The sequence below is a fragment of the Lepisosteus oculatus genome, chromosome 3, assembly GCF_040954835.1.
Source record: "Lepisosteus oculatus isolate fLepOcu1 chromosome 3, fLepOcu1.hap2, whole genome shotgun sequence".
Classification (NCBI taxonomy): Eukaryota; Metazoa; Chordata; class Actinopteri; order Semionotiformes; family Lepisosteidae; genus Lepisosteus; species Lepisosteus oculatus.
This window is the reverse complement of record NC_090698.1, coordinates 5,419,490-5,482,567: the sequence shown is the minus strand read 5'-3', so window position 1 is coordinate 5,482,567 and position 63,078 is coordinate 5,419,490. Positions and strand designations below refer to the sequence as shown.

The following is a 63,078-nucleotide window of genomic DNA, read 5'->3' as shown; positions in this document are numbered from 1 at the left end:
GGAGCCCAACTTGGGACTCAAACTCTCTGAGAATTTAGCTTCTTTCGGGGGTGTTGTGTGTTGTGACTCTTGCTTCTCACAGAGCCCGAGCAGTCCCATGTCAGTGTGGCGCGGGAAGTCTTAACCCTAGACCTCGGCTGCCCTAGACATCGCTGTCTGACGCACATCACAGCACCAGTGCAGCAGGTTCTTTGGCGTACAACCACGGGCCTTTGTGTCGCATCCATCCCCATTCAAAGTGCGTTCAAAATACGATACGATATAAAAATGCCACTTGATGAGCTCCGATATCTTGCGTAGAGCCCCGGCCAACCACCCACGAAAAACAGAGGCCGGTTGTTGTGTAATTTAACAGAAACATACCCGCGGTGACACGATTTGGCAAGGCCCAAACGACAAACGTGTCCCAATCTCACGATGGCTCGTTGGACCACAGGATTGCTTCATAATCATTATCAAGGACGTCCGCTTCCAGCCAAAGACAGAGCTCCCGTTCGGGCCTGTTTAAACATCTGCTCATACGACGAGCGCGGTATAAAACGATTCATGCTTCTGAGATCAACATTAAAAGTAAAAAAAAATGAATAGGTAGACGATAGGTAGCTACACTCGGACAGATCTGTACACAAACAGGAAAATGCAGTGCACAAAACGGAGCAGACCCCAACACGGCAGTCTCTGCTGGATTGTAGTCTACAGTGTCCTGCAGGGCTGGCCGCGATGTCATGCAGAGAGGATGAAATGCGTTTGAGGGGTGTGCTAATATCTGAAGAGCGAAGCTGGACACGTCCACTGTTTTCAGGGGTGTTCACGTTAACCCTGCGATTGTTGTGTTTATTTTTACTGCGGGGGGGTGTTTTTTTTAAATGTTCTTAAAAGTTAGAGTTGTGTTAGAGTGTGTAAATATACAGTTTGGAAACACACGTCTTAGTCATTTTGTTCCATTCAAACTACGCAGTAGACTTACTATAATATATTCAGTTTTTCTTTTGCATCTATGTAATCTAACAACATCAGACGCCTGTTCACAGGGCAAGAGTTGAGGCTCAGTGAAACCACTGTCCGTATTTTGCCCTCCAGGGGGCGCTCTAGGCCACCCTAAAAGTCTATTAATGAGCATTAGTCAGATCCGATACCTGCACATTTAAGGAAGAACAAACACCTTTGCTCTGTTTTGAATGCAAAAGACAGCTGTGGTGGCTTATACTTAAAAATAAGGCGCCGATTATAAATTCGCAATCCCAAAATAATAGTATTCACAGTAGTATCACTAATTCAAAATGTCACTACAGTACTACTAATAAAAATGTAGAATCCTTGTGATATGTAAGTGTGCTTTTATTTTTAAGGTCTCAACAGTCTTATGTGAATATTTGAGTTTTGCAGTGAGTATGACTTGCAAAGTATTTTAAACACATTGATTCTCTTGGTTTGTTGAGCCAGTTAAGTGCCAATTATAGGACTGAAGCTTTGAAGCTGGTGGATTGTCTGAAAGTGTCTTAAAGATGAATACCCCTGTCGGGATATCCTTTCCCTTTAAGTTAAATTTTCCACATTTAAATCCCCAAATCCATTTTGGAGTATATTAGCTTAAAGTGTGCACAGACCCTGAATTGTGCTCTCAGCATCAGTATCGGATCCGATCCCTCTTGTAAGGGACTTCATTAGCCATCCATTATCCTGAGCACCTGTGAGGCTCCAGGCAGCTGGCAAGGAGACAGGCCTCCACTGGAACAGATCGGGAGGCCAGTTTGAAAACACTGATACCATGAGCGACTGAGGGACTGAGAGCAGGACCTCAGGGTGCTGCAGTTACAGATGCCACTGGACGAGGTGAGCTAACCCCACCTAGGGGCACTCTGCAACTCTCCGACAGTACAGTGTGCACGCACAGGTAGTGAAATTACACTCAATTGTCTATTGGCCTATCTGACTCGACACGGGGCTAGGCTTGTCCCCAGCAGACAGGGGCCAGCCGGTCACTGTGCCTGTGGCACTGTGTCCAGTCTGCCCCTGTGTGATCCATATCCTCCTAACCAAGGGGAGGAAGAGGGGAATCAGCGATAGAATTTCACCAGACAGGAAGAAGATTGCAAAGACAACATTCGAAAGAAGCAGAGCAGCGGGGACTGCAGGGCCCTGCAGTGCTCAGATAACACAGGCCTCCTCCTGCATCTAGAGCTCTTTCCTTTAGGTTCTTTGGGGTGAAAAGAGTTATTTGAATGCAATTAATTATGATGAAAATTTTAATATAGTTTCCTAGGCCATTAATGTACGGTGGCACCCGCTCTCTCCCTGTCGACACCAGCTGCTGCCCTTCTGAAAGGAGAGCTCAGTGGTGCAAAAAAAGATCCCCGTGTTTCATGACAGTAAATGCACTGAAGCATTATTGCGCACAAGCATGACGACCTCTTTTTTTATATAAAATGCAAAATTCTTTTACATACTAATCACCCTCAATTTAACAAGAGCTTAAAAAGTGAAAGTGAGAGAGTTCTTGCTTACTTAAAATACTTGTACTTAAAATGATCATATCTTTAAAAAGAGACGAAAAGAAATGTTTCAGCTGTGGAGCCTTCTTGACACCCCAAAGAAGACTCCACAGCTGAAACATTGCATTTCCTTTCTTCTCTTTTCAGCACAGAAGTAAACCTTTTCTTGTTCCTTTGCAGCCTGCGCATGCTGGGGCAGCTACCTGCTTCAACTTTATCTTTAAAACGAACATAATGATGGTTAAAAATGAAAGGAGGACATTCAGCATATCTTAGCCTATTTGAAAGGTAGAAGTTAATGGATCCAAGTGTCTCTACCAGCCATTTCTCTAAACAAAAATCAAGGTATCTTCAACTACATGACTGGGTAGCTTGTTCCACACTCCCACCGCCCTTTGGGTAAAGTACTGGTTGGAGTCTGAAATTCTCTTCCACATCGTTGCCCCTTGTGCCCCCTCGTTTATGTTTCAGAAATCTCTTAATCTGGTGAATAAATTTAACCTGTTGCTGAGCAAAAGAACAACAAGGCATAACTACCAGATGGTAAAGAAATAACTATTAAAAAAGCAATACATATATATATATAGACCTGAGTTCCAAAACAGGACGTTCTGGGGGAAAAAAATTACAATAAAGACATCACGAATGAACTTTGATCTAGTTTCATGGCTGCTTGTGGTTTGAGTGATCGCAGATGGGCAGCTGAATATCTCAAGCTTGCACAGTATTATTAACCTGCATACCAACAGGGGAAAAACACATGAAAAAGAACTAACATTTGTGGTCTCGCAGCAAAAAAAAAAAAAGAGAACTCAGTAAAGAAAATATTTATCCTTTATTATTTCCATACATGCAGTACACCATAGAAATTATATTCTCTAAAATTTTACATAAAATATATTAGATTTTTCCCCATCTGTTCTTATAGAATAACATTCTTTTTTTTTTGTGCATGAACGTGGTCTGGATCTCCCTTGGCCAGCTGAGAGTTGAGAGCAGCGAGCAGAAGCAGGCCACCGGTCAGAGGCCGCCGGGCTCTCGGAGCTGCACGGCGAGTCCGCTCCACAGCACGGACAGAGCGGTCCTCCAGCCTTTTCAGCACTACCGGACAAGCAGACGCGTCGTCATGTCGTAATGCAAAAGAAACAGCCTTTCCTATTTTAATATCGGGCCACGGGTCACATTCCTCGGTGGAATGGGGTGGATATTCCTCAGCGCTGGACGCCGGAGCAGTTCAGTTGAATGGTATTGACGGCCTGGACTCGGAGACACTCAAGAGAGCAACAGCAGCGAGAGGCGGGTTGTAGCTGAGTCAGGGGGCAGACCGAACTGGACTCTCCTGGGTTTGTGCTCTGTCTAGGTCCTTCACAAGCGAACAGGCCATCGGTATTTTGACCCCGGGGCTGACCGCACCCGGTGTTGCTCATGAGGTAGTGTCCAGTGGAGGACGAGCACAGCCCTTGACATAAAACGGACAAGCAGGAATAAAATAAAACTGCAAACCCCCCCCCCAAAAAAAAACTAAAACAAAGTGCAAACTGGGAATTAGGTGCAAAAATCATTTCTTGACGAAATCAAATTAAAACGTGGGAGCTGCAGCCAAGCTCCTTCAAGTCGTCTTGTAATTTACAAACACACACGCCCTGTCACGGACAGGAGACAGTACCAGCCCAGTTCCCGCTGGGCTGGTACCGCTGAGAGCGGAAACAGAACACAGGGGTAATACACCAATCGATGTGAGGCGATCACACACCGCTGCAGAGCTCAGGCTCCTGGGCTTTGCCAGATGCAGAACACAAATTACATTCACTTTTTGGCGCCTGAGCGCTGGTGAGCCTGCACCTACATTCAGAGCACCGGCCCAGGCTAGTTATGTCGCTACACATGTGGAGGTATGCCTTTTCGGTTCTCAGACCATGCTGTAATTATCAGTCCCCCGCGGGCAGCAGGTGTCAGCCGAGTTGTCTTTGTGAGAAGCAACTGCAATTCTCAACTCCCTTCCGACACCTCCTCTGCTCTCTGATTGGACCTCTTCGTAAGGGGGCGGGGCAAGGGTTGTGGTCTGATTGGCCAATGGGCAGAGGCAGGTCGTCTCTGGTTGACTGCCCGGGACAGCGTGTGAAGGGTGGAGTCCGGGGGGCTCCCGAGCCAATAGGAGCTGAGTAGGACCCTGAGAGGGCGGGATCCGCTCTCCCCGGCTCCCATACACAGCCTCCTCATAGGAGGGAAGGGGAACGGGCCCGCCGTCAATCATCAGGTCCAGCTGGTCAGAAGACCGCCTAGTGTAAAAGCAAAAACAGTGGGAGTTAAAGATCTGAATGTTTATATTTTATGGAGACAATTTAACAAATAAAAATATCAAGAGGGTGTAAACTCCATACAGCAGGCCCTACTGGTCATCAAGCTTGATTGGCATGAGAATCTAATTTTGTGCATAAACAAACCAATTGGTTGAAACTGTTAACTGACAAAATCCTGTGATTGGATAAGATGAAGTTGGCCAGGAAGGTAATATTGTGGGTTTTTTTATTACACAACTGGGGAAAAAAGCAGTGGTTTTAGGAAAGTAATTTTTTTATAACATGAAGCTGCAGAAAAAAAGGATAAATAACACAGAAAATGTAGAGACTGCTTGAGCAGCCATGTTCTTGAGAGAGTTGTGCTGATTGGCTGAGCTAGGCCAGGGCGCCAGCAAGGGCAAGGGGTGGGGCTACCTGTCCGAGTGACACGGCTGGAGGCGTGACTTGATCACCACGCAGGCTGTGGTGGTCACCAGGAAGATGGACACGCTCACGGCCGTCATGGCAACGCCGGGAAGAGTGTTGGTATTCTGGTCTTCCGGTTCAGGGCTCCAGCCTGCGGACACAAGCAGGAAGGTCAAGCGGACAGAACAAGGACGGAGGAAGAGAAAGAGAGAGACAAACTGGTGCAGAAAGGAGAGCCACTCCCGATCCCGGCTGGATCTACTCTTCCAGGTTTTAGAAGACATCCAAAATCATAACTTGCTCAGTAGTGACCAACAGCGAGTTACTACAAGGATAAGAGGAGCAGGGTTTTGATCAAGACACCTCCAGAAAACATACCCTCACTCCTACACACAAAGTTATTACGCAGTCTAAAACCAAGAGCCTCTAAGACGAAAGACTGACTGGCAAAACAGAAGTGCCTGTCCACACACAGAGACAGTGTGCTGCCTACTAATCAGTAATGATTATTTAACCTTGGAAAGTCTGGTCTTGGACAGGTCAGATCTTCGATTCCAGCACCCATGCCCAGCTGAGTTGGAATTTCTCATAACTGGACATTGCTGCAGAACATATCCACTCGTTAGATGGCACCAGACTCTGAAGCTCAGGTAGATTTTTTGCATGCATCTCACTTCCTCACTTCCTCCTGGGTGGGGAGGCGGTGAGGAGTAGGCTGTGGTTCCCCCCACACCTGACACAGGAAGTGGTTTGAAGTGGGACAGAGTCACCACACTTTTCTGTGACACAGTGTCTGTTTTTACGGGGGAGGAGAAGAGACTGGGGTGACTTCCTGTTCCTAATGTAGGCTTCCTGTCCTATCTCTGAAAGAGGAAGTGGCAGATAACACAGCAGTGACTCAACTGGCAACCAGCGGGCTTTTGTTTATTTATTGGTGCCAATTCTGTTGCTTGACACCTTTGTTTTTATGCTGGCGGATTATACGTCGTTTATTTCTCTCTTACACTGTGCTTTCCCATTTATTTAATAACACAATGGTAGCTCGCATTTGCAAAAGGTTTTCATCGCAAAGGATCCCAGAGTACAGCAGGGGACCCCCTCCGCCCACCACCGGAGGGCAGCACCCCCCGGGCGACCCAGGGCAGCCGTTCCGCACCCGCAGTCCCACGGCACGGCGGATCCCAGGGGGGAGAAGTGAGAGCAGTGAGCCGCCTGCCCTTACGGCAGATCAGGGGAAATCTCCTCTGTCATGTGTGGTAAAAAGTGAAAACTAGAACAGCATGCAAATGGCCCGGCAGGGGAAAACTCCTGCAAGGTTTTCCGTCTCCCGGCACGGTCAAGCCTGCGATCGATCGCAAAGCTACGGCTGAGTTCACGCAAACTTCTACTTGTCTGCCGCCTGCAAAAAGGGGGAGGTGGACCCCTGTTTTTTTTTTTTTTTTTTTAACGGTTCGCCAGACAGAGCAGCTCAAGAACGCAGACCCCTTTCAGACGCGACTGCGACGTCTTCTCTGCTCAGGGGCCGGCCGGCCGGCCCGAGCTGGAAAATGCAGCCGTAGTGGGAGGTGTGTGCGTCTGTGGTGGTGGTGGGGGTCTTTCCCTCACCCCGAGATTTCAAACGGCGCAGCTGGGGGGGCCTCCCACGCGCTCTCCTCACCCGGGACGGAGACGCAGCCGGGCACCGCGGAGGTCCACCGGCCGTGGCGACACCTGGCGCTGCCCGGGCTGTCCTGCGGGAGGGAGTAGCCGGGCTCGCAGAAGTAGAGGATGATCCGGTTGTGGGGGAACCCGCGGCAGGGGGAGGGCTGGCAGCGGAAGCCCCCGTGTTCCGGCACCAGCGGGTGGCTGCAGTTCCGCCCTGGAGAGGGAGAGGGAGAGGGAGAGGGTTAAACTCTCGGGAACGGGACCGCGTCTGGACTGCGGCCACGGCTCAGAAGGCCCGCGGGGGGCTCCTGTTGGACCGAGGCAGAGGATCCACGCTTCGGAGCGGCGGTCGGGATTCTGAGGCTGGGGGTTCGAGTCCCAGCTGAGACACTGCTCTTGTACCCTTGAGAAAGATACTTCACCTGGAGTCAAGTACCCTGCCAAGTAAAACTCGTCAATTCTACAAACGTGGGCAGAATTTAAAGCAAACAAATGACTTCTGTCTACCCCGATTTCTCACTTAAGAAATTCTGGGATGATTTTCCCCAGAGGATATCCTCCCAGCTGCCTGAAGATATAACAGCATCTTCACAGTGTGCACACATTTCCCAGCAGGCCCTGGAGAAGGAACAGCGCACGTCTAGTGATACAAACCAAATAGGCAAGCACGGTGTGGCTGAGGTTTTCAGAACACCTTTACAGCTTCACGGTTGCTTCCCTCTTATGAGAAACAGGAATACATTTCACAGGGTGCTACATGAAAACTCACTGCCTGGCCCAACGGATGAAAACCCTCTGTTAACACTGAGTGTCATAGCACCATGAAAGGACAGACATCCAGAGCAACACTTCCTCAGTCAAACAGATCCCCACTCAGCAGTTTCCTCTGTGAGCCGAGTGCTGCAGAGCGCAAAATGTACAGTAACTTGCGCTTGATAATATCTTAGCTGAAAAGTCTGACACGTGGTTGCTGTTTTTAGAAGCACATAATAATAAGTTGCGATCTGACTGTGCAAGTACGACCCAGATGGTGAAAGTGAGACTGTGGAGCACTGTAGCGATTTTACACAGTGGTCTCCAGACCCCGTCCCCCTGGGCTCCTCCGTTCCTCTCATTCCTCCAGTGTGGATGTTGTCAGCTTTTCAGCAGAGCTAAGCTGGTGCAATGCATGTCCTACTCTCTGTAGTGCCTAAATCCACATTGAACAAACTTCAGTGTGTCCAGAATCCTGACCAAGTCTTGTGCAAGTATTCACTTGGGGTACCCCACGTCCGTCTACATACTGTGGGTGAGGGGCCTTCTCCTCCTGCGCCCCAAAGCTCTGGAATTCTATCCCTAAGGATATCAAAGAGTCACCCTCCTGAGCTCTTTCAAATCAAGACTAAAAACCTTCTTCTTTAGAAGGGCCTTTATTTGACTGCTTCTGGGTCTGGCCCTTTGCTTTCCTACTGTACTCCATATCCTTACAGTAGTAGTGTCTCCTCTCATTGTCTACTTTTTTTTCTTACTGTAAAGAGCTTTGAGAAACCACTTCTTAAGGCGCCACAAAAGATAAAATGTACTATTAATGTAGCAATAAGAAAAGACCATGTACTGCCTGCAGGATCCTGTTCTTTACAGATTGAAGATGCACACTGCATAAGCCAGTTCAATTGAACTCTGCATGACCCCGATCCCTTTGTTACTGGCTTAAGTGGACCAATTTGCCAGCATTTCCCCAACTCTTTATGCTTTAAAGAGAAGTAGAAACCTGCAGATACAGCAGCTCTCCTGGACACGAAATGACAAATCTTGGAGTAAGCAGTCATGTAGTCATGTTGCTCCAGCAGGAGGCTTCTCTATGTCCATATAATGCACATTCAACAATAAGAGCATCACACTGCATTGCACAGCTCACAGACTCTGCTCTGGTTGTCAGACAGGTCTTCACTCTCACATATGCTCAAACCACTGTGGAAGACCGAGTGAGAAGGGTCAACACAGTGACTATGCGTGGGAAAGGTTTTCTGTTTGCACCTAAGACCACTGCCTTTCTGCAACTAAAGCCTGTGATTCTTCACACCTGTGTATTCAACCAGAGTGAAATAAAACAGACTGCAGGATGCCAAATGGCATCTTCCTGTCCTGTTTTGTTTAGGTTTGAAAGACTTCTGACACTGTCCCCAACCCTGCATGTTCCTTTGATATGTTAAAGTCTCGCCTGATTTTAGTGTCTAAAAAGGAAAGTGTAACTTAAAGCGAGCGTGTCTTACTGAGTGCTAGAGCAAACCCTTTCTCTGGGATCTGCTCCCCTTCAGCTGGTTGAATTAAAGACCTCCATTTGACAATCTCCTAACCTGAGTGAAGACTGAGTTTTCTTCGACGCCACAATTTGCAGCCCTGCATTGACCTGCCTTATTAAAATGAGCAGCTGATGACAGCAGTTCTCCATTGTCAGCGTGACTACCCATCTTCTGCAAGAACACCTGAGATCGGACCCTGCACAACGCACGAGGCAAGATGTGCCACACGGTACGGGGGTGTTTGTGCCGGCTCCGTTTTGTGGCAGTAGTATTGCCTCTCTCCGCTTGTCAGCATATAGCAGGGCTCTTTTGTACTTCTTCTACTAAAGGAAGCAGGGATGTCAGAATGCGGATTGGTGGCGGTACCTTCTGTGGAATCCGGTAGCCAGGCAAGCACCAGGGCCGCGCTGCACAGGGCGAAGCGCACACGCTGCCATGAGGACACCGCCGGGTAGGACATCAACACTCCCCTGCAGAGACAGACACAGGGGACCCGTCAGGACCTGCTGGGGGAGGGGGCACCTGGCGCGTCATGTTCTACTCGGAGCAGAGCGGAGTCCAGCCCAGCCCAGGCCCCGCCTGGTCCGCGTGCGCGGACACGCGCAAACACAGCTGGAGGAGTCCAGACCGACTGGTACTGCCAGCCTTCACAGTAACGCTCCTGCGGCACTGAGCTTCCATGCACTCCTAGTTTCACAAGCTGCAGGCTGTTCTGCAAAATTGTACAAAAGCAAAAATTCCCCCCCCCCCCCACTGAGCTTGTCTGTGTGCCTACGATTAAGTTGGTTTCTGTCTTTTGTACCTGTAGACTTTACATCCCTTTAAAACTCAACCAGGAGTGTTTTGTCTTGTAGCAGAAGCCTTGAAAACAAGTTACAGTATATCCACATCTGTGCCTCTTTCAAAGGCAGCTCTGTCTAGCTGGTGGCTGCACCACTCAGAGCTGGAGCGGCTGGGCCGGTCCCCACCTTCTCAGCTGTGAACCACATGACAGGAGGCTGGAAGCCAGTGGGTGTGAGAACAGAGTGACACCTTGGGGAGCTGACTGCAGAGGCCCCAGTATGACTAGATGCACCGTCAGCTTTTCCTCTGGTTTCCCCTGAGCTGTTTGGATCTGCACTGTTTTCTCACAGGTCTGTGTCGCATGAATTAACCACAGCAAACACTTCCCAGGTCAATCAGACAAATCAACTGCATTGCACTGCTGCTTTCTCGAGTCCCGTTTTAAACTCCTCCCACTGACGCACTGGAGGGAACCATTTTCTGGTGTTGGCGTTTTTCAAGGGTCTTTGCCCAAACACCACACCTAAGGGCAGGGGCTTTCCTGGTTTGCGAAGAGCAACAAGCAAGCTGCCCGACTGCCACAAGCCAGGGCGCCTAGAAATGGGGGCACACCCTGGAAACTGCAGCTGAGCGCCGTGCAGCCAAGCATGGGGAAACCGCAGGGGGGAGTGGAGTAACACAGCACAGCTGTGCAGCACAGCACAGAGCACACCAGGCAGGGTCTTGTGTGCAAAGCCAGAGCACTTCAGGGAAAAGCGTGGGAACTGTGAGCCGGAGCTCCGGCTGGGAGCCACCCTGCTCGGAAGCAGCGCTGGTTCGCCACTGGCGAAAGCCACTGGGAGTTTTCTTTGGAAAAGAAAGTGCCTCCCAGTCCTGCCTCACGGCGAGAGGAGTCAGAAGCTTTCTCCGAACCCTGGACTGAGCTGGGTCTCCTTCAGCACCCCCGAAAACTATAGGGGACCACGTCCCGTCCCATTTCACCCCGACCCTGCAGCAATTGCGATGGGGAACCCCCTGGACTGTATGTACTGTATACAGCCATGGCCATTATAATATTTCCAGCACATGCACTTTCACTGACTGATTCTCTAGATATTGCTATCAACTGCGCCAATGCACAGTTACATTGCTTTTAATAGACATGACTCAGACACATCCCCTATTGCCAGCCTTATGAAGGTTTGTTATGTGATGCCTGCAACAGCTGCTAAGCTCAGGCAGTCAAACTGAAACTGCCTGGCCATCAAGAAATTATTTATTTGCCATTGCAGATTGTGTAGCTGAAACTTTTTATTTCCACCCCCTCCAAAGGAGAGGAGCTTTAAAAACAAGCTGTCAATAATGCACACAGCGCTAGAGTCCATCTAGGCGAGACGGCGTAGCTGGGCTGATAGCTGAGCAAAACCCGGCAGCAGCAGAACTATGCGTGTCAGCTCAAGGTGCGATCTGCTCTCCTTCCCTGCTGACTTACTGACCCCATCTCTCTCAAACAGCCGAGCCGAGCAAGGCCAACGCGACTCGCAAGTATCTCCGTTTCGAGGAAACGGGCACAGTCCCTTGACATCTTAACACAGTGACAGAAGGGGCTTGCTCAACACTGGACCTGCGAATTTCGGCAAGTGACCACTGTTCCTCCTTTTCCAGGAAAGCTGGGTGACACCCGGAACCTGACCTCATGCGATAGAGATTGATGGAAAAACGTTTCAACACGTCTTCCACGGACCCGCGGGAGTAACTAATCCGTTGACGTTACTCCGTTTTACACCAAATGCATTTTTAAGGTTTACCTTCCCATTCACCGAAGTGTACCGGTTTTAGGCTGTAATAGAGTTATTACATGTGGACAGACATGCCTGTCGCTTTGATAGCTACATCTGTCTTGAGTGAGGCTTACTGTCGTCATTAAACAAAAACCCACAAACTTTCTAACCCTTTAACAGGGAAACGCACCTCGGTCAGTTACTTTACATCAAAGCGACCAACATCGGGAGATATTTAACAACCAGAATACAAAGCCTGGATATATTTTTTAATTAATCTAAAACAAAACGGTACAATACTCACCTATAGCTTCTACAAGAAGGTTCGTTATTAAAAAAAAAGCTGCTATACAGAAACGAGGAACAATTCCCGGCGTCAACCAACCACCACACACACACACTCCTTTCGGTATAGGATAAGTGCCAGAATATTTGTTATTTTTCCAACAAAATCTTGAGGTGCGCGCCGTCCGGAGATGAAGCCGTCTGCCGGTCCCAGGCGCGAGCTGCTGCGGGCCGGGACTTTTAACTGTGCCTCGAGCTCCGGGCTCCCGCACACCTCTGACGTCACAGTCCCCGCCCCGCGGTGGGGCCGTGGCGTTCGGGAAGTCTGGCCGCTTTGCAGAACAGCTTTGATAGATAAATACGTCGGCGCCCCCGCTTCTGCCCTGATGGCAGCGGCGGTCTCCTTTGCCCGCTTCCTCCCTACGTGGCAGCCGAGACTCGAGTACGTTTTTGCTCCAGCTGATGCGCTCGTGCCTGGCTCGTATCGTGGGCCGTTCCCGCTGTTTAAAAGCGTCCGAGTGCGCTTCTTGCGAATTGGGGTTGGGGTTTTTACCATGCACGCAAAAAAATAAAATAAAACACCGGGTCTGTGTTCATTTTCTGCGGTGGAAAAAGGTGCGTTTCTGTAATAGCTCCGTTTTGAGCCGAGACTTCAACAGCGAATGACTCAGACGAGAAACGTTTAGCAAAACTTTCTAAGGTTAGAAAATTTTCTAACCCGAGAGCGCAATATGTATACGAAAGGTGTCAGTCCCACGCTGCGTCAGTTGTGTGAAATCGAGAGGTTCCTCGGAAGACTAATAACCTACACCCCCCACACTTTGACCTATATTCTTGAGTTCTCTTACACAAAAAAAACTACACAAGCATTATTTCGTGATTTATTTTTGTCTGATGGGCACGGGTGTAAAACTCAGTCCGGAGCGGCGCACTGTCCCGTCTCCGCAAGTGTCTTTACCCCCTGAGCTGTGTTGAACCCCCGGCGGAAAGGTAGCAGGTTATAAGGAATTCATGTAAGATCGTCCGTGAATCTGGAATTGCGACTCGGGCAGTTTAAAACAAGCGCACAGAGGCCGTGCGTTTGTTTTACTCGCGATAATCCGAGTGCGGATGAGACGCGCCGGATGAACACTCCGGGAGGGATCTTTCTCAACTCAATCGCCCAGTAGCCAACTTTCGGTTCCCGACTGCTGTCGAGCCACGACTTCTGCTTTCGGAGTCATTTCCTTATTTCACCAGAGCTGCGGGCGTGTGGGTCTCGATTCATCTCGGCGCACAGCTGGAATATTCCAGTTTGCTTCTCTCATAAACTGGTAGGATCACGGATGATCACTATAGCGACCACAATAAGACAAGGAGAGACGAGAGGACAAGGCAGTCTTATTCACTTTTCAACGCCCCATACCTTTTAACAGCTGACATATCACATTTCATCAACGTCGATGATTATCAAGAATGGGAAATACGGAAGGTGTTATAACCAATTCCAGATTAACGAAGTGTAGAACTTGTTAAAAAACAGCTGAACTTAAATCGAACTGTTTTTTTAGACTGTTCAACTTCAGCTGTATTTAAAGAGTTACTTCAAAAAGTTTTTAAGAGTTTTGGCGGTTTTGAAGTCTGTTGTGTCAAGGAAGTTAAAGACAGGAGAGGATGTTGTGGCTTCAGTGCTGTGTCATTTTTCAACACCTCAAGCTGAAGCCCTGCGAGGTGGCGACTGGGGATACTGGTACAAGTCCAGTTGTGACTTCACCGACTTGGGATAAGCCCATCACATTTTGTCCAAGGAGTTGGTCCTCAGCACACATATACAGTACAGAAAGGCGCTTAAGTCTTCTACGTATTTAACACTCTAAACTACATTCGGCAGCTGGTTAAGCTCAGATTCCTCTCCATCTATTTTCAATCCGAACCTCTGGTCGTGACACCAGAGCTGGAAAGAAAATGAAAGTAATAGAAAGCTGAAAAGACTTCTGATGAAGGCAGATCCCCTGGTCACTGCTCGTCATCTGTAACCAGCTTTCTCAAACCAGGCTCTTTCACCTGAAACCCGCTGTATGTCTGTGCACCAGTGTCTAGGCCCTAAGAGATGAGCCACAGCTCCTGCACTGAGCTGCAGAGCTGCCAGAGGGTCTGGGGATCCCTTCCCCACTTCCCCACTGTCCCCCACTGTCCCTGTGCTCCCAGAGTGGGTCCAGGCCTCGTCACGTTGGTGGTCCCAAACTAGACGGGCAGGGCGTCCCATCCCTGAAAGCTTCGTTTGTGCCCTAGCCAGTCCGGAGGACTAGCGGTGAAACTCAGGACACCAGGACGGGTGTGTAAACTAAGGTCTGGGCACTCAGGGCAGCAATCAGGAAGCCATGAGCTCCAACACTTGTGCCTGTGGGCTGTAGGCAATTTCTTGGGATGCTTGAAGAAATGACTGGACAAAAAGCCTTCCCTCAAGAGCTCGGGAAAAAAAAATCTACAATGGCCTTCTAGGCCCAGAGCTCTGCCTCCCTTCGTCAACAAAGAACTAAGGGAGAGAGGGCAAACAGGGACATCGGAGGACACCTATTCCTGCTCAGACCTGCCCTCTTCCAGTGCAGAGTTCAATAGCATCCCCAGTTAACTGCTAGGAGGGCAGCAGGGCTGAAAAAACCACATCCGTCCTTAACAAATTCAGAAAAAAGGAGAAGACATGAAATCCTCCATGTCTGCTGTTGACTTACACACAAGAGCCTACAGTTGGTAAAACCTCAATCGCACCGCTACGCAATGGAAGCCTTAGGGCTGTGTTCTTATGCACATGTGTGCACACATGAAGACAATACAGAAAAAAGTCCAAACATTAATTTCACACAGAAACTACATATTTTTTAAAAAATGTATTTGCAAAACTATTTAAAATCTGCATTATGCAAAGGGTTTTTCTTCATTTTTTTCCTTTTATCTATAACAGAGGAAATTCATTCAGGAAAGAACCATTAAAGTCAAATAAAACATGTCCCCCCACCCCCCACCCCTCTTCACACGCACACACCCCACACTCTCGAGCACGCACACAGTCTGAAAATCCACAATACTGCTGCACTAGAGCCCGGGAAAGAAGACAATGCAAAAGAGTTCCAAATGCACCACGTTCCATTTGACATAAACATGTCCCAGTAGTTGTCACTGTCTGCGTGTGAGAGCTGTGATGGTCGACCCCTGCAGCCCTGAGGTGTGATGGAAAATGAAGACGGCTCAACGTGAGGTTTTGTTCCAGAACTAAAACGCGGATGAAACGAGCATCTTTAAGACGGGTACACATATAATCCCCAATACCAAGGCTCTTGGCTTATGCAAATCATTCTGTTATCGTTCCTCAGGCATGTCACTCAACTACGGCAGGCAATGAATTAAATGTCATCATGTATCATATTGTTGGGCACGTCTCCAACAATGACAAAGGGGAAGGCTGGAGTTATCTGTGTGGGCATGAAAAGGTGTTGTTATTGTCACTCACACTGTTCCTGGATATTGCCCCACAGACCTCTGCAGTTTCTTGTATCCAATCTGCAGTTTTGTAAATCAGACAAGAGTGACAGCAAAATGCAAACTGGGGGGTTGGGGGGGGGAGGGAACAACAGTAAAGCTACACAAGACAGATTTTTAACCACGTGCATTTGTGACACTGCATGCTTCGCTTGAAAAAAGAGTTTTAAAAAGCATTCCTACCAACGGCTATGCTCCCAGTGCTGCTGAAAAGTTCTTTTCAAGATACGTCAAAAGGCATTGCTCAGCATTTCTGTCCTTTAAATTAAATATTCTACTAACTAGTTATACTTCGCTGTGCAGTCACCAATTTGTTGGATCTGTGTGCACAAGTAAAGTAGCCCTGCTAATCTTAGCGAATCTATAGGGCCACTGCCAATCCAGAGCAAGTGTTTCTAATGAGTGGACTTTGTCAAGTTGCCACTATGACTATGAAATACAGCCACCTGCTCCATTAAAACAGGCACAGCTGCAAACGCAGTGGCATCACCCCATGCTTCCGCCTGGGCTACAGCCACTAGCAGCAGTGTTAGTGTCAGCTCCATAAAGTTCTACTGGTGACACAGCAGAAAGCACATGTGCGTCAATGGTAAGACTGCCTATGAAGTACTGGCCTATGGAGAATGTCAGCTCTTTGAGTGTCTCTCTTTCCCCAAGAACAGTCAGGAGTCGGACATAAACGGACCCCGACTCCAAAACCCATTTCCGTTAATTCAGAATACACCCTTCAATGTCTGCCACTAAGACAATTTAAAGGTCACTTCCCAATAAAGAGGTTTACCACCCCACCTCCAACAAAAATCTTTTTAAAAAAGGAGCACTTCTTAGCAATCCAATCACAGTTTTTACCTCAAGGCGTTGAGCTGAGAACTATAAGATGAGATGTGCCAACACTCACCAACTAGACAAACCAGGACAGTGATGCACGGCTAATTGGTCCCTTGAGTGAGCAACCAGAGGGAATGTAGTTTTATAGGTCCATGTTCATCCAGCTGAGAAAGCGTTACAATAGAATGTGCTGAATGTTTTCATTGTGCTGCAGCAGAGACTCATTCACCCGTAGGTTTGATTGAAATACTGCTCAATTTTCATGAAGGTCTGAATTTTGGATCATGAACAACGTAGTTTCCAGGGGTTTTCTTCCCAGGGGTTACTGGAATAAACGGCTCGACTGAAAAAGCGTAACAACTGTATAACAAAAACAAGGTCTTGGGAGTCCACGGGTCCACATTTAGAAATTCTTTTACCCATTGCCCCCAAAAAACAAAGTCTGAAATTACTAATACTGTAATTAAATTCCTAAGCCCCACAGACGCATTTGAAGATAAAATTCTAATTGAACCTTGAGGCAACAAATCAGAGTAAAGTTGGCACAGTAAAAAAAAGGCATTTTTCCCCAAGCATACATTTAGAAAAAAAATACTTTCTTCTAAAAAGTCTTTTCTTTTAAAAGGCAGTTTCGATAGTGTTTGAGTGTCATAGCCTCTCAGGGCGACTGACAGTTACTGGAAAGGAAAAACTGGAGAACAATGATCCTTCCTCTCTTCAGTGAAGCAGTGGCACGTCAGGAATACAGCGAGTGTCTGTAGTGTTGCCAGAAAGGGCCACCCTGACCCTTAACGCACAAAGCAGCTGGCGTGTTCTAGTGCGTGTCGAAAGTAGTGTTCGTGAAGAGCGCCGAGCTGGTGATCAGTCTCCCAGTGCACAGCAGTCTGATCCATTTCAGGCTGGACTGGTTTGCGTCATTTCCCTGTTCTCCTCTTCTTAGTGGAGCCTTTGCTTATTGCCTGGGACTCCACGCAAAGAGAGACCAGAGAGCTATGGGAGCGTGCACAGTGTGCATCTCCACCAGGGCACGTCCGTGTGGGTCTGCACCCATGCCTGCCGGTGCAGGAACACGCGCCCCCTCTCTCGTTGGCGAGCGTGTCTGTGCACAAGCCATCGACGGAGCACGGGTGCACAGGTGGTAGTGCCAGTTGTTTGTTGGGCGCCCTGGTGTGAAGTTTTGGCCTTTATTTGAGATCAGCGCGTGAGAGCCTGGCCTGAGATTGTCTGTGGCTGCGTCGGCGTAGGAGTGGAATACGTCTCCACACAACATGAATTCACACCTCTGCACCAAAGCAAACTAATTTACCAAAGCATGAGCGCTTTTCGGGAAGCGCCGAGGCTCGTCGTGGTCACGCCTGTGGTCAGAAGCAGCACTGGCAGACAGGAGTGCATGACTCTGTATTGAAGCTGTCTGCACGGAGTCAAGGTTATCTTGCTCTAAAGCACCCACCGTGAATTTTACGAGTAAAGAAAGAGGAAAAAAAAAGTGTGAACTCCTGCCAGTTTTGAATGCTACGACAGAAATCAAATTTCATTGCTGGGCTGCCAGACTGAGACCCACAACTCAGCTAAGCAATTCAGGCCCCTGGAGTGGTTATACGTGAGAAGTTAACAACACACATTCACATCTGCATTCAGTAATGGTAACTCTTAGGAAACAGTGATAGTCGGCTCAGATTTACATTCAAACAGTCCCCCTCCCCCTTTCCCTGGCTTCTGCTTTCTCCAGCATTGTGTGTTTCAATGTACCCCAGCAGTCCAGTCGTTCAGAACCCAATGAAATAAAGAAATAGTTGAAAATCCAAAGCAACACATTACAATGATAAAAAAAAACAATGAGAAAGAGCTAAATCCCAGCCTCTCAATGCCCCCCCGTCTTAGAAAGAAAACCACAAAACAAATCTACATGCATCAATTCGAAAGGAAACGTTTTCTGTCATGTCATTAAAAATATTCTAGACTGTCTACTCTGAGTGCGACACTCTTAAAAAAACTGTAGCCTCTCTACAGTGCTTAAAACAGCCCATCGTTGTAGTCAAAAACGATATAGAATTTAATATATTTATAATATTCATATAAAAAAACAAAACAATTCCAGTGTTGATCTTTGCTTTAGTGTCCTTAACACAAACACTATTTCTAAAAGTTTATATATATATATCAAATCGCGGTCCTTCTTCAGTAGTATCTTGTTGTGTATCGATGGTGGTTTTTCCCTCTGAGTGAACAGTAGTGTTGCAAAGAATTTCTTTTAAAAATGAGGAAGTATCCAGTTTTCCGGAAGAAGAGTGGGGTGGGAAAAGGACCTGGATTTGCTGTGCCCTCCCAGTCGGGAATGACTCGAAATCCTGCTTCACCACCAATAAGTTCTCACCAGGCAAATGGGGGGAAAAAAATCTAATAAGTTTCCAGTTGCCCTTTCTTGTGGTGGAAGGCCAGCACAAAACGCAATGCGATGTGATTTTTGTTTTTAGCAGAAGAAGAAGAAGAAAAAAACATTTTCGTGTTGCAATTGTCCAAGCTCAGAGAAGCGGCAGCACGGACTCAGGTCTCCGTGTGCCGCAAAGGTCCGTCATAAATAGCTCCGTAGTAGTGTGAGGCAGACCGCTGCTGCCAGCGGAGAATTTAAAAAACACATCTAACCCGGCCCTACAAAATCAGTGAGAAAGTCAGAGATACTTCAGGGGGTCAAGGCTGCTCCCATCCTTGTCTCCTCTGCACTTGGCGGCCTGCGTGGTTCCTCGGTAGTGAAGGGGGGAGCCGGGAGGAGGGACGCCCAGTCCTGAGGGCGTGCAGCAGGGCGGCGGCCTGTCTGTAGTGTCAGTGTCGAGACTTGGGGCGTCTCCCCCAGGCAGGGGGGGACACTCTGACGGGACAAGCAGGCAGGCGTGTCCGTGCGCGGTGCCCTCATCTCATCCGGTTCTGCCGCATGAGGGGCACGATGCAGGAGGGCGGACCGGCCTTGCTCAGGAACGGGTGCTTCAGCAGCTCGCTGGCGGCGGCCCTCTGGGCGGGGTCCCGCACCAACATGCGGTCCAGGAAGCCCTTGAGGGCCGGGGAGACCTGCAAGCCAAGTGCGAAGAGCCACAGTAAGGCCACCGCGTTCGGTCTTTCTAACGAAGGAAGACCCACAAAAATCACAGACCGACAGGAAGACAAGACGCCAATATCACAACCACAAGCTGACTTCAGCTGAGCTGAGGTGGGGTCTTCTACCACAACCACCGTTAACTATGTGCAGGATACATAGAGCTGTAAGCAGGAAAGGTGTGGCATGATCTGAAAAGACAGTTGAGCAGCTAACGAGGACAACATAACAAAATACAAATATGGGTGTAACAAAATGAAGGGGTGAAACGCTGGATCCCAGCCCTGTGGTCAAGAGGACCCAACCTCACCAGTTTCCTTTTAAACACACAGACGGAGTACAAATGCCCTGTAGACTAATATCATCTCAAACCTTTTAAGAGGAGATGGCTTTACCAATTTGTAATGTCTCTGAATTAGAATAGGAGCCTAAACATTTTTTTTCTACACAAACTCTGTGGAGTCTGGAACAAAGTACTGTCTGGGTAGATGAAACCAATTTTGGGGCTTTGTCTTTAGAAAACCAGTTTGCTGCTTTAAACAGTGTTGGTGGACTAGAGACCAGGATGTCCAAAGCAGCACACCGATGGGGAGACTGTGTTGTGGATGAAATCCTTTGGGTGAGACGTTGCACTGAGTTCCTGACTACTTGGTCATTACAGATTCAAAAGACTAGTGAGCCTTGTGGTTTTCACTCAATTCCACTGTGGGCTTGAGTGAAGACTCTGAAGTCCATTGCTCTTTTGCACTTAATTAGCTGTTCAGTGGGGCTGCCGTTACAGAGACCACGTGTGGTAGAGTGGATACCTATGTGTACAGTGCAATGGGGTCCTTTGGGCTAATAATGTTATGGAAATTAGGGGAATTATTAAAAGTGTAACATGGTTTAAAACACTCCAAGCATGAATGTCGGAGGTCTCCACACAAATTACCATTAGGATACAAAGAGAAAATCAGGGATGGGAAATCTACTTCCATCTCAGAGTAGCCACTTCTTACCCACAATGCTGTGTGCATGCCAACACCAGATGAGTGATGTCCGAGTTTGGAAAATTTACTCAGCAAAAAATAAGATGGGCATTTGGAAATAAAATAACACTTCAGGACAGATTTCTGTCTATCAGATTCATTGGGGGCTCTATGCCTCTCTGAACAAGAAGTGGATCAAACAGCAGTGCAAACACGGTCTCTTCTTGCTAGGTTTCCAATGTCGAGGGTGACTTGCCTTGTGGATGTTTTTGAGTTTGGGGGGCATGTTGTCCCGGATCATCTTCATGGCTTTGAGGGGGGGCTCGTTGAAGTAAGGGGGCTCCCCGTCCACCATCTCAATGACCATCACCCCCAAGGACCAGATATCCACCTGCAGGGGAGAAGAGTGAAAAGAGAATGAACACTGAATGACTGCTGGCTTGGCACTCAACCTATATGACACCTGCAGTCTACGCATACTGATGCAGCTACTGATGTGAATTTCTATGTGACAAGTGACCACTATGAAGTATTTAAACATAAAAAGCCAGCACATGGAAGCATGACCTTCTAAAACAAAGTCCATCCAATGGGCAAAACTGTCCAGTTCTGCCAAAATACTGCATGTGCCTGCTTGAGCGCCTTGCATGGCACACAAGGTAACATGTCTGTGCCCGCTGTGTTTGTGTCCATTCTCTTAGAATATGACTAAGCTTTGTAAGGAACGACATGGGTACAGTAAACTGTTCATGAGGTTTAGAAATCAGCAGTATGGGTTTATTTGAAGGTTTTTACTACACATCTCGATATTAACATGTGGTTAAAAAGTGATTTCTGAGGGAAGGAACACTGCCAGTCATGCATGCTCTATAGAATGTGGATGAACACCATCCCCTGCTGAAAGCCAGCAGAGGAGTGTGATCTAGGGTTTCCTGCCGCAGTGAGAAAGGCGGAAGCTGGATGGCAGGGCAGTTTACCTCCTGGCCATAGGGCAGTCTGGAGATCAGCTCGGGAGCCATCCAGTAGGGTGTGCCCACCAGGGACTTGCGCCGCTGGACTTCTTTAGAAACCTGGGCACAGAACCCGAAATCGGACAGCTTCACCTGCGAAAAAGCAGACATACACAGCACTCAGCAACCGGGCTCCTGCAAAGCCTGTGATGACAATTTTAAGGACTCTTTGTCCTGCCTTATGAGAGCAGATTAGACTTCTACTGCACAACAACTTACATTTGAGCTGCATATTATAAATGGCAACACCGGATGTTGAACATTTCAAGGTTTTTACTTTATTTTAAATCGACTCTCATGAGACAGACAAAGCTTCGAATATTCAATGTACAACTTTGCTGCATTAGCACTGAAAATGTAAACTGGCGCTGGAAATCCTGGAAAGGAATGAAATGCAGTGGAATGGGAATTTTCCCGGTTTATGCGTCTTCAAAAACTCCACCTCCAGATGGAACTACCATCACAAAGAGAAGCTGAAAACTTTTTGAGAGGGAAGACGAGGGAACATCTTCATTTTCTCTTCAATACCGAAACTGCACTGTATTCAAGCTGAAATAAACTGAACGTGCAAAACAGAGAAACCACTTGAAATAAACAGGATGAGGAAAGTGAAACCCTTGAACCAAGATCAAAGGCAGTTCGGAGGAGATATAATAGAGACGAATATTAGATACGCCTATGTAAAAAGTTTAATAGATAATATAAGTGTGTGACAGTGCACTTACAATATCACAGTGACGGGAAATTGTCCCCTTTTACAGTAAGTGCATCAGAGTCTGCTTTGTCAGTTCTTATGTGCTACACAAGAAACCCAGTTGCATTGGTCACCATAATCCAGGCAATCCTGGTTCTGGAGGTCCAGAGTCTCTGCAAGTATTCATTCTGGCTCTCCATAACCTAATTGGCTCATTAATGGCTTAATGGGACCATCCCAACAACCCTTTCCAGCTCGACACACTGGCCTCCACGATCAGAGCCGTTTACCCCCGCAGTAAACCATCACTATGTACAGCCTTGTGAGCTTTTTGTAAACTACAGATGATTTGTGATGTCCAGGATGGTGAGCTCTTTGGGCAACTTCAAACAAGGTCTGGGATGGGGTCCTTGGCCAATTAGCGTCTTAAGCCCCAGAGCAGCAGGACGGGTGTCAGTGACCGCTCGAGGACTGCCCTGCTCATGCCTCCCAGGCCAACGAGCTGCACGAGTGTCCAGTGAGCTGGACTGAAAGGAGGCTCCTACCCTGCCGTCGTGGGTCAGGAGGATGGAGTCGCTCTTGATGTCCCTGTGGATGACACCCTGGGCGTGCAGGACAGACAGCGCCTTCAGGACAGACAGGCACACGGTGGCGATCTGCTCCTCGTTCATCCTGAAATGGGAGACACCCGAAATGAAATCTCACTAGGGTTTCTCCCTCGGGGGGTTAAAATCCATTGGGAACCATGGAATGAAAACTGTACATTAGAAACCTACCCCACATTCATACAGGCATTCGTGTTTCGGCTCCATGAATGATCTTTCAGCAGCATCAATTTACAGCGCATCCGGAACTAACCTTGGCCCCAAATCTAAAACTAACATTACATTTATATATAAACATACTTTGATCTCTGTGCTGTTAAAACTACTATATGCTGCACTTGGTGTTAATGAAACAAGACTGCCCTGAAGAAAAATAAGCAGAGCGGACTCAAAATACCACCACCTGGTGGCACGAAGTGGAATTACTTTGAGGAAAAGTCTGCCCTTTCATAGGGAAATTACAATATAAAAAGATTTTTTTATATGAGAAAAACTGAAATGTTTTAATTTTTAAGATCTGCTTTAAAGGAACCCAGAACATGGTCTGTTTTTCATTTGACTATGATATCGAAGTGGTCATGAAAGATGCTTAGTATCGAAGGAGAAGAAGTGTAGGGGTGAATGACTGAACAATCTGAGCGAGACAGATTCTCTCCCCACCTCCTCCTTAAATGGACCCACCTGACTCACCATCACGAGGGGAAAGAAATGTGTTATCTTGTTCGGTAACCGAAGGGAATGAGAAGGTGGGATCCACATCCCAACCCGATGTGAATCTACCCCCCCCTTCAAAAAGCAAACATGTTTGATTCACACCTAAACCGCAAAAGACATTTCCGTTTTGAGTGACTCCCATGGGTAATCTTAGGTGCCCATCCTGGTACAGAACTCTACACCCGTTTTGGAAGCCAGTTCTTGATAATTATGGACCTTGCCAGCGTTTTCACCGGTGACAGTTTGAGGTCGCAGCCACGCAGCGAGCGGAGAGGAACTAGTTGCGAATGCCTTCAGGATTAGCCTGGCTACAGGAAAAGCAGGTTACAGATGACAGGCTTGTTGCTGCAGTTATTTTTGGAGGAGCAGTGAGAACCGGCAACGAAGTTAGATTTGCCTGCTGTCTATTTTTAGCTCTCCAGGAAGACCACAGTATCAATCAGCAGCGCATTTCTAGTCTGTGAATCAACCTGGTCGCTGGAGGCCACTCCTCCAAACTTCCTCAGCTCTCTAGGTCATGGGATGCAGAACCCCTGCTCAACAGCAAGGTCTTTCACTGGCAGGACAGACAGCGCACAGGCTATGTGCATGTCTCTCAGTCCAGGAGAGGCACAGTGACACTGTAAGCGTCTCACACCCATTTGCACTTCCTGAATGACCAGCTGAATGACTGTGAGATTCTCCACAACAGCTTCTGCTGCGCAGCTTATCCTCGGCTTTTAAAAAATAGCCTTAGGAGAAACAATGTTCAGGTTTTGACTTGCTCATGCAGGGCACAGTCTGCACTGCTACTTGTGTTGGTTCTCTGCTGAATTTAGATGCGTTCAGGGCTCATTCTATTTTGTGTGCATGAGAGGGGCGCATGACACGATAGCACCGCCTTCACCGGCTATTTCAAATCCGGCCGTTGAACCAAGTCCGTGTGCGCGGGTGTCTAGATCGATGTTAGGAAGGGTCCTAGTGCGTGCGACTCGTGCCCGTTCTGCGCCTGCCGTGCGAACGCGGACCTGGTGTGGGTGACGATGTCCGTCAGGGCCCCGCCCTCCAGGAACTCCATGACCACCCACAGCTCGTCCCCCACCAGGTAGCTGTTGTACATCTCCACCACGTTGTCGTGGTGATAGTCCCTCATGATCACCACCTGGAAGAAGAAAGAAAGAAAAGGAGTGAACCAGCGGTCCGCCGCCTGCGTGGCTTCGCCGTGACCTGCGGAGAGCGTGTGACCGGGGGTGGTCCTCCTACCTCGTTGAAGAGCAGCTCCCGGCGCTGCTGCTTCCGCAGGTCCATCTTCTTCACGGCCACCAGCTTGCCCGTGCTCTTGACGGTGGCGATGCAGACGATGCCGGTGGAGCCCTCCCCGATCTTGATGTAGTGGTCCAGGTAGGTGCGGGGGTCCCCGGGGTCCACGACCATCTGCAGCGCGGCGCGGAACTGCTCGTGGGAGACGCGCTGGGGCTCCCTCTGCGGCGAGCGCGCCTGGGGCGGCCCGGGGGCGGGCGGCTGGGCCGGCGGGTAGCGGGCCGGGGGAGGGGGGGGGTGGGGGTCGGGACCCAGGCCCGGGTGGGAGGAGTGATGGTGGGGGGGGTGGTGGGAGTCTCCTCGCGGCTGCCCCTGCGCCACCTTGCTGCCGACGCCCCCGCCGGACCCCGGTTTGCCGCCCCCGCCGGTGGGGCCGTTGTGTGGGGGAGCCTCGTGCGGGCGGCCGGGCTTCAGCTCCTGCGGGGGCGGGCGTCAAACACGTTAATTTCACACGAGGCGGCTCATACAGATTCAGCAGCTCTCACACCTGATCTGATCAATCGACTATTCTCGGTGGATCCACGTGCTCCATCTTTGCACTAATCCCTTTGGCCCTGCCCCTGGAGCACACCCGTGGAGTGCCTCTGCCTCAATCACTTCTTATTCACTACGTACACCTTCCTCTCTCTCTCCCCATCTGCCCCCTCCACCTCCCCGTACCTGGCTGCTGGTGCCCCGGCCGGAGTCGCTCTCCGTGCGGGGGTAGGTGTTGAAGGGCCGGCTGGTCTGCTGCACAGTCTTTGCCACCCCATCGGTCACGGGGAGGTTGGGGGTGCGGATGTTGGGGCCCGAGAGGGGCCGCTTGTCCCTGGGGGACTGGGGGCTAGTGTCCCGGCCCGTGTAGCTGGATTTGGGCCTCTTGTCCCCAGCGCCCTCCCTCCGCACCACCTGGTCCTGGTGGTTTCGGGGCTCCCTGTCCCGGTGAGGGGGGGGAGGGGGAGGACCCGTGCGGTCGTAGCTCGGAGGTCGGCTGGGCTCCTGCCCTCGGGGCTGCTGCTGGGGCCGGCCGTCCTCGCGGTGGGAGCGGGGGGGCCGCTGGGACTGTCCCCCGTGCTGCCTGTCCCGCACAGAATCGCCCGTCCCTGGCTGCTCCTGCCTGGGCCGCTCTCTTCGGGACAAAGAAGAAACTTTCTTACAAACAGGACAATGTTTTCACCTCCTCCGGGACAGAATCGTCTCAAAACTATGTAGCGCGTTCAACGAAGCACTAACTCCATTCCCTTTTGGCAAACATGACTTTCCTGGGCTGGTGGTAGTCATTTACCCAGGAGTGGGATATCCACAAACAAAACACCGGACCTGATCATCTCGATTCGCATCTTTAAATCCCAGAAGTACTCTTTAAAGTAAACGACATTTCTGCTTAAAAATCCATAATACAAATTCTAGAGCAAAAAAAATTGTGAATGCCACCCTGCAAACAAAAGAAATAAGTATCTACAGGACTAGCGTTTTACTTGTCCAGTGGTTGCATATAAACATCCGGGGATGTGCGTGCGTTAGGAAAACAGAGCAGGAAGACACGCATCCCTGTCTGGTAGCGCGACTCGGAGCCCGACAGGAAGTGCTGTGTGGCAGTCAGAGGGAGACTGCACGATGTCTGGACATTTTCATGTAACGGGGGCTGTAACGGAGACACTGGGGCAGGTTTCACTGCAGGGCTCGTTTGCTCGCTTACTTGGGAGACAGGTGGATCTCAGCTGGCGCGCAGTACTTCTCCCGGTCCTCTCCGTGCCTGTCCGCTGGGGGTCTGGGCCGGGGCTCCCCGTTCTCCTGCCCGCCCCCCGAGGAGGCGGAGTCGCGGCGCGGCTGCGTGGGGGGGCTGCCCCGGCGCAGGGAGTTGGAGCGCGTCACTGACATCATCTCGAACTCGTCCAGGAGCCAGGTGAGTGAGCCGTCCGCTCCGATCTTACTGCCTCGCACAATGGTCTGCAAGGCACCAAGCGGGGGGAGACTGAGCCCACTGCTCACGGATCTCGCCGATTCTGTGTGCGATACCCATGAGCTCGCCGATTCTGTGTGCGATACCCATGAGCTCGCCGATTCTGTGTGCGATACCCATGATCTCCCCGATTCTGTGTGCGATACCCATGATCTCCCCGATTCTGTGTGCGATACCCATGATCTCACCGATTCTGTGTGCGATACCCATGATCTCCCCGATTCTGTGTGCGATACCCATGATCTCACCAATTCTGTGTGCGATACCCATGATATCAAAGAGATCATAAAATACGGACATGAAAAAGTACTTAAACAGCTTGCCACAGCAGCAGAAGGACAATAAAAATACATGTTTTTTACAGCAGACTGACAAATCCATCATTCAGGAAGACCAGGAAATAAACAGAAGACCTTCTAAGACTTATACTCACTCAAACCTTGATTTAAAAGGAACAAATTTGCCTCTAAAGCAAAACCAAAAATACTTTGGATTGAAAAAATGTAAGGATAATACGAAGGCAGTAGGGTGTGTAACCTGCAATTTTGTTTCCCACTTGACATGTGAAAATGCACAAGGAGGCTTGAAGCACTCCATGCTGGTATCCCCCTACAATTTAGGCCATCTGTATAAAGAAATATCACTCTCCCTGTAATTTGTCTTCCTGGCTTCCACAGTCCGTTCCAGGCATCACTGAAATATATCTGCCTTTCTGAAAGCCAGACCTCTAGATAAATTCTGTTAAAGGATTTATAAATAAACTGGATTGCTTTTAGAATGAGGTTTCCCAGCACAGCCACTGGGGAGCTTCTCAATGTCTGGGAGGTTCTGGTTGTAACTGGGACGTGGATATTGACTGGCGAGCAGCATTGATTTTTACTGGATTAGACCCTGGACTACATCACAAAGTAAAGACAGACCATCAGAATGGTTAAAAAAAAGTAAAGGGACACACAACCCTTCTTCAAAGAGCTTGGTTAAATATATCACCCGCCCTTCACACCAAGCTCTCTCACGACTGCAGCCTGAAGAAAAGCACTTTTTTTTATCGACTGACTGATTAGTTAAATGGCAACAGCCCAGTTGTTTCCACAGAAAAGCTTAACCAGACTCACACCCCTGAGTCAACTCAGCTTCTCATCCTACACAACTCCCTTTCCCTGACATGAATCTGAAATATTTCAGTCTCTGTCAGAGGATTATTTAGTTCAGGGTTTTATTAAAAGGCATCATAAGCAAGGCACTGGCTAATCACTTTATGAATTACACTGTCAGGCATCACAGAGTGTTATTACAGTTGTAAGGAGGATTTACAAATTGACTTTGCATCCTTTTGTATCGACATGATAATATTCAACATATACTGCAGCATATACTTGAAATATTATTATTAATAATAATGATAATAATAATAATAATAATAATAATGTTATTCTCTTGAATTCAGAGCTTGTTAACCTATGGTCTAAGGATTTTATCAGTAACCAGTTCTATTTGCTGCTGTTAATATATCAAATATATGTCACAGTTTCTGCTCGAATTTGAATATATTCAATTAGACCTATCATATTTGATCTAAATTGAAAAGCTGTATATTTTAATAACCAATTTTCTACCACACTCACAAAAAACAGACAGCAATCTGCAGTCCTGTTAGAACTACATGGAAAAACCCAAAGATTTTAACATCGAAAACAAGGGCAGTCCCATTGGGTGGGCCAGCTTCCTGACAGACTTTCCAATAACACGTATTTGTAAAAAAAAACTAGATTGGAATATCTTCCCAACGCTGTATCTGGATCACGAATGTCGTGAAAAAAAAAATCAAACGTAACAATATTGACCCCAGGTTGGACAGAAGTATCCAACAGCTCAAGTCTCTGCTCCCTTGAGCGCTGCTTTTCAGCCACTTCGGAGCCTCAGCTGACCAGCAGCACTGGCCCGGCCAGGGGCGAGGGTCCCTCACCTTGCGCGGCTCGACGGTGGTGATGACCGAGGCATCGATGAAGGGCTTGGGCCTGCGGGCAGACTCCTCGATCAGGCTCTGCCATTGCCGCGGCAGGCCCACAAACCTCTGCTCCTGCTCGTCGAAGTCCGTGTGCACGCGGTGCTCGAAGTTGGAGGGCGCCGAGATCTGGATGCGCTGCTTCTTCTTCTTACTGAACATGGCTGCGGGCGGGCATGAGACCTGCAAGCACACAAGCAGACGCACTGAGGCACCGCTCCTCCAGCTCTCACGGCCCAGGGCCATGGACGCAACGGGCCACATGCAGCACAGCAGGGCACCATTTCAGCGTCACTGCTGCACTGGAAAACCTGCACCCTCCTGCCTAAAAGTGAATGGCCTAAGTCATTTCGTGCCAGTAAAGCACACACCCAAGGATGTAACTGCAAAGCAAAGGGAAGAACAGAAGGCACGTCTTTACACGTCTTACAAAGGTCTGTGGGGGTCGGAAACAATCAGTTGGCTTTCTTGAAGAAACCAGACAGAAGCTAACTGGAAACCAAACAAGCTTGATGGGGCAAATACCCCCCTCCTATTTGGAAACCTTGTTGCATTCTTAAGAATGAGACGGCGAAGAGCCCAGCCGAAGTCAAACAATGTTTTGGGATTTTAGCCGGGTTTTATGTGGAAAGAGGAAATAAAAGATACAATTTTGCGCACCACTGATCATTTGAAATACTGCAGCTTTACGTGTACTCGTGGTATAGCTGTCTAGGCTGAGGACTCCAAACCAGAGGATTTTGAGCCCATTTCCAATATCAGCATACTGCTTGCTGCACTCTTGACCAAGGTTCTTTACCCAGAATTCCTCCAGTGTCCCAAACGATATCATACGCTCAGATTTGGAAACGACCACTGACACCGGCTCCGAAGAGTCACAGATGGCACTCTGAGAAATGCCAAGCAAATTGAAAGGTCTTTGTCAGAGAACAGGTAGGCCCAGAACCTTAAGGCAGCAAGAAAAAGGTTAATTCTAATGTACAGCTGCTTCTAGTGTACATTAGTAGCTGATGTTTCTGGGTGCCGGAAATGGTGGTCGTGACAAAACGAAAGGTTGGTTCAAAAGACCTTGACCGCAATAGTCATAGGACTGCACTTTTACTTTGTTGAATCCATATTTAAGAATATCAATCCCCCTGCCCCCAACTTCCTCAGAGAAAAAAATTGATCGATCACACCAGTCGCCCTCCCTGCATCAGAAGAGCTTGGATTGTTCAGTCAATGTACTGGAAAATTACAATCATTGATTTAGATCTGAGTAACTGCAGCACCTGAAGAAAAACAAATAAAAAAAAACATTTAGAAAAGTTCTTTTGAAAATAAATGCAGGGGTTGGATCACATACAGGCACTTATATATATGCTTGATTAGTTTGATTTGACTGTCACAATATGTACACGTGGAAACATGTACTTTTCTCCTGTTTCTCCACTTCTATCCACGAACACTGTGATGTTACATAACAGACTTTAGTGCAAATGCAGCAGAAGGCAAAACTGGAAAAAGCAAGTGGAGCCGAACAGTAGTCATTTAGGCGTTTTAATTTTCTCTTCATAGCCCGATTACTCCAAACCACATCCACGTCATGACATATCTTTTTTAGGAAGCAAAGGCACACCAGAAGACTATAGCCCAAACATAGGAGACTAAATAAAAACAGATTCAAACAAACAAAAAAAAGCTTCCAGTGATGGTCTTGAATTTGCAAAGCTTTTTTTTTGCAATACTTTCTGCAGACATGCAAATCGGATTATTGTGGCTGAGAAATCAGTATTACGGTGAGAAAAAAAATCTACAAAAGGACCTAATCTATGTTTGCGCTGAAATCTGTTCCCTAAGGCCAGCTCAAGGAGGAGGGGGAGGGAATAATTATTTGATAAATGACTCATTAACCCTGTTTGTTGGGATAGCCTGACAAATCCCTTCCTCTTGTGTAACAGTTTGGTCCATTTCAGCATTTATCACCTGTGAGCTTTCAGCACCACGCATAGAGACTGCACCACTCAAGCAGAAAAGGACAGAGAAGAGGAGGCCGCTTGGCTGGGCTTGCTTGTTTCACTGCTAGCAGCTAAATGGTGCAGAAAATCCCATCTGTCGGTTTCACGGAGGATCCCACGAGAAGGGAGTCAGTTCTGGAATTTCACAACCCCGACGTAAAAAAGAGTCTCCTGCTTTCTGCTTTCTGTTCAGCACAAAGTTGGTCGCCCTATCAGAATTCAATTTCAACTCCCAGCTGGAAGGTTGCAGGTTCATATCCTAGATGGGACACAGCAGGTTTATCCTTGAGCAAGGTACTTGTTTCTTAACTGTTCCAGTACACGGCCTGCTGTATAAGTGAGCCTGCAGGTCGTCACAGTAAATAAATAAGAGTTGGTTCTAAGATGACATTTCTGAGTTAAAAAGTTTGCACCTAGTGTCAAAATGGATCTGTGTATTAATACACAGTGTAACAGAGCAGCCCTTTTGAATCATTAAGAAAAAGCTGTTTTTGAAATAATCTTTTTGCCAGTAAGTCTGTCCAATTGGCTGGCAAGAGGCAATAAGCAGCAATTTCCAGCCCTAATGACTTCCTGTTTCTCAACCGGGCCTGAAGCGCTCTCAGAAGTGCCTGACACTGACAGCTCAACAGCTTCCGCCCGTCAGTCACTGACATCCTGGTGTGGGGAGGGCATGGGCACGGTGCAGACAGCTCCCTGTGTGCCGAGTACACCAGTGAAAACTGCCCCGGATAAACCCCCCCAAAAAAGAAAGGTTCATCAAACGATTTTGCTCCATGTCTGTGCAGGCTGACATACATTAATAGAAGACAGTAAGTACAAGCCCGACAAAGCCTGCTCCAGGTGCCAGCTTGTATACGTTCCAGGAGCCCGGAATGACACTGTGAACCTGTGGGAAGGACTGCATAATGGAGCCCCTTTTTCTTTCTTCGGAGAACTCGGTCTTCTCAAGAGAAAGAGCACTCTGGATCTCGGGCTGCTGGAGGGACAAGAACTATTTGTATTCAGCAAATCCACGATAATCCGAAAGATGGAGGAAAAAAAAGAAGGAAATGTATTTACCAGCAAACAAATAATCTTACTTAATAGTAACCCACATTGTGGTATGTTTTTGCTGAACACCACATTGTATTTCAGGATATTACAGAAACTTCAGCCAGCTGGAAACTGTACAGAAGGATATCAGCAAACACTGGCTGGATGGGATAAGTTTAATCCTACTATTAAGTCAGTGTTTCATTTTAGCACCATGGGTTTTACTAATGTTAGAGGTTTAGAAACAACAGCCTTTCTGCTTCCAAAGCACTTTCAGAATGGAAGCAGTTAATGTTGATTTTCCTTTTTGTTTTTGCCATGCGGGTATCAGGCAGGACACTCCCTTAACCCAAACACAGCCCTCAGATACACACTGCCGACTGTGCCCTTGTGAATTCCTCACCACAGATATCACCAGTCTGTTCAAAGATGTGGAAAACCAGCCGATTCTGATTTGGAGGGCTCCAACTGAACATGTTCAATTGGAGCCTTTGTCGGGTGTGAAGAAGCTCCACAGCCGAAACGTGTTTTTCTTCTCTTTTCAGCAGGAATAAACATTTACTTTTTCCTTTGCAGCCTATGCATGCTGACACAGCTCCCTACTCGAACTACTATGTGTTCCATTAATAATAAGATCTACTGCACCACCAGTACATTGCAGCACTGCTGGTTTGACCTGCCTATAGAATTAGCCAAGGGGGTGATGTAACATCTTTGCTAATTCTATAGGCAGATGTAACGGGCGGAGCAGTGGCACTGTGTGTCTCATGGAGAGCAAGCTGGGGTACATGAAAAGGCAAATTCCTAATGCAAGAAATTGTATATGGCCAATAAAGTGATCTTATCATCTGAGACCCATAAAGTCACAGTCCCAACCTTCACCCCCCACAGCACAGCCTCAGTGGAGAAGTGGAGAATTCACAGCAAATAACCAAATAACCTAAATCTTGGATCAACACCACAATTCAAAACACCCCTCAGGTGTTACTTACTCTCAGGATCAAGGCCTGTGAAAGGTGATTGAATAAAAGATGGTCTTCACCTCAAGCGCTAAATTTCTTTCGGGCTTTCAGCCAGAACATTAATTCTCATTATGATCCAGGCATTTCCATCGGAACGACTGGGCTGGTGACGATTTGGGTGGAACAAAAGTCCGTTTCAGAGTGAAGCCGTGACAACTGGCCCTGGGGCTCAACCCCCTTAGCGTTTTAAAACGGCTCGACACAAGCACGGCTCTGGACAAAATCAAAAATCATCTGGTACTTCGAACGAACGCAAAGGAGCAGCTCGTCCTCAGGATCCTCACCGGGAATGACAATGAGTAAAGCTCTGCTGTTTCCCTCCTCCGCAACACAAAATCCCCGCGCAGAGCTGGAGCCAGGATGGGGGCAGTGTGTGCGCTACCAAACCCCGCGCCACGTCACTGGCAATCGTGAGATTGTGGCCTCTGAGGCCCGGTCTGCAGGCTCACCAGAACTGAGCCGTGACACATCAGCACGTCGCGGTCAGAGATGACAAACAAAACGCTGAAAACCACTCATAGGGATGAAATGGGGAAAATGCTGACTTCACAAAATTAGAGCCACCGATTAATTTTACTCCTCTTGAAAGGAAATGTGGGCCTAACTACAGACAAGTTGTGGTTTGGATGTTTTAAAAGAAAGACATCGCCCGTTCCTGGGCTTCAGTCCCTTAAGGACACAAACTCTTCGATGCTTTTTTTGTTACACTTCCTCGAACCAATTTCATTAAAACACAGGCAAACACACACCATGCTTGCTCAGTCTTTCTAATCTTACTGGCACTCTAATGTAAAAGCAAACACGATCTGGGTCACTGAGGGAGCAACGCTTCCTGACAACAACAGACCCTACAAAGTCACTTCTAATACTGTGGGGGAAAAAACACACAGGATCCGTCCTGGCAGGAATCTGTTCCCTGTCATCATGCAGTACATGCTGAAGAAATAACACAGTGGGTGAACAATACTCCCAACTGGAACATGCTGAATTTTCTGTATCGTTTCAGCTAATCCGAAACTCCTCCGATAATGTAACTGTGACAAATGACTGGGGTTTTTAGCAGACGTGTTTCTGCCGAACACAAACAGAAAAGGACACGCCTGAAACTGTGGCCTTCCGATCAGTTACGTCCGTTTCAGGATCCGTGTGCTGGGACCTGGGCAGTGCAAGACACCCGAAGCTGGAAAGCTGGACCCAAGAGGGCAAACCCAGGAAACTTCAACTACTGCACTCGGATAACCATGACGACAGGCTCAGGGAAGCAGGGAACAGATCCTGGACTGTCCGGGAGTTATTGTAATTATTGCTCCATGAATCCACTGCCTGGAGGAAAGACAACCACAGAACCTGGGGGAGCCCAGAGGATTGTTTCCACCCCTGGGAACTTTTGCTTTCCTCTTCTCTGTGTCCACACTATCAGCCATTTCTGCACAATACTGTCAACTGCAGTACACTTCAAAAAAGGTTTTGTTGCAAACAGCGCTATAGCAAATAAAAGCCTGCTGGATATGTGGTTAAGTGTTCATAAGTAATGGAGTATTCCACCTGTAGAAAACAAACTGCCTCCTTTACGATGGATCTTTTCTCATGCAAAGCAAATACAATCCCAAAATACAGGCGTTCCATCAGATTCCATCTGATAATCACTTTCTTTACGAGTGGTTCTCCCCCACTTTAATTGCATGGATCCAAGCCCTTGGAAAGCCTAGGAAAAAAATAATCCCCAAAACATCAAATTAAAGTATGTGAAGTTGCTGCTTTCAAGCTGCCCACAGCTCAACAGCCTCACAATCATCAGCCATCAGTTTAAAGAGGACGGCAAATACCAAAAGGTAAGAGTTTAACAGAAACTTTGAGGGAATTAACAGTAAAAAGAAGGAATGGATGAAATTATGCAACTGGTGCCCTTGTAGCTCTCTCCAGGCAAGGATGCCCACCAAACACCACAGGAACGATTTAGTAGTGTTCAGGTGTTCAAGGTATCTGCAGAGCATCAGGCAGAGAAGGACACCTGTGCGCTCACAGGTGTGAACAGGTGCACAGCCCTCTGGGTCTCCAGGCTGACAGCTCGGCGGTCGGGGCAGGTTCTCTGCAGGCCTGGGGCCAGAAGAAGATTACAGTCATTTGTCAGGAGGGCTGGGAGCTACAGGTGAGAGTGTATGGCAGGTGCCTGATTACAGCTTTTCACTAACAAAAACACTCAGCTGCCTGCTGCCCGTCAGCTGGCTGATCATCACACAGCCACATCCCCTTGTCTGAGATCTTCATCCCAACACAGTCCTGCCATATTGAAATGACAGCATCCTTCAAACAGAGACAGAACCCCCCAACACCAAGCACAACAGGGAGCTGCAAACATCTTCAACAGGAAGGATGGAATTCTGAACTCTGATGCAGATATCAGGCCTGTCAGGCCACAGGTCTTGATACTCTTGGTGTAAAAGCAATTCGGGAAAAGTGAAAAACTCAGGGTTTATTTGTTTGTTTTGTGCGTGTGGGAGGAGTGATTATTTTTAAAAAAAAAGCTAAGCTCAGCAAATATAAAAGCAATCTGGAATGTGTCTGTGTTCAATCTCATTCAAAGTAGCTGAAACTATCGGCCTCTACTACAAACATCAGACAAAGGCTCTTCGTGTACCGCCCCTTCAAATCAGAAGAGGGCACACTCTAATGTGCTGGTCTTTAATTGCATTGCATAGTAAAAAGCTTTTAACATCTGCTTTCTGAATAGCTTCTTTATCCTCTCACAAGTAGTCATCGAGTGTAACTCCTTCCCAGTGACACCATTCTCTTTTTTTTAAAAAAAAAAGCATTCTTACCTCAGAGGGTGGATTACGGAACACTCTAAATAAAATGAATGACACCCCACGCACTGTGCCCGACCACGGCATGACTGATATTTCCTTGTTCTGTGAGACACATCATTAGCATACTATTATGCACTGCTGAACAGTAAGAAAGGCATTACTGTATGGACTGCGCTGCCGGGGAAGGAAGAGGACACACGAGCTGGCCGCAGAGCTCTGGGGGGAAAGCAGGAGGCACAAAACTCCCTGCGCTCCCAGTTACGAAGAAAGCACCCGTCCCGTCAGGAGCTGGGAGAGCAGAAAGGGGGCTAGCGGGTACAGGACATGGTTACCCAGCCGGCAATCCCCCTGCTTGGAAGTGTCTTCCCAAGTTTAAAGACCTTCTTCCGCAGAGCGAAAGAAGCAGACAGTGTGAAAGGCCACAGCCATCTTGCTATTAACCTCCCAGGAGAGCTCAAAAGAACTGGAACTGGACCAGTCCCTAAGGGGCTGAAAGCCAGTGTTCAGAGGTCCTCATGGTGTCGTCCCTGAACGCAATCCCAGAGGCTTTGAGAGAACACACTACACCCTGTAGCTGGAAAAAAGCAGTCACAGAAGAGAGACTTGTGACCCAATAAATGTTCTACTTGACATAAAAAAAACTTTAACCTGCGATGTTTACTTCTTCATCTGGTCTGTTTGGCACGCCGACCTCAACCAAACAAGATCAGCAGCCATATCACCCTGCAACTCACAACTGGCAACCCACTGAAGCTAAGCAGGTGTGAGCCTGGTCAGTACCTGGATGGGAGACCTCCTTGGAAAAACTAAGGTTGCTGCTGGAAGAGGTGTTAGTGGGGCCAGCGGGGGGCGCTCACCCTGCGGTCCATGTGGGTCCTAATGCCCCAGTATAGTGACGGGGACACTATACTGTAAAACAGGCGCCGTCCTTCGGATGAGACGTAAAACCGAGGTCCTGACTCTCTGTGGTCATTAAAAATCCCAGGGTGTTTCTCGAAAAGAGTAGGGGTGTAACCCCGGTGTCCTGGCCAAAATTTCCAATTGGCCCTTACTAATCATGGCCTCCTAATAATCCCCCTCTATGAATTGGCTACATTACTCTGCTCTCCTCCCCACTGATAGCTGATGTGTGGTGAGCGTTCTGGCGCACTATGGCTGCCGTCGCATCATCCAGGTGGATGCTGCACATTGGTGGTGGTGGAGGGGATCCCCATTACCTGTAAAGCGCTTTGAGTGGAGTGTCCAGAAAAGCGCTATATAAGTGTAAGCAATTAATTAATTTGAAGGCAGTTTAAGAATTCTGCCACTCTAAACTGGTCGCGTTATTGTTTCAGTTGTTCTCCCAAGTCCAGTGCTGCAGCAGCGCAACACGCAGGGGGCAGAAACATCACACAGAACGGCAGCCAGTGGATCGTATCCGTGGCAGCAGACATGTTATGATGCAGTGACTGCAACAGCAGCTGGACATGCTAAAATCAAGTCGGGCAGAAGACAGCAGCCTGGCCTGGGAAAGCTGAAGAGGTGTTATTTCTGGGTGAGCCTTGCTTCAGATAATCAAGGCATTTCATGCACACAGAGATTACCAGGCGCCCACGTTACACTGTTAAATGCCATGGAAGCATTTTAAACTATTTGCCTTAATTGAAAACAGCTGTGCTACCTTGTAGCTTTTTTATTAATTTCCTTGCTGCTGAAATCTATTATATTCTCCCCTCCGTATTGCTAACCCATCAGTTCACTACACATGCACTTGCCAGCTCACTAAAAACCACCAGCCCACTTGCTCCGCCATTAGAAATGAAAGGTCAGGAACCATCAGCTTGACAGCAGGGAGAAGGCCGAGGCACGGGTCAGCAGCTGTTATGGGTGAATTCACAGTGTTTGACAAAGACCCAGCGCAGCAGGTGAGAACGGGGTCCGAGGCCTGCTCTGCTGAAGCTGTACTGACTGCAAGAATCAGGAAACACCTGGGGACCGAGCCTGAGGAGGAGGGATAAACCTTAATTGGATTAATTTGAAGAAGAATGTTTAAAACCTGGGTTCAACAAAAAACCTGCTGGATTCTGTGACCCCCAGAAAGCTAGTTTAGAAACAGCCCAGCGTCCCCGAGGCTGTCTTTTTCTGGCTGTGCTCTAATTTACAGATCTGTCTGAGCCTAATGAAGCACAAGCAAGGTTTAGCGCTTAAGAACACACAATCAATGCTTTCTGGCCAGCAAAGTGCAGCGCAGACAGAGACCAAACCAACTGTCCCTGAGAGGTTAGAGCCCACAGCTCCAATCCACTCACTGATAACATTACAGCTGGGAACCTACTGAAACGGCCCTGCCGACAGCCACTGGGTAAGCTCCTGATGTTACTGGGTCATCCCCAGACTGGGGCGGCGACATAAAGCCCCCGCATTCACAAGAAATAGTCGAGAAAAGTGAAGAAAAAATAAAAACGAGAAAGCAGAACGTCAAGACGACTGACTTCACCTGCGGAGTAAAATGTAACGATGAGTGAAACCGCACGCCCACCTCCACCCTAAACCTGGAAGCACCTTGAAAATCCGAGAGCTTGTCACCTGTCTCGCTGTCACAGGCGGAACGCGTGAAGCGACGATCCGATCCAACACTGCAGGCCCGAGAAACCCACTGCGCGCTACAGTTCATAAAAGCCAACTACCATCAGGAGGCGTTCAAGCTACTCTGGCATCTAGATGGCAACCGCCTGCCCCAGCTCCGAGTGAAACACTGAACACACACACCCACCCATCGGGGGGGCTGACAACTCACGGCTTCCAGAAGAGCGTCCGCCCAGCGTGTTGTTGACTGTCCGGCGAGGGCTCGACCGGCTCTCACAGCTGGCAGCGCGCTCCTGCGCTGGCGACGGGGAAATTACAGCTCTCCGAAAAACCACAGTCACAAACACCAGCTCAGGGAAGAAGCAGAGCCGCCACCCCCCCCAAAAAAAATAAAACAGGGAGTAGGCTGCTGGCTCTCATAAAAGAAGAGGAAAAAAAGCCATCCAGATGTTAAAGTTTTGGACTGCGAACTTCGAGGGTGGGGAAAAGCGATCCGGAAAAAATCACGTACACCGAGCACAGCGCCCGCTCATCTGGGGACAGCCTGAGGAGCAGCTCCTCTCCTGCTTGCGATCCAGGTCCAGCAACAGCTGATCCAAGAGTAACTCCGGCGCAGAGCGGAGCTCAGAGACGCTGCACGGCCATCGCGCCGAGCGACCGGGGCCAGCAGGAATCCCGACACGGTCTCGCTGACGGGTTCTGCTGCCACCTCAGTGCTCACGATCCACTCGATCTCCTTTCGGGATCCCCCCGAGACACCCGCACCATCCCCGAGCCTCGTGCATCCAATGGGAACCAAAATAAAAGTCCACAAAAACAAAGTAGGAAGTCGTTTATCCCAGCGACCCGGTGTATTCCCCTACCGCTACCCTCTGTCAAGTGTCATCAAAACGGCTAATCGCAATTAAAAAAAAAAAAAGCGATCAACTCCCCCAGTCCGTTTCCTCTCGGAGGAGGGGGAAACGTGCGCCAGCCTGGAGAATGGGAAACAGACCTCGCGCATTCCTGCAGTTTCACCCATACGGCCCAGTATCGTGACGTCACCGGGAAACCGGGCACGGGGAGCGGAAGCCACGCCCCCCCGGCGACTCCCCGGCTCCCAGTTAAAGCTACAAGCCCCACATCACAGCACCGCGGGGCGGAATCTGAAGCTGTGAATTTATGTTTTTCCCAGGAGATGAGGTAACACGTTATTGTTTCCCAGGACCATGATGTGTTGCGACTCGATCCTAGGTGTACTCAACGCCTCTCATTTTTTTAACCTACTGTAAAGCGTGGGTGTCAGTTCCTGGTTATAATTAAACAACACACTGAAGCACAACGCCTTAAGCAGCGATTCGAAAAATACATAAGGTACATCGCGCGGGAGGTTCGTTTTTCGGCTCTTTTAAAAAAGAGGATACCCCCTATTTTCGCCGCGTGTGGAGTTTAATTTGAAGGGAATTTGGAGTTACAAGTACAAGGAGGATGAGAGTGTGCGAGTTTCAGGGATTGCCAGTCCCGGTGCCATGGGGCTGTGATTGAACAAACCCAGCTGTGACATACCGAGCCGGTTCGCTCACCGACTGCCCTGCTCCTGTGTCCAGCTCTGCAGCCGGACACGCCTCAGGGCCACAGTGGACACCCCCTCGCCCAGGCTCCCAGGCACTGGATTCAAGCAGCAGGTTACTTCACAGCGCCATCTTCCAACTACCGTGCCTGTGCTGTTGCACTGCTTTTGAGTGAAAGTAAGCCGATCCCTCAGCTAAAAACTGCTCCTAAACAAAGGGATAGTAATGTAGCACCTGCCAATATTCTGAAAGTCTCCACTGCTCTCCCATCACCTGGACAAGCAGTCATGTTCTTACACTGTCTGTCTACGGTTCTCATTCTCCAGATGTAATAAGGGGTTGAAATTAAAAAAAGAAAAGATCAGAGCTGACAGTGGAAGCCCACTGACCAGGACTTGGAGAATATTTAGCCATCAATACACAGGCCAGCACATCCAAGAAGCCTGGCTTTGCCGATGCGTGTCTCAGATAAGCACGCTTCTCGGTTATCACAGGTTCCCTTGAGCACAGGGAACCTAAAGCTGCATTGTTAAGGCACCCCATGATCTACGGGTCCCTGTCATTCAACAGGGCTCAGGTTGCACAGCAGGTCTCTTCACCACTGGCAAAGAAATGGAATTGACCGATTTTGTCTTTTGTCACCAGCAGCAGCAGTGTGAATTGAGTGCATTTTCCTATGAGGTGCAAACACTGTGCGAGCTGCTACACATTGGAACAGCTTACTCACAGACCATGCATGTCACTGTGAGAGCTGGGATGGTCCTGGATGGGTTTGTTAAGGGGACACACGGTCCGGACAGGTCAAACTACAGCGGGCAGCCTTGACCGCGATAGTGTGCCTGTAACACAACACCAGGCACAAAACCCTCTCTCACGAGGTTGATGCAGAAGACCACAGGTGCACAAACGTTTGGGGAAAATCACAGTGCTGCTGCTTGGCTGGAGGCATCCACTTTCATACGGCTCAGTCGGAGCATGAAGGTAACAATGAATTTGAAGTGCTCATAGCCAGAGACTTACAAATGCCAGATCTCCAGCAGCACATGAAAGACTCATTCCACAAGGTGGATACTGTGAAAAATATTTCATGTCGGACGCATTCTTTAAAATACATGTACCCCTCTGGGAATCTCATATCATAAAGTACTGTCTCTTACCTAAGTGGTAATTAAAGTTAAAAAAAAATCACATGTACAAAATATGTACAAAACTCATCTTGTATAACAGCTGAATAGTCTTGGTTGTCAGAATGTTAAAGTCAGTTCCAGGTTTCGCTAATTCAATTATTAAAAGCAGAATGGTTACTGACACTTACTTTCCTCTGCCACCTCCAAAGTCATGGGCAGATAAAACGTGTTCTTGAGCTCCAGACACACACACACTCCTTGAGAGCCCAACCAATGGAGAGCGAATGTTCGAACAAAGCAGCCAAGCCCTTATCCAATCAGAGCAGAGTCCCGGGGCTGCAGAGGTCATCCTGTTAGCCCGAGTGCTGGAGCCTTCCCAACAAACACCAGCACCAAGAAACCCCACTCCTGCACAGCACAGCGCTGTCAATAAAGCAACATGCGGCGACCGAGTTCCGCTCACAAGTCCTCTGTTGTTTTCGCCCCCTATTACTCAAGGCACAAACTCGCACACAATGAAAGATTAGAAAAGGAAGCTGTAGGGAACACATAAAATGTCAGTCACCCCAGTTTAGACACCTGTTAACATCTTCATATTTTACACATAAAACGCAGGAGTACAATGAAGAAGATTTAGCAGATAGAATGTTTGATAGACATTGAAGGCCACCTGAAACAGACATGACATCAACCACAGCCCTCTCAGCACAGGACTTAAGGACATGTGCAGATGGAAACCAAGTGCAAGCAGAGGGTTCAGGAAGCTAGAAGCAGCAGCTTCTGTCTTCACAGCGAGGGCTGTGCGGAGGCCAATGCTCACGCTGCCTGAGCCGGCCGATTCCCTGGGGTCTCAATAATGCTCAAGGAAAAACACGCTACAACAACCCCTCGCTTCGGCAACAAACTTATATTCTTAAAATGCCTGAAGCATAAAAGCAAGATCCAATTACATTGCTGCTTTTGGTTTTTTTATGCTTAACTGGTTTTAAGAACCTTTTATAATTAAGCCACCGGCCATCTGAAACAACCCTAAGAGAATAATTTGAATACCCTCACGTCCAAGTTTTAAAAAAAGTATATTTTACCCTGCTGTACTGTGCCAATGTACTAACGAACCTGCTCGTTTTTTGAAGCCTCATCCAACACTTCATGTTTCCTGGAAATCTTCCAGAAAACAAGCAAACAGCAATTATAAAATGGACATGCGCACTGAGGGGCTACCAACTGCCACCATTAGCAGAAAGGAAAGGAAGAGAGGAACAGGCAAAGTACATCCCCATTATTACCAAACACTGCATTACCATGGAACTGGACAAACGATCAGATGACCTGTTCATGGGAAAGGGCTGTGGTCTTCAGACTGTGTTACTTCAGTTCACAGAGGTACACCACTGACACTTCACGCTGTCATGTTTAAGGGACACGGACCACCGATAACCAGCTGTTCGTACTGCACCTGTGGCTCTCTTTCCCTGACCTGCTGACTGCTGTGCCAGACACTCCCTCTCCCCTCATGCTCACGGGCACCGCACCATTGCCCTCTGTGTCAGGGAGATGAAGTGTCCCTTGCAGCATGATGTGCTGAACAGAATTGGCGTAGGGGGAGGGAGGGAGGGGAGGAGGAGGTTTGGGTTGCGACATTGATGGCTAAACCCTGGACCTTGGGAAGATAATCACCCAGCCTAGCAGTGCAAATTCAGCACATCCCTGCTGGCTGGATGTGTCATTCTCCATCCATCATCCCCAAGCACTGCTGTCCCTACTCGCTGGCCCGGCTCCAAGCGTTCTCCAAGTCCACATTGAGCACTTGTCAGCATCCAGGCACAACTAACAGCACTGCTCTTGATGCCAATACTGTGCCAATATAATTGATTTAACACAATGCATTGGGTTCCAAATAAATCCTATAAGCTGCACAGGATAAAGAAACTGAGTAAATAATAGGCAACAACAGATTAGCCTAAATTTAGTTTAACCTAAGCATGCATCTACTCATGCAAGGAGCATCTGAAAGCGGAATGGATTAATCCTGTGTATGTATCAATACACACATTAGTGATGCGTAGAGAGCTCTAGAGAGTCTTCTGCTTTTCTTTTACTTCTGATCTTAATTAATGGAAGTGATGACTCGAATAAAAGTCTAATTGCCTGTTTTAGGTATTAATCAGTTGCTAATTAAAATATACCTAAAAAGCCTGTAGGAATTTGAGCTCTGCAGTTCCCCCCTTCCCTGATATATATTGATATATATGTATGCACATTCCAAAAGCACTGTCTTGGCAGTTACTGTATTCCAGGGTCTCCCAGCATTCCCTAGGGGGCTGACTCTCCCTTGCAAACAGGAAACGAGACAAACACTGGGAGCCGGAAGGAAACCAGCACCTCAAAGGCTGCTTTGAGCTTGAAAAAAAAAAAACAATCATTGTCTTGGTTCTTTTGAACCCTTTTAAAAAAATATATGTTCGTATTACCCTTGCCTTTCACTTTCAAAGCAGCATCATGAAAAAAGAAAGAGCTGAGCAACTGGATTATGCAGCAGGAGTTCAACTTCAGTTCACCAGTCAGATGAGGCTGATCCTACCACAAGTTCAGCTGTTTGCCAGTTAATGTCTAGACAATCAGATCCTACAAGCAATTCCCCTCATGCACAATCAAAAACACTCCTGAACCAGTGGTTGAAGCTAGCCTGTGGCTTTAGCAAGTAGACCAAAAAAACAAAAAAAAGACTTGCAGAGTCTCCTTCTCTGCCTTCTTAAAAAGCAACATCTTCACAAACCCATTGTTTAACACCGCTGTTAACTGGAAAAACAAGCTCAGCTGCTGGGACCTGCATGTCTCCGGTGCTGGGGGAAGAATGCAGCAATGCGGAACTGTGCCAGCGGGCAGGTGATCCCCTTATCTGCCTCCTTCCCTGCTGTCGGCGTGGAAGGAGTGGGTGTCCCAGTTTTCAAAAGAACGTGGGAATGGTTCCAAATGAAAGAAAGACTCAATCGATGACAGAGGTTAATACGACTGTAGAAAGCTAAAAACCTAGATGTTTTCTGAAGGATGCCAAAACGCCAGCTGCAGCAATCTGCCTGGGCTGCCTGTTCCAGACATTCTCGTTATGTGCACCTCCAGTTTCTCAGCGCTAAACGCGGTCTCAGTTTCCTCTAGTGACCCCATATTCTCCTCCACTGCTGACCCTAAAGCTCCTGCACTGGTTGACTCTGCTGATACCATCAAGGATTCTGGTTACTCGAGTCAGAAACTTTCTTCATCTCCTCCATTCACGACCAAAGACATTCACTTCCTTTAACCTTTGGTTGGTCTGGCAGCCTTTTAAGAAAACACTTTGGTCTCACCCTATGTGTGTGTCTCTTCTAATTGCAAGGACTATATCCAGTATCTTCATTATTTCACCAGAGTAAAAAAAGTCCCCAGAAAAATGAGATATTTTGCTGCAAATAATCACACCTCTTCACACCTACAATATCCAAATGAAAAGGTTTGATAATCTTTACAAATATCTTACACACCTCACAATCTCAAGTATTTCTCGAATTATGAAATTGCAAAACCTTAGACAGTGCCTCGTGAATTAAATCTAAACCAAAATGCTCATAGAAATTAATAACGCAAGGCAGCAATAGGTTTAGTAACTGTTCAAGGCATGAACAGGAACATTTAATTCTTCATTCTCCATGTAATTAAGCTCTGCCCTGCAAATTGCCCACACCACAGCGGTTTGCACCCTGTGTGGCTCCTGCCTCGCTTGGATCGCAGCGCCACCGTGGTGGAGAGACAGAGATGTGGAAACAAGAGAGAAGGAAGGGGGTCACTGTCAGACCTTTTTTACTCAATTCAATCAGTGAGCCAAAGGTCTTGTGGTGTTCTAGTGAATACAAGTCCCCTTTCCCCTCAGCTCTATGTGTTGTTTTCCCAGCACGAGCGCAGGGATATGAATACTGATAGGAGGGACAGGTTGGAACCTGATCGGATCTCACCGTCCACTACCCCTGATGCATCGGCAGCAAAACAAGAAACTTCCCTTGAGTTGCAAAGGATGCAAACCTTCCAAGTGACACACAGTTCCCTTTGACAGTTCGAAATTAATGAATTGACACTTCCCCATTTCCTCTTCCACCTAGTTAATAAGTGGAGGAATCCCACATCCAGAAGAAGGAGCTTATGCTCTTTCTCGCCTAATTCTGGCTGCTGCGGCGCGGACTGTAATAACACAAGCTCCATGCTCTCGTTTGTATATTTTTCTCACGTTTACTGGTGCACCCTGATGCATTTTGCAGATGCCCTGTCTCATTTTTAATGCTTATAAGGTTAATTTCCACAGCAGCAATTTTCCACAGTGTTTTGAGGCATCAATGCCTTTTTGGCACTTTATTTGACACCCTACTGATACCCTAGTCATGGGTTGCATGGTTCTGTAAACGCCTGCACAGGTTTATGCAACATAATGGTTCCTCTTGTTTCAGAGGAGCAGGTGTCACAGCATATTACTTCGAGCAAAATACCTTTGCAAGTCACTTGGCCAAACTCAGTGATTGCAGAATACAGACTACCATTTGCTTGTGACTGAAAAGGCTCCACAGAAAGCTATCAGGTGCTGTAACACTGTAACAAAACAAAAGCACGTGAATTTTCCTGTCACCTGCAGTTTAACACATCCTCATAGCACACACACCAAGTGCTCTTTAAAAACCTCAGGCAGGAAAACTGTGGTTACAGTAGAAAAACCCCATCTTGACTGGAAGGCAAGTCACCTGCACTCAAAACAGGCTGCAAGTCTTTGCTTGACAGCAAACCAGTGTGTGCTCCGATTACGCCCTGTTGTTGTCAGAGACAAAGCTACATACACCCACTAACGAGGTAGGCAGCTCAGGATCCCCCAGCCTAGGACACACTAAAATAGAATACAGCGTGTACTGACTAAAACACATCATGTGCTGCACTTCTCTGTAAGTTTTCCCTGTGCTTTAAGCTGTTGTTCCTGAAGCAGATTCACAGTGCTCTAAAAGTCTCAAATCACTCTCTTTACACTAGAGGTGTAAATGAAGTGAACACTTCCTATAAGCTCGTCAAAAAGCCTTTTATTCCTGAAATGCAAGCCAGAACATGTAATAAAGTATCTGGTGATCTGTCCAAAATAGGTCAGGAAAGCCCACAGACTAAAAAAACGGAACTGTTTTCGGCCAGTGGGGGCAAAGTGCAACACTACTAGTATTGTTAAGGGCAAAACTGTGCTCAGGGCAGTACCGCTCCATAACCACTTCACGTGGGATTTGCAAAAGCTGGACAAAATCAGCACACCATTCACAAAAGCAAAAAAAAAATTCAGGAAGACTTTGGGATCCCTGAACATGGTGCCCAAGACGGGGACTGTCCTGGGAAAATCGGGATGGTTTATCCCGCGAGGTGACTTACTTTGCTTTACATTTTTTTTTAAAAAAAGTATACTCACTGGCGTCCTTTGTGCAGAGTACCTTACCAAAACACAAATTTGTCAATTTGAATTTAGACACTATCCTTCCATGTTAACAGCCCAACAGGCTTTGCTACACAGATGTCCTCTGGATTCTGCTTGCTTTTTTGTCTCCACAACAGTGCTGTCCATCTTGTCGCACCGGGGCGCCGGACTTGACCAGGTTAAAGTTGACGTTTCAAAATTGTTGTTGCAACACAAGGGTTACAAGCCGCACATTGTTTCAGGACGGAAATGAAGAGAAAAAAAACACAGAAAATGCACAGTGCGACATTTCCATGGGGCAAGCTGAGCTCCAAGTATTTTAATGGGCACTGGTGAGCCACAATGTGCAAACACTGCAGTAGCTGTTTTTATACCTTCCAAATTAAAAGCAGGCCTGTCTGTTTTGAGGGGCCAGAGAGTGGGAGGAAGAGAGACATGGAGGAGACAGGAGACAACAGGACTGGCATTAAAAAACCAACAGGACCTTAAAATAAAAATACTGAGCAAACTGCAGCAGCCAAGCTGAAGAGCTTTGCCCAAGATTACACGTACTGTGTGGAACATACAACATAACGTCAACTGCAATACTACAGAGACATGAAAAAATATTTTCTTCAGTTGTTGATGCTCGAATGCAAGGCAGCCCTTTATTCTAATAGTGTGCAATAAACACAGTGGCGTTTGTTATAATATGGCAGGGCTGTGCACCCACATGTGGAGAGTGTCAACAGTTATTTTCGTATTTAACACATCAAATTTAACCCCAGTCAAATATGATTGATTTATGATAATAAGGCGATGCAAAATGAAATTAGAAATAAAGCAGAAATGCATAGCTCTTCACAGTAAGTTAAAAATCTACTTTATTATTAGTGCACAACCAATTATGAATGCAAATTAGAGGAGTTTATTGGCATATGTCCATTGGAACTATTATGCGTGCTGATCTCTCGGGACATGCGTGCACAGTACAGCAGACACAATGTAGAGAGTGTATTACACACATAACACATAAAACAAGAACAATAAATATGTTGTGGGAAACAATCAATATGTAGTAGTGGAAAAAAAAAACATGTCAGTCGATGCAAAAAGTATACTGAGTCCGAGGCACTGCAGTTTGTCTGGTCACACACATGTACAGTAATGTAGTGGGTCACTCTGTCCCCTCCCCGTCGAGATCCACTTTGAAGTAGATGCAAGGAATCCCTACCTGTGCCAGCCCATTTAAAGAGTACAGTAGGTGGGGGGGCAGCTCCTTCAGTTTACGAGATGAAAACAGGATGGCTGAGCAATTGAAGTCTCCTGCTCATGCCTCACAGCTGCGAGACAGAGGGCCTTGCCCCCTCCGCTTGGCTGCCGCTGCTGGGAGGGCGAGAGTGCTCAGTGTGAGGGGCAGGCAGGAGCACTCAGGCATGTCAGGAATGTCTCGAGTGCCCGGCACAGAGCGCTCTCCCTGCTCGCAGCCCCCCACTGCACCGAGCTGAAATAGGCATCAGCCGGTAAGTGTGTACATGTGAGAGAAAGAGGGGGTCCTCCTGTCCACTGGAACAACCCTTCTAGAGCGCTGAGAAGACGCACAGATTATCATGATCCAGTGTAGCGTACCCGCAAAGACACATACAGGAAGACACTACAATGTGATTTTCCTTGCACTCAAAATGCGATGCTGTAAAAAAGTACTTAATTCTTAAACGCTAGTCAAACAGTATTACATGGCATCAAAGGGTCTTCTGGGAAAAGCAAACAGACATAAAAGTAGTGTCTTCTGATCCGATTGGTCAAGTGCCTGCAGCCTGTAGAAATTATTTTGACTTTAAAAAAACACATAATCAAATGGGTTTTTTTTTTAAAACTGTTTTGTGAAAATAGACAACCTAGAAGCCGATCATAGTCCCACTCACAAAGATTAACCAGATTCTTGATTGATTGATTTCAAAGGGTGCTCAGAAATTTAGCAGGGGATCATCCTTGTTTATAACCTATCTAGGGATTGGCCAGTTCAAACGTTTCACTTGTGGTCTCATGCATATGAAGGATCCACCCATTTAGCAGTGCAAGGGGATTGCACAATAGCATCAAGAACAACCGGAATGGGTAGTAGCATTAATGAAGGCTGAGGAAATCACTTAAGATCTTCCTGAGCGCCAACACATCCACTTTACGACACAAAAAAAGCCCAGAAAGACACGTCGAGCTGTGGGTCACCACACAACAATTCAAGTGCACAGTTAAAAATGTACACCAAGGCATTCAGTCTTGAAGACAGGCGATAGCTCTGTGCTTAGAATTCTCCTGGTTTTAAATCCTTGCACCAGAGCTGCACAGTCTCGAAAATCTTCAGAGCACAGATTCTCAGTGACAATTGGTATGAGCGCATTTATATGCATGTGTTTAAAAGTGTTCTGTGGGTGTCTGCATGCGAGAGGAATTTTCCCCTTAACTGAACAAAACTGACTGACAGTGATCACAACAATTTCTTGCGGAGAAAATCCATGGTAAGCCTGGAAATGTGATAGTGCCTGGTATCCAATTCCAGCTGCGAGGGAACTGAACACACCCAGTGCTGCCTGGCACGCTGCCATTCTTACTGTGCCATCACCGCTGTCCACATGGCGGCCACCTGCCAGACTGAAAAGGTCACTGGACTCGTGTCCGATTGCTTCCCTCAAATCAAAACCACTGCGGATTTCTGTAAGAGGTTTTGACTGCCATATCTGCTCTTGCATTTCCGATGCTGACATCAACGTCATTCTTAAAATCCAAATCGCCCCTTGAATCTTGAGCGCAAGGTTGACACGGACAGCAGTGGTTTGACCAGGAGTCCCCCAGCAGAGCAGGACCCTCTTGGCTTTCTTTCTCCCCAAAGGTCACTCGTGTGACTTGCGGGACGAGGACAGGCTTGGCGCCAGTGAGCACAACTCGCGTCTTCTGATTGGAGCTCACTCTCCTGTGAGGCACAGTGGAGCTCACACCCTGTCGAACAAGTGCAGGTGTCAGACACGCAGGCCTGCCTGCCGCTCCTTAGTCTCTCCACACTCACTCACAAACAACTGGCAAGCAAATGCACAGATTTAAATATCTCTCCATAGTATTAACTTTGTGACCGCAATTACATGTAAGGTTATGGAAACAATTATGAGAATTAGGGGATCACCTAGATCTTAGGGTAGTGTCAGAGAAGGCAAGTCCTGGCTTAACAACTGGTTAAAAGATCTCTGAAGAAACAACAACACTAGTGGATGCACCCAGAGCTCATGACATGATAAGCTCAGGGATATAGATTTTCAGAAGCTTTTTGATAAGGTTCCCCACACATTCACGATGGTGAACAGGAAAATGTGTGCATTTGCACTGAGAATTGGTTAACAGAAAACAGAGTACAGACAAGTGATGCGATTAGTGGAATATCACAGGCATTTGTACCAGAACCACTGCTATTTCTGAATTACTCGTCTATCCGGGATTGGGATTCTAATATAGTTAACACATTAGTCAAGTCTGAAGACGTGAGGATGTTTGGCAAACACTACAGAAGCAGAAAATGAAATTAAAGAAAGATTGAGATCAAACTGACAGACGCAAGGAGTATGACGTGTTCAGTATAATCATGGCAATCATATCAATGGGTGTTATTATTGTACAATGTACGAGCTAGACCTCATTAAGAATACTCTATACTTCTGCTCACCATGTCGCAAACGTGTACTGCTCCGGCACAGTCCAGAAAAGAGCAACAGGATGCATTCTGGGATACCCCACGCTAACAGGGTAAAAGACCTGAAACCTTTTAGTCTCAAGCAGAGATGACAACCAGGGGACCAGAAACATTGAAATCCTCAAAGCCAATGACCAAGTCTTTTCAGCGGGCTTTTTCAGAACCACGTGTGTGAAACACGGACCAGAAGACACAAGTGGAAAACACACAGAAGTGCATTTAAAACTCAGAACAGGAGGTGCTTCTTTACCCAAAGGGTTGTGGGAGTCTGGAACTACCTTCTCAACGGTGTTGAACCCAATAATCCGCTTTCCTTCGAGTGAAGGCTAGATCCAAGGATCCTGTCCTCTTGTTCATCATCTTCCTTATGTTCACAACAATCCAATTCCTGTTGCACGTTGCACTTTGAAGGGGAATGGGAATGGGAATGGTGCGGAGGCGTCACCTTCCCACCAGGTTCGCTCGAGCCTGCTCACGTTTTGCTGCAAAGCAGTTTACACGGCTCTAGGGCTCCCGTAAATGAACAGGAAGAACCCTGCGCGGCTTTGTTCCTGCGCACAGCAGCAGGTGGTAACAGGCCCAAAGACTTTATCTGAGCCCCTGGGGTGCTTATTTGAAACAAACTGCATCACCCCACCTTGTTTCCTCTGCAGCACAAATCTGGGACCGATTCTGCACAAGCACTGTGAAATGGTTTTGTTTGAAAGTGTATAGCCCACTTTTATGTGGTTTTGGTAGTATTTACAATTCTACAATAGGTTTAATTCCATGCTGAAAAGAGAAGAAAGAAGAGAACGTTCCGGCCGTGGAGCCTTCTTCAAGTGTGAGAAGGCTCCATGGCCGAAATGTTGTGTTTTCTTTCTTCTCTTTTCAGCCTGGAATAAACCTTTACTTGCTCCTTTGCAGCCTACGCATGCTGATGCAGCTACCCACCTGAACTACATTTACAATTCTATATTACTGTAGATTTACAGTTTCTGCAGCTATGCTTTAAGTTTATCTGGGCATATGAATGAAACCATCCTTAACCACTGAAAAGAGGAGACCAGTGCATTACTGTGCATTCTTACTGAAGGGAAACACACACTGCAGCTGTGCTAAGGAATCATGCTTCCTATCCTGTGCTGTCAAGACACCCAGCTATAGTCTATTAAAAAACAGTACATCACAGTACACCAGGGAGAGCTGTCTCCTGCAGTTGTCAGTTTGAAAGCAAGCGAAGATAAACACATTACACCTCACCTCCTTCTCTGTTGGGGAAAAAAAAAAACTCTGGTGGCTCTTTCAGGCACCCGGAAGAGCTGGGACAGTGAGAAGACCACATGCTTACAACACTGGGAATATGGAGCAAAGTGTTTCACCTCACTCTGCAAAAACAAACTTTCCAGCAAAGTGGCCTTTCCTTTCAGGTTCAGTTACTGATGTTTCTTGTGTGCTGTCACAAGCTGGGCAATAAATTACCATTATCTCATGACCAAATTTTCATATAGGAGAACATTTCTAAATGTGGCAGGCCCAAGCCTGTTATAACTAGAGATCTCCAAGCCCTTCCAAAATTTCACAGAGAAAGAAATATCACTCAATGTAGGTAAGACAAAATACCCGTCTGCACAGTTTAATCTATCTCTATGGCCTCTGCTCAGCAGAACTGAATCTGGGGTGTAAAAACTCCAGGGCGAACACTTACACACAGCAGTGAACAGAAGGCGGGACATAGAGCACTGGACCTCTCACTGTGTGGCTGAGGGTTCAAATCCCAGGTGCAGTACAGCTGATGTTCTCTTGAGCAACATACTGCAATCAGATTGCTCCAGAAAAACTGCACACCAACACAAGATTACAGCGTCATTCAAACAAAATAATAATAATAATAATACACTTGAGCTCTCCTAAACCCAACCAGTCTCCAAAACCAACGAGACAAAAAAGTCATGTTCTTTCCCCAATTTCACAATCAGCAGAGTGCGTCACAGCAACCAGCAATTTTAATTGAATTTCTCCTCGCTAGCACAGCAGGCGACCAGCAGAACAACTTAATGACTCCTCGGCTATGTGCTGCGTGTAGAGGGGGAACAAATTGAACTGCCGTTTGAACGCCAGGCTCCTGTACGCACGGCCCCGTGGATGCCACCGTGAATATTCCTGCGGTAGACATTGTGCTCAGAAAAGAATGCCCTTTTATTACTTTTTTTACAGTGTCTTACCTGTATACGTGTACTTGGTTAGCATGCACTCGTTTTAATTTCAGTTTAGGCTGAGAACGGTTCTCAAAGTTATGTTCCTCTTTTTAAATAGTGCTAAAAAATTCCACTTTGCACTTCTTGAATGCTTTGGGCACACTGTGACGTTGTAGAAATTTTGGCAACCTCCCTGTCTAGGCAGATCTGCCTTCAGTGGATTTTCAGAGTGCAGCAGTAAACAGTGGGCAGCCCATAAAGTAGTTATCAAGCTCCCTATCTACGGCACTCCCTCCGGATTGAAATCAGAGTGTACAGCTGCATCCTGCTTTCTTTTTTTTTTTTAAAAAGGCCAAACTGAAGGCTCATCACGTAGAGCTTCTTTTCCTTTACTGCTTTGTGCAAAGTGCCTTGAAGTTGACCATGTGAAGAACTAAGGGTGCTACAGTATATAATCCTATATTACACTGTACTGTACCCTAGGTATCTTAATGTTATAACCTTTGACCTCTCGACATGAGGCCGGTCGTGTTCCAGGAAGGGAAGGAATGGATCCAAAGGGGAATGGCAGCTCCTTGAGCTTCTTTTCCTTTACTGCTTTGTGCAAAGTGCCTTGAAGTTGACCATGTGAAGAACTAAGGCTGCTACAGTATATAATCCTATATTACACTGTACTGTTTTGAACAGTACACCACAGGCATTCAAGGCCTGATGCCCTCTCTCCCCTCCTGGAGCTGCCCTAGGTATCTTAATGTTATAACCTTTGACCTCTCGACATGAGGCCGGCCGTGTTCCAGGAAAGGAAGGAATGGATCCAAAGGGGAATGGCAGTCATGTCTAACTCAGCCACTCTCAACCAGCAGGCATGTGCCATCCGAAACCCAGATGCAAAACCAATTCAGAGCCAGACCTTCCACTTTGAGAGAAAAAGGAAGCTGAAGGAATTGCTACTGAAGATTATTAAAGCACATGTGACTCGCGTACTGGTCACTTTTATTTGACCACTATTTATTAGTGCACTAACCTCCTCCACTAACCTGAGAGTGCAGCGTGTTGCACTACTGACATTGCTATCCATGTGTTAACTGCCTTTTATGTGGGGAACAGTCACACGAATAACTAGAGAATAACAGAGTGTCTTGTTCCAGAGCGAAATATCCCTTTAGCCTTTATTTTTTTTATTTAGAAAACAAATGTTAAATATCGCCATCCGTCCATTTTCCAACTGCTTCTTCCGATTCACGGCCGCGGGAGAGCCGTGCCTATCCGGCCAAACAACGGGTGCAAAGGCGGGGTACCCCCTGGATGGGACACCAGTCGATCTCAGGCCAAACGCAGGGTTTTTTTTTTCCTCGCTAGAAGCCAATTAGCCTTCCAGAATGTTTTGGGATTGTGGGAGGAAACCGGAGCGCCCAGCATGAGGAGAACACGCCAGCATGAGGAGAACACGCCATCTCCACACAGGCAGCACCCCTGGTCCGGAAGTAAAGCTGGGACACCAGCAATGCAAACCACGGCGCCACCACGCTGTCCTGTTGAGTATCTGATCAGGAAAGTGCCCTTCAGAAAAAGGACAAAGAAGGTAATAATATTTACCTGTGTCTGGGACAACAGATGATTATTTAGAAGAAATTTTGGGGTAGAAGCAATTTAGACGTGAAGGACAGGTGTTTCAGGGAAGGGACATGTCAGGCGAGGAAGAGGATAAATAATGGCAAATGTGCTCATTGGGATTGCTGAACCCTCTGTCAATTTCTGCGCTGCTCCCTTGTTCATCAGTGATGCGGTTTTCTCGCTTTTACACGAAGTGATCAAATGAAACCTTTGAAGGTCAGCACTTAGCTTCACGGAGCGGCTTGACAGACAAACCTTAAACAACCCTGATCTCAAAACAACCTCACACACCCATATCTGTTTCCGCTGGCAGCTTTCTCCCAAAGAGTCTTATCAGTGAATTGTAAATCGTTATTGGGAACCAGCACGATGCAGACCGCACCGATCGATACCGTTAAATTACAAACAACAACAGCGACACTTTATTAAAATACCGGCGGTAGAATTACGATCCCAATCACTTATTAAAAAAAAAGCAGCAGTGTAATTGGAAGCACAGAAATTAAAAAGATAAACCCGAATGTAAGAGTCAACAGGTGGTCCATCACCAATGCGCCAAGAGCCTGCGATTTCATTTCTAAGAAATAAGGAAAGGCATTTCTGGGGGCGGCAGGTTTCTTCACAGGGAGGTGTCAAGTCCTGCACGTTACCAATATATCGCACATTTGCAGTCACATGATTTGCTGTGCCTCGGTTTCCCCTCTCCGCCTCACACCCTCATGTTCTCCCAACTTTCACAAGGGACGCCGCACACGACCACCCAGCCGGAGTGGACGGGGTGTCGGCGCCCCGCGGCACGATTACTCTGTATCAGCAGCGGCTACTGCGCCGCACGACAGTATTTATTACATACGATTTACACACACATATATATATACACACACAGTAGTCGTTTCTGCCGTAAGACGGGCACTAAATGCGCGCTGTGGTGTACGTGGAGATCAGCACTCGCCCAGGAGTATCACATGAACATTTCCCAAGTACAGCAGATGTCTTGATATGGTCCAATAATGGCTGCAAAAGGACTCGAAACACAGGACGGTATGTTGAATTGATCCAACATGAATCCGCTGCCGGAAAGTGGAGCAAACTGCATTTCTTCCCCGTATACTGCAGCTCATAATGATAAGTCACGCTGATAATAATCGTGTTTGGACTCGCGGAGTGTGCCATGCTGTAGGTCCACTTCAGAGAACTGCCCAACACATCGATCCAAACGCAGCCTGACCTGGACGAGTGACCACGACAGCCAGGTCTTGCGGTGTGCTCCGGTTTGATTTTTGTTTGTTTTGAAAACGATTGGGAAAAAAACAAACCACGACCGGACTTGCACAGATTTTCAGATACATTCCTAAATAGGTCAACGGTTTCGGTTTTCGCCGAAAGAAGGGCGAATAATCCACTAAAATTTAAAAACAAAACAACCTCCGATACTTGGACACGACCTAGCTCTTGAGCCACACCGCAAGTTTTCACAAATGACAAAGTAGAAACTGTAGATAGCCACGACTGAACTCCACTGACCCTTTCACAAAAGATACAAAAAATAATAAAATATAAAGCCAAACAATGTATGAAGTTTATATCGTTTCCTACCTGGGTGTTTCCTTGGTGTCTCCCGTTCTAAAGCAACTCCGAAAAACCCCAGCGAGTTTCTCTCTCTGCTGTTATTGATTATATCCTATTCCGTAGATCCCCAGCCGCGACCTCACTTTCTCGTCGCCATGTTGGGACAGGGATCGCAATATCCGGGACATTGGAGTCACTCCAGCTCCATAGCAACCAGCGTAGGAACTGAGCCCCTAGCAACCGCGGACTGACTGCTGGACAGTACAGGAGCCAGAGTCTCCGGACTTCAGTTTTGTCTCAGTAACGGACCCTTAAAATCGCCTCTGCCGCATTCGGTTTCGCTCCTTGTTATAGTCTAAATATAACATACTCTCCACCAGAAGCTGTTTTCCGAAGATGTAAAATGTAATTATGTCGCCGAAAGGGATTCGCCCTAAGATGATGAGATAGTTAATTGACAATATGTTAATTGCCTGCCAAGTCGATCGGATCTTTATCGTATTATGTTGGAGTCTAATGTGTGCAGTTTATGCTGCGGGCAAAAAAAACAACTGCAGGATTCCAGGAAAAAAAATATTTACCGCAAGATTGTGTGTGTCTGAATTAAATCAATCAGCTTTGCTGTTGTAAAGGGTACCTGCCTAAGGAGAAACTAAATCTTGAGAGCCGTGGGTGATAAAACTAACAAGTCTTCGTTAGAAAGCACGCCACCAGTAAGCAACGAATGAGCCTAACATGGACATAATAGTCATCATGTGACATCGGTAGAAGAGAAAAGGTCACGTTGGAGGAAAACCAGACCATACCTCAGAGTCTGGCTGTGTGTGTGTGTAGGGGTCTGTTCAGGATTCATTTAAAAGAAGATGGCTCTAAAATTACTTCATGTCTGAAACCTGCTGCACAATCGTGCTGAAAACATTGATCTGAGAATCAAATCGAGGCCAAATCGACAGCTCCAGACATTCACAGGGGTGGGGCTCATTTTAAATATCTAAGTGCTCCTGACTGCTAAGGTCATCGCACAATTCAGTGAATTACATGAATGGGCTTTTGTGTTCTGAGCCTAAAACATGTTTTCTTGAAGATGATATCCACACATCCTACATCTAACTGCTTTATCCAATACAGGGTGCCAGGGGAGCCAGAGACAATCCCTGCGATCAATGGGCACAAGGCAGGGCACACCCTGGGCAGGATGCCAGTCCATCAGAGGGCAGACACACACACAGACAACCCACACTTGCACCAGGGCCAATTTTACCAGAAGCCAGTTAACCTACTTAATTAAATTGGGGTTAAGATCTTACCATAACATCTTTGGACTGTGCACTGAACCAGAGAACCCAGCAGAAACCCATGCAAACACAGGTAGAACACACAACCCTAACCCCTAACCCCTCAAAGGGTTAAAAAGGGTTTTTCATTTGGTAGAAAAGCTAGTTTTTCATTGAGTGGGTGGTGTGATGTGTTCTCTTGCCAGGGGGATAAAATAAATGCAAATGATCTTTGAATGAATATTCGATGAATGTATTTAATATGCAACAGGATCTAGCATCGTCTGGAATGTGAATAGCTTGGAAACTAATATGCTTCCAACTTCAACCTATTTTATGTGAGGATGTGTGTTGCTAAGGATATGTATTCTGCAGAGAGTTTGTCACTTCTGTAGGAGTTCTCAGCTAGAAAATGGCAAGACAAAGTTCAATAATGCAGTGAAAGTGAAAAAGACATTTGCTCTGACTGCATCTGCTGAAAATGACAAGCAACACAACTGCAGGTTTTCAATATATCAGGTAACAGGAGATGGGAACAGCAGTAGTACGATACTGAAGGAGACGGATGTCAAAAATCGTTATTAATGGTAGCAGAAGCTCCTCTGTCTCGAAAATGACAACAAATCCAGGTGAAAACGCAATCAAATACCGAACGCTTAGTGTCACCCACCCAGATTAGGCTGGGGAAGGACATACTCAATGACAGGACGTTGTCCATAAACAGATTAGAACACACTTTCAAATTCAGTTTTCACATAAGGAAGTAAGAGGACGCTAAGTGGCCCATCTGGCCTGTTTGGGAGTTAGTAGCTAATTGATCCAAGGATCTCATCCAGTCATTGCTTGAAAGAAGCCAGGGGGTATCAGCCTCAACAGTATAGCTAGGTATCTTGTTTCATACTCCCACAACCCTTTGTATAAAGAAGGGCCTCCTGTTCTCAGTTTAAAATGCACGTCTATGTCATTGCATTGTGTCTCCTCTGGGTTGTGTCAAATTTGCTTGGAATGTAAAAAAAACCAACAACACTCATTTGGATCGAGAGATGCTGGTGAAACAAGAATATTGAAGGCGGGGTCCTCGGCTATACTGTTAATTTTCAGCTGTTTCAAATAGCTGAAGGGGTAATGGGATATACAAAAGGGAAAATAACTGGGCAAAGGCAAGAGAAAGGCTACTGCCTGCTGTACATGAGGAAATCAATACAGATGCATTCAGAACACAACCCCCAGGGCAGCCAGCGTGACTGCCTAACTATGGCAGTCTGAGGCTGTCATCTGTGAAATTACAGCTCAGCTCAATAAATAAAATGTTTTTTTCAGTTTATTTAACCCCCAACACTACAAACATATTAAAACATGCTCATATACCTGTTTTTAAAAAAGTATTTTCTTTGTTTCTTGGAAAATATCCTTGCTGGATAACTTAAAAACGAAATAAAATTCTATCTTATTTATAGTACCCAACATATGCATGCCAGATCTGTATGCATGCAAGTACAGCAGTCTGTGTACTGAATGCATTTTTGTGTTTAGGCTAAACAAAGTCAATGTTTCTTGTCTCCGTTTGATCTCCTGTCTTCAGAGGAGCACTGCAACTCTCCATGATGAAGATTGCTGACAAACAGTAACATCCCACCTGATACTGAACCACCATCATCATGCCCTTAATGTGGAAGAGCCCAACACTCAACAGCCACCTATCAAGAGACTGAAAACCATCAGACTCCCTTCCCTGAAGACTTAGGAACAACAAGAACTGAATTTCTTTAGTCTTGAAAAGAGAAGACTGTGAGGGAACCTGATTTAAGTGTTTAAAATCCTCAAAGTCACCAGTAAGGTTAACCCAGAGGATTTCTGTAGAGGGAACCTGAGGACACAAGGGAAACCTATATGTAAGTGAATTTAAAACAGAAAACAGGCGGCACTTCTTTACGCAAACAGTTGTGGAGGTATGGAGCAAGTTATCCAACCGTGGTGCTAAAGCCCAAAACCCGGCTTGCTTTCTTTGCATCTCTTTAAGGTCTTCAGAGCTTAGCAGAGATACACCAACTGTAGAATACATTTGGGAAAACATTGGTTTGAAACAGCTATTGTCATTTATGATGTCCACCAAACGAGAAGTGTTTTAAATGGTGAATTCAACACAATTTGAAAAGGGACCAGTTTATCCCACTGTATTCCAGGTGCAGTCGATGCCAGTGCAGCACTCTGTGGGGCAGAAAGCAGAGACGTCATCTTCTGTGAAAGACATGACAGTAAGAGCAGAGGTACGACCGTAGAGAAGCAGGGAGGAAAAAGACAAGCACCCCTAGAGATGCACACTGCTTGCACAACAGGAACTGCACTCAGTGGGTAAATGTCAGCATCGATCGGAGATTATGATCATGCATGCACTGCTACTTCCCTAGCCATTGTCAAAAAAAGCGGTAGACAAAGATGACGTGGGCTCCTAAGAGGCTCCATCAGTAAAGGCTGTGACAGAGTGCAAACTGAGGACCAAGGCCCTGACGTTTCATGTGTGAGCCGGGTCACTGCGGAAGCCAGCTCAGGGTTTCCCCGAAGGGTGGCAGGTTAGGGTGGGTGTGGCTCAGCCACGGTCCAGTCGACTCTGTGAACTGCAGGGCGTCTCCCTGAGAGAGGCACCTCTTCTCAGGCCTGGACTAGCTCTCCTGCTGGCACTGTGGAGCTCACAGCGTGCCAAATGGTGAATGCGTGTCAGAGAAAAAAAAGGGCACACGAATGAAATCGTAGAAAGAAGGCAGAGTCTCAATGCAACTGACAGTGCCAAACTGCCAGGATGTATAATCGACCTAGTCACACAGAGAGCTGCTTGCCTTGATGGGTCATAGGAAGCCAAAGACTATCCTGGAAGCACAGGGCAAATTTAGAAAAATCCATATCCATATGCCTGGAGGTGAGAAGACACCCAAACACCCAGAAGAAGACCATGTGAGCACTAGTGGAACATGCACACTCCACACAGACGCCACAGCAACCCAGGACCAGCCCCAGAGTCCAACAGCGGTGAGGCTGCAGTGCTAACTGCCTGCCACGCCACTGTGCGACCCAGGGCACGCAATAAAAGAAAAGGCTCATCTGCAATTCCAAAAAAAAAAAACTCCTTAAACAATCAGATCCTGCATGGGTTAACTGAGCACAACTGGTGGCCCTGCTGGGACCGCTGTGGGCTCCTGGTGTCGGCTGCTGGGGCTCAGCCGCGCCAGGGCGGGCACGGCGCTAAAGCCCTCGTCCGCCGGGGCTCCCCTGCAAGCCCGCCCTGCCTGGCGGCACGCGTCGCCATGGCAACCCCAGCGAAGCAACCTCTCCGCAGCCGCCTGAGATCGAGGAGAGAGGAGGAGGAGAAGGGGACAAAGGGAGAGGGATCGTTCCTTCTGCCGTTGTTGTTGTTTGTCGTGTCGTGAACCACAAAGGGAGGAGCAGCAGCTGGAGAGAGCCAGGGCAGGGGGGGGAGAAGGAGCCAGCCGGCACGTGGCGAGAGAGAGCAGAGAGCGATGTGCCTTCCAGGCTGCAGCGCTCAGATCGATTCGTGATCCAGGGAACAGCCATGCAGATGGAAGGGGGGACTCGCGTTCATCCGCGCTGATCCCGCGAAGCGCTGCAGACAGGCGGCCGAGCGGCACTCCTGTCCTGTGACCCTGCGCGGACACCTTCCCAGCGTCCTTTCCCTGCAGCCCGGCCGCCGGGGCATGTTCACGGCTGCAGGCCAGGCCGCACGCCGCGAGGACAGCGCGGCGACGGGGACCCTCCTCCAGGCCATGTCGGATGGGAAAGTCCAGCTGGCCAGGTTCATCCTCGCTGCCCGGGGAGAGAGCATTGTGAACACGCGGGCTGGGGGGGCCGGGGGGGCCGCGGGCCGGACAGTGCTGATGTGCGCCGCCCTGCTGCCCAGGCCAGCGGACAGGACCCTGTTCCTCAGGCTCGCGCTGGCAAAGGGCGCCGATGTGAACCTGCGGGACGAGGGCGGGCGCACCGCGCTGAGCCTCGCCAGCGAGCGGGGGTACCTGGACGTGGTGAAACTCCTGCTCCGCCACGGGGCTGACCCAGGGATCTCGGACGAGCAGGGGCGGACGGCACTGGCCTACGGCGTTCGCGAGGGGCACAAGGCAGTGGTCCGGTTTCTGCTCAAGGAGTCAGAGGGGCCGGAGCAGACGGGGCGTCTGTGTCAGGACCACACTGGGGGGTCGGGCGGAGTCCCGCGGGATCCCCGCGAGGACCACAGCCGTGGGAAGAGAGGAGAGGGCCGCCTGCGGCCGCAGAGACCGGAGGAATGCGCCGGGCCGCCAGAGCTGATCCACGAGGAGCAGGAGGGCAGAAGTGGACATGGAGGCCCCCAGGACTCCCAGCAGGCTCAGCGTGAGGGGTCTGGTCCCCCCGGGGGCTGGAGGAGACTGCTGCGCCGGGAGGGCGCTGGGACGCTGGCGGAGCTCATCATCCGGAACCCCTACACCAGAGAGGAAGAGAGGGAGAGGGGGGCCTGCCCCGCAGTAAGGGGGCCCCAGCAGGACGATGAGAGCTCCCCCCCCGGATGGTCTGCTCATCGCCACTTCCCTCTTCCACCCCTGGCCAGCCCGGTCATCCGGAACCCCGTGTTCGCCACCGCCACACCCGGACGCAGACGGGAAGCCCGCACTTGGCCGGGACCCAGCCTGGACAGGCCCAGCCAGAAAGTCCAGAGCCAGCAGAGCCCTGCAGAACCGCCCAGGCCCAGTTTTCTCCCCAGCTGGCTAACGAGGGTGCATTCACAGCCTCCTCCCTCTGATCCGGCTGGCAGGCCTCCGCATGGCTCATTTCCGAAGCCCCCGAGCGGCTGGAGGAGGTGGACAGTGACCAGGAGCACGACGAGCTGCGGAGGGCCCACCCAGGACGAGGAGCAGCCCAGCAGAACCCTCAGCAGCCTCCGGGATCAGCCTGAGACCCCGGGGCTGTACCTCAACCCAGCGGCCGACTGCGGACACAGTGAACCCCCAAGGCCTCTCCAGAGAAGCCCACCCCAGGATCCCGAGCTGCCCTCGTCAACCTCCGCCGACCCCTCTGCCTCTCCGGGAAGAGAATCGACGTCCCCCTCGGAGACCCCCGACACAGTGCTCAGAAACAAGTGGTTCCAGGAGAGGGGCTCAGTCTGTGACCTCACGGAGAGGCAGGGGTGCTTGGAGGTTGGGGGCGTCCAGAGCTCTGCCCAAGCTTCCCACGTGAAGAGGCAGGGTGGAGGGGTGTCGGGGAGCCCCAGGCCCCTCGGAGTGTGCCGCCGCCACCCCTCCCCTGAGGCCAGAGGGCCGATCGGCAGACAGACGCACGGCCACCAGGAGGCGGAAGTGATCTCCCTGCGCCACTCCCAGCCCAAGGCCTGACACAGACAGCCCCACCTCTAGGTAACTCGTAGCCGGAGGCTCTCAGCCGGGGGTTGGATACACGCACAGCCCCTGAGACGGTCGGGGGGCTAGGCTGCGGGAGAGGCCAGGGGGAATTTTCCAAAACACGAGAGTAAAGTGTGCCGGGAGAAAAAAAAAGAGTTCTGGGGACGTGAGTGTTCATCCGAGTCTGGATTGCACACAGCCGACAACGTGTCCTTCTCTGCCTCCGACGGGGCTCTTCCCAGTCAAAGCACCAGATAGGCAGGCAGCTTTTCGCAGCTTCAGACTCCCGATTTGCTCCTGTGTCTCAGAAAACAACTGTGAGCATTTAAAGAGGAAAAACGTCTGAGAGACACTGGATGCGTGGAAAAGAGACGCAAATTGAACATGATTTGCAAACTTGTCAGCTCTGGTTAAACAGGGGTTTGGGGTAGAGACGCTTTTTTTTTCCATTCCAAGATACTTGGTAGTTCATTGTGTTTTTTTTTATTCTACCATATTTTCTCTTGTGAATCTCCTGACTTTATGAGGCCAAACAAGATAAATCTGTGGCTGCATTAGAAATCAGAGCTTTATCAGTAAGACAAATTCCTAAGTAAAGAGAATCAAGTTTGAAGAATCAGAGTGAAGGGGAGTTCTTATGCATACACTGTAACAATACACCGTAACACTGTAACAATACATTGTTAGATTGAAACAACACACTGTAACAATACACTAACAATACACTGTAACTGTAATAATACACTGTAATACTGTAACAATACATTGTAACACTGAAACAACACACTGTATGGGCACACAATGCGGCACAAATTGACATTTATAGTTGTGCAAGGAAGTAACATTTTTCAGGTTCTGTGAAACGATGGGGATGAGAAATGTTAGATTACCACAAAAGAACTAGGAGAGTGCAGTTTGGACAGAAATATAACACAGAAGTTAAATGTCCTCTGGTTTTAAGAAAAAGGCTGTTGAGAGATTACAGGGACAAAGCAGAGAGGTTGACAAAGACAGACCTGTGAGGCAGCAGTTCTCGGCAAACAGCTTTCTTATTTTAACATTAATTTCACACAACAGGTACAATGAAGTGAGTGAATTAAGATTAAACGGGAGTTAATGACTCAGTGAAAACCTCCCACAAAAATAAGAAAGATATATAATAGC

At 48.0% G+C, this 63,078-nt stretch overlaps 2 protein-coding genes and 1 long non-coding RNA gene across 6 annotated transcripts; 1 reads left to right on the top strand and 2 right to left on the bottom strand.

Annotated features, from left to right (window-relative positions):
* Positions 1-3,308: 3,308 nt before the first annotated feature.
* Positions 3,309-12,053, bottom strand: LOC102689512 (sushi domain-containing protein 6). Its single transcript, XM_015340612.2, has 5 exons — positions 11,971-12,053; positions 9,490-9,593; positions 6,855-7,055; positions 5,207-5,348; positions 3,309-4,771 (listed from the first exon to the last, which is right to left on the bottom strand). The coding sequence occupies exons 2-5, from the start codon at positions 9,581-9,583 to the stop codon at positions 4,402-4,404; spliced, it is 807 nt and encodes a 268-aa protein (XP_015196098.2). The 5' UTR covers positions 9,584-9,593; positions 11,971-12,053; the 3' UTR covers positions 3,309-4,401.
* Positions 12,054-14,803: 2,750 nt separating this feature from the next.
* On the bottom strand, positions 14,804-55,910 carry pak4 (p21 protein (Cdc42/Rac)-activated kinase 4). Of its 4 annotated transcripts, none has more exons than XM_069186375.1 (10): positions 55,293-55,910; positions 28,582-28,803; positions 26,352-26,602; positions 25,334-25,781; positions 24,617-25,090; positions 24,382-24,515; positions 22,601-22,727; positions 21,329-21,454; positions 20,608-20,742; positions 14,804-19,358 (listed from the first exon to the last, which is right to left on the bottom strand). In XM_069186375.1, the coding sequence occupies exons 2-10, from the start codon at positions 28,780-28,782 to the stop codon at positions 19,203-19,205; spliced, it is 2,052 nt and encodes a 683-aa protein (XP_069042476.1). In that variant the 5' UTR covers positions 28,783-28,803; positions 55,293-55,910; the 3' UTR covers positions 14,804-19,202. The 4 variants fall into 4 exon arrangements, with proteins under 4 accessions (XP_069042476.1, XP_069042477.1, XP_069042478.1 ...); XM_069186376.1 differs by lacking the exon at positions 55,293-55,910 and adding an exon at positions 38,258-39,081; XM_069186377.1 differs by lacking the exon at positions 55,293-55,910 and adding an exon at positions 38,047-38,207.
* LOC102689915 (uncharacterized) lies at positions 55,563-59,256 on the top strand. Its single transcript, XR_011185526.1, has 3 exons — positions 55,563-55,670; positions 58,122-58,431; positions 58,723-59,256. It is a non-coding gene; the product is annotated as an uncharacterized lncRNA (long non-coding RNA).
* The last annotated feature ends 3,822 nt before the right edge of the window (positions 59,257-63,078 follow it).

Excerpts from the sequence above, each read along its gene's own strand:
- LOC102689512 (XM_015340612.2), bottom strand. The coding sequence starts at position 9,583 with ATGTCCTACCCGGCGGTGTCCTCATGGCAGCGTGTGCGCTTCGCCCTG. Across the intron at positions 5,349-6,854 it reads CGGCTGCGTCTCCGTCCCGG|GCTGGAGCCCTGAACCGGAA; the intron begins GTGAGGAGAGCG and ends TTGTGTCCGCAG. Across the intron at positions 4,772-5,206 it reads CAGCCGTGTCACTCGGACAG|GCGGTCTTCTGACCAGCTGG; the intron begins GTAGCCCCACCC and ends CTTTTACACTAG.
- pak4 (XM_069186375.1), bottom strand. The coding sequence starts at position 28,782 with ATGTTCAGTAAGAAGAAGAAGCAGCGCATCCAGATCTCGGCGCCCTCC. Across the intron at positions 22,728-24,381 it reads GACATCGTCACCCACACCAG|GATGAACGAGGAGCAGATCG; the intron begins GTCCGCGTTCGC and ends CTCCCATTTCAG. Across the intron at positions 20,743-21,328 it reads GACTGCCCTATGGCCAGGAG|GTGGATATCTGGTCCTTGGG; the intron begins GTAAACTGCCCT and ends TCTCCCCTGCAG.